This window comes from Aegilops tauschii, chromosome 3 (genome assembly GCF_002575655.3).
Source record: "Aegilops tauschii subsp. strangulata cultivar AL8/78 chromosome 3, Aet v6.0, whole genome shotgun sequence".
NCBI lineage: Eukaryota > Viridiplantae > Streptophyta > Magnoliopsida > Poales > Poaceae > Aegilops > Aegilops tauschii.
Genome location: NC_053037.3, coordinates 12,514,790 through 12,586,613, shown reverse-complemented (window position 1 = coordinate 12,586,613; position 71,824 = coordinate 12,514,790). Strand labels below are relative to the sequence as shown.

Below are 71,824 nucleotides of genomic sequence, written 5' to 3'. Positions count from 1 at the left end.
ATTCAAACAGATGAAAAATACCTATCAAGATGTTTATTCCTCGTGAAACAGTCTTGAATATTTGAATGTCGACATGAGACTTGCAAACAGTGGAAATGAGATGGCAACAGCCAAATCAATAGGTTATTATAAAAAAAAGGCCATCAACAGCACATTTGTATGTATTTGGCAGATTTTTTTTTCCGAAAAGGGGGGACTCCCCGGCCTCTGCATCAATAAGATGCATACGACCAACTTATATAAATAAGCAAATAGGTTCAACAAAGGTCTGACAGTCTGAACGAAAGGAAAAAAGCTCACAAAGAGCAAAACAAAGTAAGCAAACATGAGGCCACAACTGGCTGGCAAAAGAAAGATAGGAAAACTAATTGCCTATCCTATTACATGACCACCATCCAAACCGGTTGAAAATAGCCCGAGCTACCATCTCCCACCGGATAGATCCAGTAACCAAACGCTCCCTGGCCTCCGTCGGAGTGAGTACCGACCACATACGGATCAACGCAGTGGCTCGGAAGATAACCTGCAAAAAATGAATATTTGTTGTTCTATTAAAAACCAAATCATTCCTGCAGTTCCAAACTGCCCACAATAGAGCACATACTCCTACGCGAATGTGTCTCGCTGTTTCGGGATCTATCCCGTTAAGCCACGTCCCAAATAATGTGCTAACAGAATTCGGGGGAGTAATGTTAAACGCTATGTGAACCGACCGCCATAAATTTTTTGCTAACGGGCAGTCAAGAAAGAGGTGTTTGATGGATTCATCCATATTACAAAAACTACATCTTGTAGGTCATGTCCAGTTGCGCTTTACCAGGTTGTCCTTAGTTAAAATGACTTGTTTATGCACAAACCACATAAACACTTTAATTTTCAAAGAAACATTGACTTTCCAAACATATTTGGAACTAGGAATAGAGTTAGAATTGATAACATCCATATACATGGATTTAACCGAAAACTCTCCATTCCTAGTAAGCTTCCAGCACAACTGATCGGGCTACACAGTGCCAGGCATAATACAAGGCCAAAATGCAGCATCAGACAGTTGAATTTCGTGCAAGGGTCACACAAGGTCTGCATGCATGCCTTCTTCATGTGAAAAGAAAGAGAAACAGTCCAGGACTAGCAAGAACAAAATTGCACGCAGAGTGCGGTAATATACTCATGACTATATGCATGGCCATCTGATGATCTAGCCATGTGGCTCATCTATATATAGTCCGTCACAAAGTCTGGAAGCTATATATTGGTTTAAATGGGAGCATAAAATCTTAGACTTAGTAGGCTACTTAGCTACATACAACTCCTATGAGATATTGAAGTGAAACAAACAAGCCAAATGTTTTCCTATGCGACTGGTGCGATCAAATAACACGTAGCCAGAAACTAATCAGGCAAATGATGATGCGTGATAGGTTTTGTATCAGCTGGCTGGAAGCTATTTGGATTGGAACCTAAGCGCACAGAACGTTCGGATTGAAGATCATTTTGTATCACTTCAAACAACACACACATGTTGTCGGCTCAGCCCACAGTGAGCTCACCGGCAAGGAGCCCATCTCCCTCCACCACGCTGTACATGTGCAACACCGGCATGTCCCAGCTGCACGTCCACGAAGTTCTCTAACTTTCCCGTGTCAAGCCTCACTCTCGATGAGCATCACGGCCACCACCGCCACCAGAGAAGCAACATCTGGAACATTTAGCCTTGGAAGGTGACCTTAATGGCGTGATTTTTTCACATTCCTTTTTAAAAAAGTGGCTGGAAGCATGGAAAAGGTTCTATACTTCTATGGTGAGATCGAAGTTATCTGAAAAGTCCCATATGGGTGAGATTAGATCTGGTTCCAGCTTTATTTCTAAAGGAACCTCCAACTTCCTTTTTTTACATCGCCCAGTCATCCATTCTTTTGTTTAAAAATGTGGCGGAAAACCTTAATATACATGGAGAGCACTATGTTTTTAGTTTATGATATAATAAATTTAACGAGACGGTACAAATGAAAAATGATTCACGCATATTTGAGCCATGGAAGCCACAATATTCGCCATCGATTTTACTGTGGAGTCTTCCCCCTCACGTTAGGGCTACCTCCTGGCATCGTCCTTCCCGTCACGGTGTGCCACAAATCCTCTCTATAGGTAGCATGAAAGAATTGCATGCATGATGCGGCAATATATTCATGATTAACCATTTCGATGATCTAGGCATGTGGCTCGTATATATATAGTCCACTGCCAAACGTATTCCTTCCTCGAGTAACAAATAGTAGCAAGTAAGAAGGCTATAGCTTTAAATGGAACTTTGTTTTTGGAGGGTAGGAAAGCTTTAATGGAACCATGTACTCATGTACTAAGTAGTGAACTATGAGATCTTGGAGTAACGACCTATCCATCTCCGGCTCGGCCGGCCACCTGTAGAAGTTGCGTTGAAACAAAATGTAAGGCAAGTAATCTTTGGGTTCAAATTGTAGAGGAAGCAACCTTGTGTGCACACTGTTATTTAGAGACGGCAATACTTCATACAGCTCGTCCATCATTTCCGTTTATTTGACACGTTTGCGTGCTCTTCAAGCTGCTACTAGTTAAAAAAAATGTGTCGAGAAAGAGTGTTAGTCCTAGACTTCTAGCATGGAGCTTGCCTCTAATAAGACTGTTTGCATGTAGCTGATTTGGATGTGTCGTAGGTAGATATGCAGTATCGGTACGGAGTGCAGACCGAGTGATCCGATTAGCAATATAGGTATGGAGTGCGGACCGAGTGATCCAATCAACAAAAAATGGTTGGTTTCTCATGTACATGCAGGATCGTGTGAGTAGGCAGCCAAGTGATTTGGTTGAGTTATGTTCCCAGGATTGGTGTTGTGAGGCGTGAGTTTAGTTGAGAGGCTAACAACAGCATACTATGCATGTAAATCAGGGGTGCTATATAAGATATAAAGATAAAAAGGTTGTGATGCATGTAATCAGGCATTAGGCTGGTCATAGTGGAGAGTACTTAGACTAGTGTCATGCATATGACACTAGTCTAAGTTACTACCTCCATAATGCAAAGTAACATAATAGTAGTGTCATAGTTGGCTTCATTTATTAGCTTGTAGACTCATTCTTTATTCGAAAAAAAAAGACTCATCCTTTTTTGGAAAGTGCTATGTTACAGTAGTGTCAAAGTAGTCTGTTACTCATCCTTTCCGGTTTATAAGGCTCAATTCAAAAATCTCAGCAATCAAGATAGATGATGAGTGGTGGAATAATTTTTGTAATTTGCAAAAGCACTTAATTAATGCGCTCGTTTTCCTCAAAAAATTGTGTTTACCAATGCATTAATTGCAATGCATGCATGCATGAAGTACATGCATTGGTCAATTTTTTCTTAATCCTTACATGCAATGGTTTAATGCACCTTTAAATCTGAATATGTGATGGGGAACAATCAAATTGAGACTTATAAAACGGGAAACCTAAAATTTTGAAATAAGCCCTATAAACCGGAAAGGAGAGAGTATTATGTTACTCTAAACACATCTCTCCTTATTAAATATATGCCACATAAGCAAACTTGTCTTGGACTGCGCTATGTTACCAGCCTTAGTGATGTAATCTATTGAAACTACTTACTTTTTCGACAAAAATATCTAATTTCCGTCAAAACTGGCAGCAAAGGCCACGAGTGCAAGCTGTGAAGTCCTATCCCTGTCAACTGTCAATATGCGAGAAACAATAAATGTGATTGGCACGCATGTTCTCGACGAGCATAGTGATGTGGAGATAAATGAAGGTAGCCTGAAGTTTCTAGGCTTGAGATCTTGCACGCTGACTTGGCTAGCAGGACCAGTGCAGAACACGAGGCTAAAATGCAGCAACAGCCGGTTTAATTTCCTGATGTATGTGGATCATGCATGGGATGCATGCATGCATTCTTCATGTAAACGAAGAGAAATAGAAACAAGGTATGACTAGCTCGAACGAAATTGCATGGAGTGCAGTAATATACTCATGACTACATACACATCGAATGATCTAGGCACGCATGTTGGCTCGTCTATATATAGTCCATCACAACCTGTGAGAGCTATAGCTTTAGGTGAAAGGCAAAGTCTTAGACTTAATGGACTATTTAGCTACATATACTACTATGAGATATTGGAGTGAAACAAACAAGCCAGCTGTTTTCCTATGCGATCAAATAATATGTTGCTACAAATTGGTCACAAAAATGATGATGCCAACCTGTAAATGACGATGAAAAGACAAATGTTTCCTATCAGTAGTTAACATGCGGCTTTGTCTGGGATCCTTGGGATCTTGGGGTTACCGGCATGTCCCCGTTTAAAACATCCTAAAAAAATGACGATGTGTGATCCATTCGGTATCAGCTGGTTGGAAGCCCTTTGGAGTAGAATCAAAATGCATAGGGCGCATGCATTGTAAATCATTTTTTATAACTTCAATAAACACCCACATGGTGGAGGTTGAGCCGATGATGACCACTCTTTGGGGACGAGACTTGCACTTTCCACCATCATATGATTTAGGCATGTCCCGGCAACATGTCCATGAACTTCTCCAACTTCTGTATGTCTAGCCTCACCGTCGATGAGCACCACAGTAGCTTACGCCACAAGCCAACAAACGGCAGGAATATTTAGCCTTGGAAGGTACACTAACTACTGTGAAATTTTCACTATAATGATGTGGTCTCCCGTTATAATTTGATAAAAAAGAAATAATTTTGGTTGGAAGCATGGAAAAGCCAATGTATCTTGGACTGGTTGTGGGTGAAGTGAAATTTCATAGCAGCGCAATAAGAAAAAAAAATAGAAAATATATAACTACTTACTTTTTCATCCAGGTTTGATACCCCGAAATTCTAGATTTTTTTAATCCTGATTTTATTTTTGATACAATTCATATAGGGTCCATGGGCACCCAAGAACTCTTGTGCTTGAGATCTTGCATGCTGACTTGGTCAGCAGGACCAATGCAATAATACGAGGCCAAAATGCAGCAACAACCACCGGTTCAATTCCTTCTGTAAAGGTCACACATGGTATGCATGCATGCATTCTTCCTGTGAAGTGAAGAGAAAGAGAAACAGGGTATGACTAGCACAAACGAAATTGCACGCGGAGTGCAGTAATATACTCATGATTAGATACATGGCCATCGGATGATCTAGGCATGCATGTTGGCTTGTCTATATATAGTCCATCATAACGTGTGGGAGCTATAGCTTTAAGTGGAAGCGCAAAGTCTTAGACTTAGTGGACTATTTAGCTATCCCCCCATATACTGGAGTGAAACTAACAAGCCAGATGTTTTCCTATATGACTGGTGCGGTCAAATAATCCGTAGTTGGAAATTGCTCACTCAAATGACGATGTATGATCCCTTCTGTATCTGCTGGCTGGAAGCCCTTTGGACTAAAATCCAAGTGCACAGGGCGCATGGATCGTAAATCATTTTGTGTAACTTCAACAGACACCCACATGGTGGCGCTCAGCCGATGGTGACCGCTCATTGGCGACACAACTTGTGCCTTCCACCATGTTTTACTCACGCAGCACCGGCATGTCCCGACAGCATGTCCATCAACTACTCCAACTTTCCCGTGTGTAGCCCCACCGTCGGCGAGCACCACAGTATCTGCCGTTACAGCAAACAAACGGCTGCAAGATTTAGCCTTGGAATTGGAAGGCGACTTAACTAGTGTGAAATTTTCAAGCAATGTATATTGGACCGCTCGTGGGTGATGTGAGATCTGATAGCGCAATAAGAAAAATTCAGAAGATTGTGGGTCAAGTTATTCCTAAAACCATAGAAGTTGTTCATCGAGAGCCCTAACCTGCCCAGAGACCAGTGTTGACCTGCTTATGTGGCGCTTGACTGTTGCCATGTCGACATAGTGTATGCAAAATAGCCCTTAGAATGCACATAGCCATTCGTAGCGAGATGTATGGTTGGATTGCTAACACGGTAACACCTAGCAATACTCGCCGCATGTCCACTTGCGCACCACCTCGTCCAGCGCGGTCGTGGCGGCACCTCCCTCAAGGAGAGCTTCTTTGGCCGCCTTCTGCAGCGCCGCCACCTTAGCTCTTACCTCGGCGCCTTTGCCTTGGCCTGTCATCACTTCCCTCACTGCCGCGGCGATCTCCTCCTTCCTCTTCGTCGCCGGCACTCGCATGGCGGCCCTGACACCCTCCGAAAGCATCACGGCGTTCTGCCGCTGCTCAGCGAAGAGCGGCCACGCAACCATGGGCACGCCGTGCACCAGGCTCTCCAAGACCGAGTTCCACCCGCAGTGCACCAAGAAGCCTCCCGTGGCCTCGTGAGCGAGCACCTCCGTCTGCGGCGCCCATGACGGCACGAGGAGGCCGATGTCCTTGGTCCTCTCCACAAACCCCTCCGGGAGGTAGGCCATGGGGTCCTTTTTGCTCTCGGCGTCGTAGTAGTTGGCGTTCACGGTCCCCTCGTCGCTCGGGCTCCGCACCGCCCACAGGAAGCGCTGCCCGGTGAGCTCCAGCCCGAGGGCCAGCTCACGCATATGCTCCGTCGGCAGCGAGCCTCCGGAGCCGAACGAGACAAAGATGACCGACTTGGGCGGCTGCCGGTCAAGCCAGTCCAGGCACGCTGCGCGCGGCTCATCGTTGGCGTCGGCCCGTATGAGTGGACCGATGTTGTACACCGGAGGGCGCCCGGGCTCCGGGTGAGTGAGCACCCTGGCAGCGTCCGGCTCGACGGCGTCGAAGGAATTTACCAGGATGGCCTCGGATTCGCGGTAGAGCCTGGCGTGGTGCACCATCCACCGGTAGCAGGGGTCGGACTTGTCCTGGAGCCCAGACATGACGTCCGGCCCCGGGATGGGCACGCAGCCGGGAAGCCTGACGGGCTCGGCGAGATCCCGGAACTCGCCGGGCATGGAGACGTCGAGCTCTGGCAGATGAAGCATGATCATGAGCCCATGGAGGTTCCCTGGATGGAACAGATACCTTCTCGGCACGCCGGCGGCCACGGCAGCGTCGAACGAGTCTGCCCCGAAGAGGTCGGCGACGTAGGCCACCAGCCGCGTGGTCTCCCTGAGCGCCGAGAGAACCCCCGTCAGCGCCGGCACCAAGCGGGCGCACTCCTCGGACATGAGCGTCTCGATGGTGGCGCCGGGGCCAAGGTCGGAGAGGTCGACAGGCGGGAGGGAGAGGGAGGCGATGGCAGGCGGGAGTGAGGCGAGGAAGGCCCGCTGCGTGGCGGACGCCGTGGACGCAAAGGTGATGAGCGTGGCCGTGACGCCGTGCCGCGCGGCCAGGCGCTTGGCAAGCTCGGCGAGCGGGATCAGGTGGCCCATCCCGGGCGTCACCAGCATCGCCACGTGCGGTGGCCGGCGAGCCTCGGCCGTGCTGTTCGCGTCCATGGTCTCGCTGCTGTGTTTCTCCTTGGGATTATTTATCCAACAGCATGCATTGCGGGTTAAATAGGGGAGGAGGGGGAGTGAATTAATTTATTCAAAGATTCATACCCCGAGATCTGATCTAGATCGGATAGCCTGCCCCCGTGATTGGGGATGGATCACGCGCGTACAGATTATATTGTCCGTTCACGCCCAATCATTGTGGCTATTTGGGGTTAGCTAAACATGCAATTATGGCAGGTTTCAACTTTACCATTCGATGGTGCACCAGAGTTTAACACTGGGGAAAAGCTTGAATTCACCGGTTGGAAACTCATCCACGTCGTCCGACTCCCCCGGACAACACTGATGTCGCCCGTGGAGCCCATCCGTCTTTCCCTTTTCAACCTTATCTTTTCACCGACCTCTCTTCCTCGCTCGTTTCTTGCGCATCTTTTCACATATATATCTTCATTCCTTAGAGCATCTACAGCCGCATATAACAAATATGATCCCTCAAACGCCCGCGGAAGCACCTGGGAGCGTCCGCGGGCAATGGCCGGGCACTCCTCAAATTAACACAACTGCATCCGGACATCTCATACTAAATTCGCAAATCCATACAAAAGCATGCAAACGATATAACCTACGTACTATGTAGATGATCTAGCTACTCCTCGTCGGAGATGTCGACAATCTCCGTGCCCGGCTCCGGCAGCATGAGCGGCAGTTGCAGCTCCGGCTGCTCCACTCCGGCCTCCTCCTTCTCTATCTCCGCACCGAGTTCGACGAAGAGCGCGTCGGACGCCACCTGCTCCCGCCGGAGGAACCGCCGGTTGACCTCCACATAGGCCTCATCCTGGATGGACTCCAGGATGGCCTGCTGCTCCGCCATCTCCGCGGCTTGGGCGACGGCGAACTCCGCTTCGGCCTCCGCCATGTTGAACCCCGGAGCAAGCTACTCCGCCTCCTCCTCCTCCGGATCCGCCACCTCCATCGGCTCCGGTAGCTGCTCTCCCTCTTCCTGCTCCGACTCCGGCAAGTCCGGAGGCAGCCCGACAGCGATGCGGGCGGCGTGCCTCGCCTGGATCTCCTTCGCGATTTGCCTCCAGCGTTGCGGCGTCGGCATACGTATGTCGTGATCTTGCGCTGGACCATCGCGATGCCGGAGAGCGGGGGAGAGGAGGCGGACGGGCTCAGGTGGCGGCGCAGATAGGGAGAAGGTGAATGGGCTAGGGTTGGGGGACGCCGACCGGCTTAAATAGCCGGATTTGGCCTCAGGCGGCGAGCCGGAGCAGTGCCACGCGGCGTTCACACCGCGGTGACGGAGGAGGCATCCTTCGGACTGCCAGGTTTCCGAGCGATTCTGCGTGGGACCCCCATCGTCAGTCCTACGTGGCGGGCGCGCCCGTGTGCCCCCATATCTGCCCCATATTTGGACTGGATATGAGGGGTGCCGATCAGCCCGAACGTTTGAGGCCCATTTGAGACGCCTGTATGGGTCAGATTTTCGTGGCCGATCATTGAGCGGAAGGGCCGCCCAGACGTTTGAGGCCAATTTGTGGCGTCCGGTTGTAGATGCTCTTGCGCTAGCCAAGAAAAAGGAGAACCCATGGCAACCATCATTCACCAAGACGTGTCGTCAGGTCCCCATTAAATTATCTATGCATCTATATCTATACAAATATATAAAAAACTAATGAGGCAAATTCAATTAATCTCGATCATCAAACCATATCAAATCATCGACCTTCATTACTCTAATGGTGAGCTCTTGACATGTTTACCATACAGTTAATATCATACCTAATACCATTGCCGAGTGCCCTGACACTAGGCAGAATCAAAGATCTCAGTAGTGCTTCACATCCAAACACAGTTGATCTGCAAGAGGAGAGACACAATGATGCACGTCCTCGCCGGTCGGAGAGCATAAAGCACGATTATAGCGTGTTGGCTTGATCATCACACAAGAGTTAACATGACAAGGATGATGAACCTCTACACAACCAAACCGGCAAACAAAGGTGAAAGAGCACACCCTCTCATGCGATGCTCATTGTTGTTGCTGGAGAATAAGCTATCGGGTTATTGGGACCACCGCCGCCATTATGTACGATGCAGGGGACAAAAGAAGAACTTAAAAGTTAGGCAGCAAATGAGGGTGCTACTAGGTCTCGCTTATTGCGAGACCAAAGCTAACATCGCCTACATCGTGCTCTCGCATGAGCCTACTTAGCACTGATGCAGCAAAGCAAGTTTTTTCCTTATGTTTTTTTTACGTTTACTTATATTTTGAATATTATCTCTATATACACATATATCAAAACTTACTTTACTTAATTTTTTTAAAAACATTTACTGCATATTAAGGAAAGTTCCATGCAGTGTTGAAAATCTATTCGTGCTATTTTATTACAAAAAAGGCGTACCACTTCAAAATTCACATTTAATAAAATTTGTTCATGATATTTTCTAAGAATGTTATGAAAATGAGAAAATTTGATCGCGTAATTGGTAAGGAAAATGTAAAATTCAAAAAAAAAAGTTGTTCATCGATCGGATCTAAATATATTAGCGCATTTTAAAATATGTTCCATGACATTTCACAAAAACACTTATGAACTGTAAAAATTGTTCCCGCACTTCCGAAAGATATTCATAACATATAATAAAATGTTTGTGATATTTTAGAAAAAAATTCTACCAACTTTTTACACGTTCAAAAAATATTTATGACATGTGTTAATGAATTTTAATGTATATTTCTAAAATATTCAGTATTTACTTAAAAACATCAATGCGCATTTTACAAATATTTAACATGTATAGCCGGATAATTGTTCAACATGTATCTAAATAACGTTCAATGTGTATCTAAACAATTTTTTAATTTGTATAAAAATGTTAAAGGTGCATTCAGAAAAAATTGGTATGTATATAAAAATTTTAAAAATTAAAAAACTAAAAAAAGAGAAAAGAAAAAAAGAAAAACTATGTAGAACCTTTCCAAACCCAACCAAAACAATGCAAAAGGTTTCACTAACGGGATCTCAAAAGGTTCCCAAAATCACTGGGTACATCTTGTTGGGCCCGCCCACATAACCGATCACTTGAGTCGAGCGTTGCTATGGTCTCGCAATAAGCGAGACCTAGCCATTTGCGGTGGCGACTCGAGCCATGTCGTTCCCTCCGCCAGCAACAACGGGCTCTTCCTCGGTGGCGACTCGAGCCATGCCCTTCCCTCCGTTGGCCGTGACTGGCCTGGTGCTCACCCTCGTCCAGTTACGTCTCAACCTTCAGATTACTCAACGTCAGCGCTCATTCTCATTCGTGCTAACCTTATGTCCCCTGGCCATGTAGTGTAGAGGTTAACCTAACACTAGCTCCAGAGTTTACGACCACCACATTAATCAATTGACATGGCTTGTTGCTTATTTGGAACTACAAGTTCGTGTGTTACATGATTTCTGAATGGGCATTGTGCCGATATTTTATTAAGCTGAAGCTCTGCAAAACTTTACAAAGATGTTAGGCCTCCTTTGGTTTGGAGAAATTTTGTAGGAATTCCATAGGATAGGATTTCTATAGGAAAAATTCCTTTAGAGCCATTTGGTTTGTAGGAATAGAAGCCTTATCGTATGGAGGAATCCTTCCTATCCTTCACATTTCATAGGAAAATAAACATTAGCCTAGACTCGGAAAAAATCCTATGATGTGAATCAAAGGACATCCCCTTTCCTATTCCTACTCATAGGATTTGAGATGCATGTCGTGTCGTTTCCTATGACTTTCCTAGCTATTCCTATGATTTTTCTACCCGGTGAACCAAAGGAGGCCTATGGGTTTTGTGCCAACATTTTATCAAGCTGAAACTCTGCATGGAACTTGAAGTTGTGTATTCAGATTTTTCAATTTTTTCATCACCACCGAACAATAATCTTCAAAAACTACAGGGAAGTTGCACAGCACTAACAGATTAGCAAATATCAGTGCACAAGCTTCAGCATTTGCATGTACAATTCTTGAGAACAGAGGCTGCGCTGAACATTTCGTGAGAGAAATTGGATCACTGAGGTACTCCCTCCGTTCCTGAATATAGGGTGTATAATTTTTGGCGTGAAAATTAAAGAACGCACGTGGAGGAAAAATTTCACAAGTTTTGGGCGAGATTACGCTTGACTAATTGACATGAGAAAATAGAGGAGCTTGCCTAATATTAGGAAATGTAATCAAATCCCTAAAAAATTATCCAAATGAGTGGTGCAACGCGATACACCTTACATTTCAGATTTTTTCTCAAAAAACTATACACCTTATATAAAGGAATAGAGGGAGTACAATTCTTCAGAGAATAGAGGCTGCACTAATATTTCATCAGGGAAATTGGATCACTGAGGTACAATTCTTCAGAGAACTAAATAGCACGGGGGCAACCCGCGTTCGCCGTGTTGCCGCTCGAGGTCGATGCATGCGGATGCCATTGTGATGGACATGGCTACCTGCGCAGTTCCCCTCCCCTGGACACGGTCTGCGTCGTCGGTGAAGCTGCATGTTCGGACGCCACGGATATCCTCGTCTTCCCCGCGGCGGCGTTCTTGCCTCGGCTCCTCAGGAGTCCTACCGACGATGAGATGGAGCTCTGACGTGGTCCGTCCACGCGTCTCCGTCAGTTGTGGTCGCCATACCTCGGGTCTCACCGCTGCGAGAAGTCTCGGAGCCGCCGTGGCGTTCCCGGCGGCAGCATCCTGTGGGCGTGGGAGAGTTAGGTGGGAGTTGGGTAAGGCAATCCTCAAACGATTTTGGCTAATCATTACAAGAATAGGGGGTTATTTGTTAATCACCTTTAAGTGGATGCTCGGGGATCCCACCTTTGATCCATGGCGTCCATTATAGATCTGATGACTCACATAGGGATTTTCAGATTTTCATTGAAAAGACATTTTCACTGGATACTTCGCTGGATTCGAACTCTAGTCACGAGGTTGAGCACAGGCAACGCTAACCACTGCGTCGACTTACAGTAATTGCTTAGAGTAAGATCGCGGCCTACTAGAGGTGACCGGAGCCTGTTTTCTCCATTTTTTTCTATCCTTTTCATTTTATTTTTATTTTATTTCTTTTTTCTTCTCCAACTTTTCGACTTTTCAATTTTTTTTCTTTGTTTATTTTTGTTTTTCATTCTACATTCTTTATACATGATCAACATTTTTTGCGAAAACTTGTTCAACATATTTTAAATGCTTGTTCAACATTTTTTATATACATGATCAACATTTTTTTTCAAATAGTTGTTTAACACTTTTTTCAAATAATTTGTTCAAGTTTTTTCAAATATTTGTTCTACATTTTTCAAATACTTTGTTCACCATTTTTCAAATAATTGTTCTACATTTTTTCAATTACTTGTTCAACATTTTTCAAATACTCGTTTAACATTTTTAAATATTTTTTCAACATTTTTCATATACCCGTTCAACATTTTTAGTACTTATTCAACATTTTCCTAATACGTGTTCAACATTTCTAGTAATTATTTAACATTTTTTAAAACTTGCTCAACATTTTTCCAATTCATGTTCAACATTTTTTAATCCCTATTCAACAAATTTTTTCATGTGTTTTTTGGGAGAGCATTTTTGTAATATATCTATTTAGAATATTTTAAATTATAAAGAAAAGTAAGACAGAAAAAAAATAAAAAACGTGAAATAAAAACAGGAAATAGCAGTTGCTTACCTGCGCACGTGAGCCAGCCGATATGCACGCTGGCTTCAGCGAGTCGGAACGCGTGACTCGCTGAACGCGAGAAAATAAGAGAAATAGCGCTGCCCCAAATATTCGCAGCAACGCACATACAGCGTATTGGCTCGGCCCATTTTGTCGCTGTACGCAAAGCTTTCTCCTTCCGGTTTTAGGAACCATCTAGGAAGTTCCTAAACCGTCTTTTTTTTCTTTTCTTATATTTCTTCTTTTTCTCTCCTTTTTCATTTTTCTGTTCTTTTTTATTTCCTTTCATTTTTTCTTTTAATTTGATTCAAGTTTATTTTTCTTTTCTCAACAAATGTAAAGAAATATAAAAATAACCGCATTTTCTAAAATTTGTTCTTTTTTCATAGATTCTCCTATTTTCAATTTTTCCCATCAGAAACTCCAAAACACATTAGTGTTCCAAAATTTGTTTACTTCTATTCAAAAGAAATTCGAAAAAGTACAAAACTAATCCAAAAATGGTCGTGTTTTAAAGTTTTGTTCGTATATTTCCGAAAATGTTACTGCTTTCAATATTTGTTCACAAATTAACAAATGTTTATGACTCAAAATTTGTTCATGAATTCAAAAAATGTTTGGGGAATTTTATAAAATCGTTGAGTTTTGAAAGAGTTATTTACAATTTTGAAAAATGTTCACGTTTTGCAAAATAATTCACAAATTCAAAAATATGGTTCTTTTCATAATGTGTTCGCAATTCAAAAGGTTGTACATATTTTTGATAAATATTCATGTTTTTAAAAAATGTTCCTGTTTTTAAAATTTGTTCCCAAATTGGAAAATATTCTTTTTTTCACAATTTGTTAGCAAATTAAATAAATGTTTCATGAATTTTTCAAATGTTTGCGTTTTGAAAAAGTTAATCATAATTTTCAAAAGTGTTCTTGTTTTCTAGTTTACAAATTATAACTTAGTTCACAATTTCGGAAAATGTTCGGGTTTTTCAATTTTATTTTATTTTTCTAAAAATGTTTGCATTTTCAAAAGGTTGTTCCAGGTTTCAGAAATGTTGTCGTCTTCATTTTTGTTCTAGTTTTCAAAAAAAATGTTTGAGATTCCAAAAAATGTTTGAGTCTTCAAAAATATATTAAGATATTTTGATATTTTTCGTTTCTTCGAAAAGAAATTCACGTTCAAAATTTTAAAATACTAAATCTTTCACTGACTGTTGTTTATATAAAATGAGCTGCCAGTTTTAGACAACAAATCTGTGAACTACATTGGCTAGTGGCTTGGTACACAGGAAGTCGTGCGCTCAATCCCACTAAGACATGTTTTTCAAAATAATAATTGCGAGCGGTTCTTTAAGTTTTGCCGCTGACGTTCGTTTTCTTTAAGTATCGCGCTACAAATCTTGCTATTTTTTTCAATAATACATTTTTTATTAATTTTCATAAATATTACGCTGGATAAAAAAATTTCAAAAATAATACACCGTTGGCCCGCTGCAGGCCGACTGGGCCTAGTCGGCCCACAGCAGGCCGATTGGATTCCAGTCGGCCTACAGCTGGCCGACTGGCCCCTGTCGGCCCAGTGTGGGCTGATTGCGTCCTGTCGGCCCACTGTGGGCCGATTGAAGCTAATTGGCTCGCTGTGGGCTAATTGTTTTTGCAAAAAAGTAGGCATACAAAATATATGTTTAAAAAATGTTAATCATGTAATTAAACGTGTATAAAAAATGTTCCTGATATATACAAAAAATGTACAATATATATGCAAAAACGTTGACATAAAAAATATGTTTTAAAAAGTGTTAAGCATGTATTTAAAAATTGTTAAATGTGTGTATAAAAAATGTTCCTTATTTATACAAAAAATATAGAATGTGTATGAAAAAAATTTGACACCAAAAAAATATGTTTGAAAAATGTGTTAACGAGATTTTATACAAAAATCGATGTGGGCCGATTTTAACGAGATTTTATACTCGTCAGAGAAGGATGGGGGCTCCCCTCGTCATCAGTCTCGACTACAAGCGTTTCAAGATGCGCTATCAGACTGTAATTTGGAGGACTTAGGTTATAACGGTGACATGTTCACCTGGTTTCGCGGTGGTCTGTGCGAGAGGCTCGATCGAGCAGTCTCTAATGCTGCATGGCTGCAGTTGTACCCTGATACATCTCCAACGTATCTATAATTTATGAAGTATTCATGCTTTTATATTATCCATCTTGGATGTTTTATGGGCTTTACTATGCATTTTTATATTACTTTTGGGGACTAACCTATTGACCCAGAGCCCAGTGCCAGTTTTGTTTTTCCCTTGTTTCAGTGTTTCGCAGAAAAGGAATATCAAACGGAGTCCAAACGGAATGAAACCTTCGGAAAATATTTTTGGAAAGGAAGCAATACGGGAGACTTGGAGTGCACGTCAGGGGATCAACGAGGAGAGCACGAGGCAGGGGGGCGCGCCCTCCATCCTCGTGGGCCCCTCGTGGCTCCCCTTACCGACTTCTTTCGCCTATATATTCCCATATACCCTAAAACCTTTGGGGAACAGAATAGATCGGGAGTTTCGCCGCCGCAAGCCTCTGTAGCCACCAAAAACCAATCGGGACCCTATTCCGGCACCCTGCCGGAGGGGGGAACCCTCACCGGTGGTCATCTTCATCATCCCGGCGCTCTCCATGACGAGGAGGGAGTAGTTCACCCTCGGGGTTGAGGGTATGTACCAGTAGCTATGTGTTTGATCTCTCTCTCTCTTGTGTTCTTGAGGTGATACGATCTTGATGTATCGCGAGCTTTGCTATTATAGTTGGATCTTATGATTTTTCTCCCCCTCTACTCTCTTGTAATGGATTGAGTTTCCCCTTTTGAGTTATCTTATCGGATTGAGTCTTTAAGGATTTGAGAACACTTGATGTATGTCTTGTGTGGGATACCCGTGGTGATAATGGGGTATTCTATTGATCCACTTGATGTATGTTTTGGTGATCAACTTGCGGGTTTCGCCCATGAACCTATGCATAGGGGTTGGTACACATTTTCGTCTTGACTCTCCGGTAGAAACTTTGGGGCACTCTTTGAGGTTCTATGTGTTGGTTGAATAGATGAATTTGAGATTGTGTGATGCATATCGTATAAGCATACCCACGGATACTTGAGGTGACATTGGAGTATCTAGGTGACATTAGGGTTTTGGTTGATGTGTGTCTTAAGGTGTTATTTTACTACGAACTCTAGGGCTGTTTGTGACACTTATAGGAATAGCCCAATGGATTGATCGGAAAGAATAACTTTGAGGTGGTTTCGTACCCTACAATAATCTCTTCGTTTGTTCCCCGCTATTAGTGACTTTGGAGTGACTCTTTGTTGCATGTTGAGGGATAGTTATATGATCCAATTATGTTATTATTGTTGAGAGAACTTGCACTAGTGAAAGTATGAACCCTAGGCCTTGTTTCCTAGCATTGCAATACCGTTTGTGCTCACTTTTATCATTAGTTACCTTGCTGTTTTTATATTTTCAGATTACAAAAACCTATATCTACCATCCATATTGCACTTGTATCACCATCTCTTCGCCGAACTAGTGCACCTATACAATTTACCATTGTATTGGGTGTGTTGGGGACACAAGAGACTCTTTGTTATTTGGTTGCAGGGTTGTTTGAGAGAGACCATCTTCATCCTACGCCTCCCACTGATTGATAAACCTTAGGTCATCCACTTGAGGGAAATTTGCTACTGTCCTACAAACATCTGCACTTGGAGGCCCAACAACGTCTACAAGAAGCAGGTTGTGTAGTAGACATCATACCCGCTCGCGGGTTTGAGTAACTTGGATATGGGCAAATCGGACCACCGACCGGTGCTATTAGATACCGAGTACCTATCAGGTGTGGCGGAAAGTAGACCAAAGAGAAACAGGAAGTTTGAAATGCGATGGTTAGCGGAAGAATCTGTGAATGAGATTGTTACCACTGCTTGGCAAAAAGCGGTTCACCAAGGTTTGTGCCCTACAGCCATGGACAAACTCAATTCAGTTCACCGAGACCTCCATGCATGGGACCGCCGAGTCTTGAAAAAAACACAGGCAAAACTAAAGAAGGCTCGACGGGAACTTGAGGCGCTAATGAGGGAACCGTTTTCGGATGATGTGAAGATGAGGCAAAAAGAACTATCAGTTTTGATTGAAAACTTGCTTGAACAGGATGAGATCTATTGGGCCCAGAGGGGTCGAGTTAATTGGTTAAAGAAGGGAGACCGGAATTCTTCATATTTTCAGCATTCAGCAACAGCAAGAAGGCGAAGGAACCTGATAAAAAACTTAAAGATGAAAGCCAGAATTGGGTGGAAGGCAATGACAATCTCAGGCCGCTAGTTCGTGACTATTTTCGTAATCTCTTCACCTCAAGTTCTGCTGAGATTGACCATGGTTTGTTATCTTCTGTTAAACCTGTTGTAACAAATAATATGAATGAGTTTCTTGTTGCCCCGTATACCCGGGAGGATGTGCGCAAAGCTCTTTTCAAAATAGGTGATATGAAGGCGCCTGGGCCCGACGGGTTACATGCAATATTTTTTAAGAGGTTTTGGCACATTGTGGGAGAGGAGCTAACAGATGAGGTGTTGGATGCAATAAACAAAAGAAAAATACCGGCTGGATGGAATTCAACAAATATCGTTTTGATCCCCAAGGTTGACATTCCAGAGGTAATAAGACAGTATAGGCCAATCAGTCTATGTAATGTCATATATAAGATTATTTCAAAGATGATTGCTAATAGACTAAAGAGAATTCTTCGAGAAGTTATTTCTCCAACGCAGAGTGCTTTTGTACCAGGCAGACTAATTACTGATAATGTCCTGGTTGCCTATGAATGTTTCCACACCATAAAATAGAAGACCCCTGGGCCTTCGGGGTACTGTGCGGTAAAGCTTGATATGATGAAAGCATATGATAGAGTGGAATGGAGATTTCTGGAAAAGATGATGTTGAAGATGGGGTTTCATGAGCAGTGGGTCCAAATGATAATGGAATGTGTTTCTTCTGTGAGCTATAGGGTCCGTTTTAATGATACAAAAACAGAAGAATATCTACCCACTAGAGGCCTCAGACAGGGGGATCCCCTCTCCCCTTATTTATTTTTGTTATGCTCGGAAGGACTTTCTAGCATGCTTGCTCATGAGGAAGAGATTGGAAATCTGGAAGGTGTCAAGGTATGTAGGAATGCACCTACTATCTCTCATCTTCTTTTTGCGGACGACTCATTGATTTTAATGAAAGCAAACATGCAATGTGCAAACACATTGAAAAGGATTCTGGGCGTTTATTGTGGTAGTTCAGGCCAATTGGTTAGCAACGCCAAATCTAGCATATTTTTTAGTCCTAATACTCTTGTTGGTGTACGAGAGAATATTTGCAGGGAACTTAATATTGTTACTGAAGCACTATCAGACAAATGTTTGGGGCTGCCCACTATGGTGGGGGTTGATAAAAGTGACTGTTTCCAACATCTCATTGACCGGGTATGCCAGCGTCTGAAGGGTTGGAAGGAAAATTTTCTCTCGATGCAGGGTAAGGAAATTCTGGTAAAATCAGTAGCTCAAGCAATTCCCTCGTATGCTATGTCAGTGTTCAAGTTACCTAAAGGAATATGCAAAACAATCACGGATGAAATAGCTGGCTTTTGGTGGGGTGATGGTGAGGTAAAAAAGAAAATGCATTGGTTTGCATGGTGGAAGATGTGTGTACCAAAGAAGAAAGGGGGCTTGGGGTTTAGAGACCTTCACTGTTTCAACCTTGCTATGTTAGCAAAACAGTGCTAGCGACTAATCCAAAACCCGGACTCTTTATGTGCACGTGTGCCGAGTGCAAAATACTACCCCAATGGAAATATTTTGAAGGCAGGACCAAAGAAGGGATCGTCATTTACTTGGCAGAGTATCTATGCAGGCATCCAAACCTTCCAAAGGGGGTGCATTTGGCGTGTGGGATCAGGAGCACAAATAAACATATGGCATGACCCTTGGATTCCATCAAGTCCTTCAAGGAAAGTAATCACCCCGAGAGGTGCAATGATGCTAACATATGTGGAAGAACTTATTGATCCACATACTGGCAGGTGGGATGAAGTCTTAATCAGAGATGTGTTTTCACCAGTGGACGCTTATAGGATTCTACAGATTCCTTTGAATATTCAATTAATGGAGGACTTTGTAGCTTGGAATTACACACGATCAGGGACCTTTTCAGTCCGGTCGGCATACCATAGGGAATCTGAACATCAATACGGTCAGCGACTTGTTTGTTCAGATGGACAAGGGAACACACAAATTAATACAATCTGGAAGGAGGTATGGAAACTTAAACTCCCAGGGAAGATCAAACATTTTGCGTGGAAGGCTCTCAATGGATCACTACCCTGTCTTGGGATATTAGCAAATAGACACATACCACTTGTTCCCCAATGTCCGTTCTGTGCAGTGGGGATCGAGGACATTCAACATATTTTGTTCACTTGCAAGAGGGCAAAGGAGGTGTGGTCAGAATTGAAGCTACGGAACATTATCGCAGAAGCAACTGAGCAGGATAGGTCGGGTTCAATCACTGTAGAAATCTTGTGCCGCAATAACTCTATTACAGAGGGGCTACCGACGGCAGAGCTCATAGCAGTGGCCGCTTGGTTTCTTTGGTGGCAGCGCCGCCAACATGTCAAGGGGGAGGCGATCGAGACCCCTGATAGGGCTGCTGTTTCTATAAGAGTCTTAGCCACCAACTTCATTCGAGCCTACACAACTAAGCAGCCAGTGAGAAGCTATGAACGCATGTGGAAACGACCAACTATGGACGTGGTAAAAATTAATGTTGATGCCGCCTTTAAGCCTGAAACCTTGTCAGGTGCAACGGGAGCTATTGCTCGTGACGGACGAGGAAAATTTATTGCGGCGGCAACATGGTATATACCTCAAGTCGCCAGTGTTGATTCAGCGGAGATGACAGCGATCAGGAATGGGCTATACTTAGCTGGGAAAATTGGATAATAGCTTTGTGGTGAAACTAGTGCAAAATCCAGATGCATATGTGGGGCGTGACGTTGCTACTGTACTGGAATGCAAGCAATTATCTATGGACTTTGCGACTGTGGAGTATTCTCACTGCCTACGTGAAGCAAATATGGTGGCTCATGAGTTAGCACAATGTTCCTTTAGAGAATATTCTTCTATGTTTTGGGATTCTGTCATTCCTGACTTTATTTCTCACTCTTATGTAAACGATCTCGCTATTATTTGAGGAATAAAGTCAATTATGTCTCAAAAGCGGTGAAAAACACTACAAAAGAATTGGAGAAGCTCGGCTCAAACAAAATTAAAGCCCAACAGAGAGGCGTAGGTCTATTAATTAAGGCCCAACACGGGCCCAATGTTTCTAAAGGCCCAACTGACACACAAAACGGTGGCACAAAAACAACAAAATAATTGGAGATGCGGGGGATCGAACCCCGTGCCTCCCGCATGCAAAGCGGGCGCTCTACCATTTGAGCTACATCCCCGTTAATGCTAAATACTCTTCATTACTACTCCGTATTAAGGATTTCCATAATACCTCTGATCTGCTTATCAGAGGAATAGGCAGCAGGGTAGTACTGGCATAGGAATACACGCTCCCAAGAGTGACTGAGTGAATGTGTGTGTGTGTGTGTGTGTGTAAGTAATCCAGTGAATTTTGTTCTGGCAATTGTAACACAAAAAGCACTGTGCGGTACGGTGATGCGTACTTGTTCAGAACTAGCAAACCGTGTAGAGTGTTTTGTACTAAAAATTATTGGCTTGTCTATTCTTGTGGTATAGTCGTCCATGCTGTGATAAACAAGCAAACTGAGGCCTGTTGTCAGTTCTATCCCATTCTCAGGGAAGAGATGATGGATTCATTTTGAACCATGTTTTCCAAATAATGTCCAGACGGAAACAACAAATATTCAATGTTTTTTTTTGCGGTGTAACAAATATTAATTCAATGTACATTTGTACGAAAGCAAAGAGGGGTTGAAGTTTATCATGTTTTCTGAAGCAAAAGCTCATTGTTCAACTTTCTTGAACAGTTTTTTTTTTTTTTGAAATGGTCACCGGGGGGAAAGGCTCCCCACCTGAATATATTTCAAAAGGCTATAATGCCATGAGATTGATCCAGTTTATAAGGAAAACCGGATCGAAAACCTGAACAAGTTGACCCATTTATGAGAAAAACCGAGTCGAAAACCGTACAAGAGAAGGTAAAACAAGAAGAGAAACAAAAAGAGAGGACGCCCCAGACAAGGCGCGCCTAGCTAGCAGACCAAGGAGAACAGCACGAGATGCACAAGTAGATGAGGGGGGTCGTCAAGGGATCACAATACCAAGACTTTGCAAGCAGCCTAACGCACCGCACCGGCGTGCGTACCGAAAACCACGGCGCAACAGAGGAGCATCCACACTCAACGGTGACAAGCACGAACCTTGACTGGGAGCTCCGCCATGAAAATTCAGGAACGATTAGCAAGTTGGGGAGGCATCTTGCGACATCATTGAGCAAAAATGAACCGAGATAACACCAAGAGCACGAAGCTCGCCGCACCACAACGGCAGCCATGGGATGTCTTGAGCATGCATAGCAACAGGGACGACACCGAAGAACACCACCATAAACAAGCACATACCACCATCGGCCCATTCGGCCGCACCACCACCACCACCATCCCGCAGCAAGCACCAGCGCACGTCACCCAAGCAGACCCCAAGATGATGCCTTCAAGAAGGGTCGCGATGCTAGCTGTGCCGCCATCATCCGCACCAGGAGTACCTGGGCTAGGGGTTTCCCCCGGGATCTCATCTTCCATCTTCATCTGACCAAGCAAGGTGAGCCTTGAACGTTGGCCGTCTGGTCGCCACCCAACAACACCCCGCAAAGGGAAGAGGTGCTGTACAGGAACGAGGTGGTCCAGAGAGGATCACACCCCGCTAACCCGGCTTCGGATGGAAGAATCGGAACCACTCCAAGGAGTGGCCGAGCCAAGATGACGCCACCGTCGACCCCAGCCAGCCGCAAGACCACCATCAACAACCCCGCAGTGAGCAGCCACCAGACGAATCCACCGAGTCGACGCCTTCAAGAAGGAATGCGACGCGAAACGCGCCGCCATCGACCGTTCTGGGCGGACCAAGAACAAGGGCTTCCCCTGGTGCCTCGAAGGTGAAGTCACCATGGCAGCGATGCCTCCAAGGAGGTAAGCGGCACCCGTGGGAGTCACCATCGCTGGCTCCGGCCGGAGCATAGGCTTTCGCCGAAGTGAGCCGACCACCTTCGAGAGGCACTGGTAGACCGTGAATTGCTGCTCCCTGCACCACCACATAACAAGGGCCACTGCAGCCCGCCGCCGCACGTGACCAGATCCGGGCCACCGCAGACCAGACCCGACGGATCCAGCCTGCCCACGCCGCCCTCCTCCGCCAGAATCATGCCAAGCCGTAGCCGGCAGGCACGTCTATCACCTGTGCGCGCCAGCAGGTAGCAGCACCCGCAGACACGCCGCAGGGGAGGTGGAGGGCGAGCACCACCATGCGCGCCTCGCAGAGGCCACCCCCACCGGCAAGATCCAATCTGGCGCGGAGCAGCCCACCCCGACGCCCGCAGCAGGGAGACGGCACCGAAACGAAGGAGGCCACCGGGAAGGAGCTGCGAGCGCATCCTCACCACCGTCCCCGACCACCACCCGCAGAACCGCCGCGCGCCGGAGTCACGCACGCCGGCCGCCGCCACACGGAGCTCCCCGAGCTTGTGAGTGCGTCCCACGGGGAACGAGTGCCCGCCGCCGCCAGATCCGCGCGGGCTTCGCCCGGCGGTGGCTATTGGCGGCGGCGGGGGGAGGGAGTACAATGGGGAGGGTAGGTTTAGCTGGGGGAGGGGGCGCCTCTTGAACAGTTTCTGATTTGCCGGGGTGTTTGTACTGGCTGCAGTCTGCTCCTATCTCCTTGAAGGTTGTGATCAACCGTGACAAAATTTTGCCTAATGAAAGTATGAAACGCATCGAGCAAGGGTGCTCATTGCTCCACTCAGTGGAGCAGACAGTATCGGTGGCTGAGCATGCCAAGTGCATTTCCTTACAAAAAAATAGGCCCCACCAACTTTGAGGATCTAGTGGATCAATTAGAAAATCTTTCGTTGCTTTATTTTCTGGTGAAACTAGTTGTTGCTTCAAAAGGTTGAATTCTTTAATAACTGTAAAACATAGCTTCCGGAAAGAAGTATTTTCTACGTTTTTGAAAAAATGAAGTATTTCCATGTAGAGATGCAATCCATGGCGTCGTTACGAAATACAAGAAATCTAAGCTGGTCAATTATTGGCTACTGGAGCGGTGCATGACAGGAGGCCCAAATGCAGCAGCTGCCCATTAAATTTCCAGTCAGGCACACATGTTGTGCATGCATTCTTTATGTGAAGAGTAAGAGAAACAATGCATCGCTAGCACGAACGAATTGCATGCATGGTGCAGTAATATATAGTCCATCACAAAGTGTATTCCTTCCTCAAGTAACAAATAGTAGCAAGTCAGCGTGCTGTAGCTTTAAACGGAAGCATGTATTCATGGGCTTAGTAGTGGACTATGAGATGTTGGAGTGAAACAAACAAGCCATATGTTTTCGAGTTGTGCGAACGAGTCAATCCATGGCCCTGTTTGGATCCATGCGTTAGAGTTAGTTTCGGTTAGTTTGGACTCAACTAACCCAAAAATATCCAAACAGGAGGATTAATTTGGGTTAGATGCATCTAGCTAACCCATCCAAAAAATCTAACCCACCCAAGAGGTGCTTATTGGGGTTAGTTCTTCTCGGGACCACTAAAAAAACACATTTTTCTCTCGCTCTCTCCGCAGCAGATCCCTCCACACTTCCTTGAAGCTTCTCGTCCTCTCCCTCCCTCCCTCTCGCACCGCCCATGAAGGCGCCTCGCCGTATCCGCGCTCCATCTAACCCTGCCATCCAAACACCTCTTTGGTTAGAGTTAGTTCAGGGTTAGAATCCAACTCTAACCTCTAACTGAGTTAGAGTATCCAAACAGGGCCCATCTCTGGCCCTGCTTCTCCTCGCCCACGCAGTCACCGAGCACAATAGCTACCACCGCTGCCAGAAACAGTAAGCATGGACTGGGACGGGCGGTTTTTCTATGGAGAATTTGTACAACTTTCCTTGGTAGAATGAAGTGGCCTTATGTTCTCTCTTGTAAAAAGAACTGAATTATCCTTGCTTGTTTCGAAGCATGGGAAAAAATGTAATTCTGACCTAGTCCATTGGTGTTTGTTCAATAGCAATGGAGCCTGAATTCTTTTCATCTTATTCCTAAAAAAATATCTTTTCATCTTCCTTTTGTTTTGCATTACTCATTTTTTAACTGAATAAAAAGACCAAGAATTAACGAGACACAACCTCAAGAAAAAGTATTAACAAGACGTAAAATGGAAGGGACTCATGCTGACATACTGGAAATTGCCCCATCTATCTAAATCGTTCCGTGTGAAATTCTGGACGCGTTTCTCCATGAAGATGTGAATTGTGGCAAAAATACATTCATTGAATATATTTAAGTTTACATCAAAAATAGTTAGCTGATGACTATTGGTGAGAGTGCTACATATCCATCGTGTGAGCTGTGAAGTGCTATTCGTGTGAAGATGAAAGAAACAAGAGAAAGATATGATAGCTCCCGGGTGTCCCTACACCCTCTATGAACAGTAAAATTTTAAAAATGAAAAAGAAATCGTTAAAACCTGAAATTTTGTGACATCAAATATGCTCAAACTTTTTAGGTGCTTGCAAGTTTTCGTAACGAAATATCATATAGAGAAAGGTGTACACATGAGAAAGAGATGTCAATGCTAAAAGTGCTCAAAACTTTGAACACTGAAATCTTTTTCTTGTGTAGGGCTCCTCGAATGTTTCTTCTGCATGGAAACTTGCAAGCACCTACAAAGTTTGAGCGTATTTGATGTCACAAAGTTTCAGTTTTTTTAATGAATTTACTGTTCATATAGGGTGTAGCCGTGTAGGGACACCCGGTAGTTGAAAACCCATTCTCAACAAACAAATGATGTGATATGTACGTTCATATTGATGTTTATACTATGTGCAATGTGTAACTTTCCACTAGCCACCTCCGCGTGCCATGTACGTTCATATTGCAAATATGCTGGCACTAGCCAACACAATATGGGCATTGGACAGAAGAAAAATGCTCATTTTGCGAATATGCAGGCACTAGCTAACACATTATGGACATTGGATAGAAGAAAATTGCTCAACAAATCAGATAACATATTGAAGCTAGGGGTTGTGGTTAGGCAAAGGATGATGTGCAGTCACTAGTAGAAAACAGGGCTTAGGTCACAGGGCAGTTTTCACATTAGCCCCGGTTCAGTCACGAACCGGGACTAATGTGAGCATTGGTCCCGGTTCGTGAGCCCAGGGGCCGGCCGGGGCCTCGTGGGCATTGGTCCCGGTTCGTATGGACCCTTTGGTCCCGGTTGGTGGTACAAACCGGGACCAATGGGCCACGCTCCTGGCCCACCACCCTTTAGTCCCGGTTCATACCACAAACCGGGACTAAAGGGCTGGTCCTAGTTGCGGCCAGTGTTTAGTCCCACATCGCCAACCGAAGGGCGCTCACACCAGTTTATAAGCCCGTCCCTCTATGCCTTGTTGAGCTTCTCTTAAAGTGAAAATAGATGCCCTTATACAGAAATTTCACCTAATTCACAGTTAATTGAAATTTACTGTGAATTTAGGTTTAATTTTCTCTATAAGCGCATCTATGTTCATTTTTTTATATTTATAAAATAAATAGACCTTAATAAAATAAATAAAACTAAATAAACCTTAATAAAATAAAATAAAATAAACTATAGTAACTACAATAAATAAACCTTAATAAATTAAGTAAAAATAGCAGCAGTAAAATAAATAAAAATAGCAGCAGTAAAATAAATAAAAATAAAATAATTAAAGTAAAATACATAAGTAATTAGAAATAAAATAAATAAGTTTTTTGTTGTAAGTAGAAACAAAACCTTTGCAGAGTTCATTTGAAATGCTTTTCAATTTTAGGGTCTTATAGCTCAAAATAATTAGTAAATGCATGAAAAATAACAAATGAAGTCAGAAAGGATTGAAAAATGATGATGTGGCTTTGAATGGTGCATTTTGAACACACAAAAAGTCAGGAGTTCAAATAAGGTTTAAAAAATGAAATCCCTTTGTAACAGACGAGTTTCCGGATAAAATCCTGATACTTTGAAAGAGATTGTTCGTTTTGTACACACGAAGTGCATCCAGTTTTTGCCGTAACCCTCTCAACTTTCTTGCACATCCTATGTGGATGAAATGATGATATCATGCCAACTTTCAGCCTTTTCAGAGTTCATTTGAAATGCTTTTCAGTTTTAGGGTCTTATAGCTCAAAATAATTAGTAAATGCATGAAAAATAACAAATGAAGTCAGAAAGGATTGAAAAATGATGATGTGGCTTTGAATGGTGCATTTTGAACACACAAAAAGTCAGGAGTTCAAATAAGTTTTAAAAAATGAAATCCCTTTGTAACAGACGAGTTTCCGGATGAAATTTAAACTATTCAAATTTGGAAACTAATGGAGTAACAGAAAGTTTATAATTATTCTGAGCTAAAAGCAAAAGGAATAAAAAAATAAAGCAAAAATCAAAAGAAAATAAATAATTCAAAAAACAAAAAAATACTGGAAAAAATAAAAAAATGCCGCCTAATGGGCCACACGGCCTGCATACGACTAGAAACCCATCTGCACATGGGCCAGGATGCAGGCCCGCAGGCCCAATAGGCCCAACATGGCAGTGACAAAGGTAGGCATGTAATGCCTGCATATTAGAGAGGAGCTCAGCACCTAAGCTGCAACGCAGCTTATAAACAGGTGCTGAGCTCTCTCAGCTAGCGAGGTGGGACTAAACTTCCCACCGCACCGCGCCAGCACATTAGTCCCGGTTGGTGGCTCCAACCGGAACCAATGCTCCCCTTTGGTCCCGGTTGGTGGCACCAACCGGGACCAAAGCCCTCTGCTTCCCGCCCTTTGCGCTGGTGAAAAGAGGCCTTTAGTCCCGGTTGGTGGCACCAACCGGGACCAAAGGGTGGGTATTGGTTCCGGTTTGTGCGTTGAACCGGGACCAAAGCCTTTGCTATATAAGCAGCACTTTGGAAATTTTCTGATTTCCATCGCCAGTGTCCCCCCGCCCGACGACGCCGCGAGCTCGATCTACGCCGCCAGGCTGCCCCGCCGTCGTCGCCGTCGCCCGTGCCCCCGAGCCCACGCCATCACCCGTCGCCGTCGTCCTCCGCCCCCCGCCGCCGTCGCCGTCGGCCTCCGCCGCGCGCCCCCGAGCCGTCGCCCCGTACGTCACCGTCGCCGCCCTCCGCCCCCGGCCCGCCGCGGTCGGCGTCGCCCTCCGCCACCCTGTGAGCGCCGCCCCGATCCCCTCCTCCTCCTCCCTGTAATGGCCACCGCCGCTGCCGCCGCGCCCCCTAGCTATTATATGTGTACGTAGTTTAATTTAGATTTGTAATTTAGTTGTATTAATTTGGATGTGTAGTTAATTTAGTTGTTGTAATTTAGATGTATTAATTTAGATGTGTAGTTTAGATTTTTCATATTTAGAAGTCATTTATGTATGTTCATATTTAGAAGAAAAAGAAGGAGAGAGAAAAGGAAAATAAGAAGAGGAAGAAGGAGAAGGAGAAGAAGAAGAAGAATAAGAAGAAGAGGAGAGGAAGTAGAGGAGAAATAAATAAGAAGATGAAAAAGAAGAAAAAAAAGAGTAGAAGAAGAAGAAATAGAGGAGAAGAAGAAGGAATAGAGGAGAAGAAGAAAAAAATAGAATAATATATTATTCTATTTTTTCTTCTTATTCTATTTTTTCTTCTTCTCCTCTATTCCTTCTTCTTCTCCTCTTTTTTTCTTTTTTTCTTCGATCTCCTCCTCTATTCCTTTCTTCTTCTCCTCTTTTTTTCGTATTCTTCCTCTTCTTATTTTTTATCGGGTATGTCGTTGTCGATATATGTACCCCCCTCCCCGATAACTTTTAGTAAGTACTACTTAGAAAGTGTTTAATAGAATTAGTTAGAAAAATAATAGAACTAGTTAAACTAGCTAGTTTATTTTTAGTAAGTACTACTTTATTCTATTTATAGTAAGGAAATTAATAGAACTAGTTTGTTTTTTTAGTTAAAGCAATTATTCCCGCATCGACGTCGACGATGCCTATCCCGCATCCTCGTCGTCGACTCGGCGGAGGAGGCCGGCTTGATCAGAGGGGCCATGTCCGGGACTGGGCTCCGCCGGGCTGGTTTTGGGAGGTGCTACCTTCCGGTGGGCGTAGGTTGGTGAGGAACCAGCCCGTCGTTGACCCGATCCTTGTTTGGTGGCGCTCGCGTGGGCCAGTGACGGTGCCGAGGCTTCCGGACACCGCGGAGGTGGTACGTCACCGTGTCAGCGAGGAGGACCAGCACGTTCGTCGCTACATGGTTGCGTTGGAGGGCAGGTTCGACAATACCTGGCAGGTTCTTCAAGGATCTCACTGGAGCTATGATCATGTGATGGTTCCGTCCCTTTGGGTGTCCACCGCCCGCGCCGATACCCGTCGGGCGCTACTGTTCTAGCTGTACTAGCGATGCTATATGTATGATAGTATTCGAGGTGTATTAGTGATAATATTCGACGATGTACGGACGCATGGAGATGATGTAGTTTTGCTTATAATTGAATGCATCCTAATTTGAATACTACTTTATTTTGTGATTTGATTTTGCTTATTGAATGCTCAAAGTGGAAAACTACTCCGATCCTACTTTGGATGCTAAAATTGGAGAGCACTATGATTAGTTGATAGCTTATAGGGTTTTTGTTTTCGCAGAAATCTAGGAGCCCCCGGCCCCTCCATCATCCCCGCCGTCGTCCCCGTCACCGCCCCCTCCGACATCGAGGTGAGACCAGCCAAAATCCTCTTTTAAAAAGATAATTAAACGATATTTCGGGTTGACTGTAAGTCTGTCGAGTCTCCACCATATATGAGAGGACGAAGAATCCCGACTGTTGTCGTGGGGGTAGCTTCTCCTTCGTTCCCGTGTGCTAGACAATTTGGTGTAATGCACTCGAGAACGAAAGGAGGAGCTACCATCACCGACGGTCGCAAATGTCAGAGAGGAATCAGTGAGGGAGAGTTCCACCATATATATATGAGAGGACGAAGAATCCCGACTGTTGTCGTGGGGGTCGCTTCTCCTTTGTTCCCGTGTGCTAGCTAGACATTTTGGTGTAATGCACACGGGGACAAAGGGAGGAGCGACCATCACCAATGGTCGAATGTATACACCACGTGAGCTGAGAGTTTTCAAGAAAAGACTCGACAAACCGATAGTCAACCCGTGATGAATAATAATGATCTAACTTAGGTTTTTTAGTACATATATTTAATTGTAGATGTTTAATATTTGAATTATGAACATAGGAAATGTCGTACTCGGACGACGAAAGTCTCCCGGGGGAGTGCGACTGGTGCCACGACGACCGAGGTCAGTGCGACAGGCCTCACCTGGACGAAGATCAGCGCTTCAGTATTAAGCTGGAGGAGACGTTCGATATTGAAACGGTACGCAACGACGACAAGTGTTATTTTTTCGTAATTAAGCACGACTTCAACTATTTCAACGTGTACTTTTCATCTTTTACAATTCGGCTAGCTTATCCCATGCCATGCAAGACGCTACGTCTTGGAGAGGATGGGTTTTGAAGACCATGAAAGTATGGAAACAAAGAAAATTCACCTAAGGACCCATCATGATATAGATTTTGAAGTAAAGCTGTATAATTCTGGGAGCGTAACCCATTTTGGTTGCAAAAATTGGGAAGCATTTTGCAAGATGTATGGTTTTGATGAGGGTATGCTTGTCACCATGGATCTTGGTGATCCTGACATCGAGCAAGACAATATGGACATTTGGGTCCTTGTTGATATGCCTCCAATTCTACCGCTATGTGAGTTTCTCAAACATAGTTATTAGCTAATTTATATTGTTCATTTCAAAATAGTTGACAGCTTATTTTCATTGACAGCTTATTTTGATTGTTCAAACAATGTGCGGAACATGGTAGACAGAACCTACTACACCGATGGCTCTGAGTTAACTTATAAGGAGAAAACTCATCTGGTCGGATTTTGTACTGATATTGAGAATTACAATATCTACAATCAAACTCCTCAACATTATAGTCCTCAATACGTGCCACTAGTGCACGTGTTGAACTACGGTAACTACTATGGAGATACCCTGGTAAGATTTCTTACTATTACGACATCCGTGCATATTTTGCATAGTTCTAAAACTAGTACATTATCATTGCTAACTATGAAGTTATTACTATGTTCTTCAACAGATAATCCCAGAGAATTGTGTGCCTCATTTGATCTATCAGAATGGTAGGCTTGATGTTTTGAATATACAACCAGGTCATCCTACGAATCTCAACTGTCCATACCGGATTTCTAAAAGAAGTGGAGACATGCAAATCAAAGAATGGAAAAAATGTATGGACAGTCGCAAGGAGGTTCTTGGAAGCAAAAGGAAGCGAGGCACAAGAATTGGAGACAGGATGATCTCCATTCTCCATAATGGAGAGTCGGGGTCTATATTGTTTTATGCTATTTTACCTTAAAGAGGGTATTTCGGTCGTACCTAATACTGATGATCGTGTGCTAAGAACAATTAAGTAGGGTTGGTTCGATGACTGTGAGGATGATGATCGTATGACTTGTTATTAATAACGAGTAGAAGTTGTATGATGATAATTAGTAGGACTTGTTATTATATATGATGATGCATGATGCGCGCATGAAGAGTTATTATATATCAGCGGGTGAAATGAACATGGATTGGATTGAAGTGAAGGCAACATGCATGTGGTGCGTGTCGAAAGTAGTACAATCCAAACTTGATCAAGTCCGGATTAGTATTACTTTCGACATGCATCACATGTTGCCTTCACTTCAATCTAAGCCATGTTTAGGCATAGCAGTACGTAGCGTTGGTAAACCAAGCACGGAGATATAAGAGAGGACACTTCTCTCTAATAGCTACCTAATAACAACCTAAATTAACCCCCCAAAACCCCCAAACCCCCCCCCCCCCCCCCTTCAAAAAAAAAAACAAAAACCTCAGCTCCTGCCAGGTGCTGACGCGTGGATGCCTATTGGTCCCGGTTGGTGGCACCAACCGGGACCAAAGGCCCTCCTGTCTGGGCTCCCCGCGCCGGCCACGTGGACGGCCTTTAGTCCCAGTTCGTGTAAGAACCGGGACTAAAGGGCTAGGCATTAGTAACAAACAACCCTTTAGTCCCGGTTCCAGAACCGGGACTAAAGGCCCTTATGAACCGGGGTAAAAGCCCCTTTTCCTACTAGTGAGTGTGCCTCTGGATCGGAGTCAGGTTAAGGAAAACTCTTAGTTCTAGTACATCACAATGGGACACACCAACAATTTGAACCAGTTTCCTATTACAGGGACATATAATGTTTTCAATGCCAAGATTTTTTGATATTTCGAAATGTTGACACATACACTTTAAAATAGAACTCAGACACTGAAAGTGCCATAGACAACATATCTGTATTTTGCAGGTACAGATGGCTAGGCATATGTTTGGAGCTACGGACTGGTGAAGGCAAATGCCATCACCCATGTACCCGGTTGCATCTCTACCCTTGAAAATTTCTAGGCTTGATCTTGCATGCTGACCTTGCCTTTAAAAAAAACTCAAAGCTTAACAAAAACATAAACTGTGCAGGCCTCAATTCCCAGTTTGGAAGAGATGATGGATTCATTTGGAATCGGGTTTTCCAAATGTTCAGATGATAAAACAACAAATATTTTCCGAAACAGCAGAAGTGTGAAGTTTTATCATGTTTTCCGAAACAAAGAGAAGATTTGAATACAACCTTTGGCTTAGTGTTCAGCTTTCTTGAACGGTTTCGGTTTTCCCGAGGTGCCCGTACTGGTTGCAGTCTGCTCCTACGTCCTTCAAGGCTGCGATCAACCGCGGCACGATTTTGCCTAGTGCAAGTTTGAAACCCATGTAGCCAGAGTACTCCTTGCTAGTATCTGTGGGGCAGGCATCGACGTGGAGGTGCCGACCACAGCTCCTTGCAAACAGGCCTCGCAAGCTATGAGAATGTAATGGCGGCGCTTGCAAAAGTGACTTTTCACAAAATCCTTGAATTCTACAGTACATGTAACAATCACAATATCAAAGGATTATATCACGTTTTGGCAAAGGTTCTAGAAGGTACACAATTACGATATAAAATTGTTAGAGTAGTCATTATGGTATACGACTTCTAGTCCAAGTCAGTTTTGTATCCCTATCCCAAGTCGGTTTGTACCCTCTTATATACTCTTGTATGCCGCACCAAATCATCAATAAGCAACAGTTTTATTCAGCTTTCATGGTATCAGATACCGGTCCCAGGGTTTAGGGTATGGCTCCGCCAACGTCGCCACCGCCGCCGCCGCCCGGCTACTTCGAGCGCCGGGCCGCACTCATCGCCAAGGTTGCCAACGCCGCGGCCGCTTCTCTCTCGGCCCTCACCATAGCTCCACAAAACTACCCTGCACCCATCCTCGCCGCACCAATATCTCTTGCTGACACAATCTCCGACGTCAGCCCCTACATCCCCATAGTTCTTGATCTCGCCGCCCACAACTACTATCATTGGAGACATCTCTTCGATCTCCACCTCGGCCGTTGCAACCTGCGCTCGCATGTCGCCGCCAACTGTCTTCCCCGCCCCGACGATCCGCAATGGTTGAAAGACGAACTCGCGATCGTCCAGTGGTTCTACACCCGCATCACCACCGAGATCTTCAACATGCTCGATCACGACGGCGCCACCGCTGCCAACATCTGGCACTCCCTCCGTCAGCTCTTCCAAAGCAACACCGACGCTTGGAAAAATGCTCTCCACACCGAGCTTCGCAATATGGTGCAAGGAGACGCCCCGGTGAACCTGTTCTGCCAGCGCGTTAAGACCATTGGTGATGAGCTCCGCGAACTCGGCGATACAGTTAGCGACTCACAGCTAATCAATATCGTCGTCGTCGGCCTCAGCGAAGACTTTGACAAGCAAGCCTCGTTCATACCGATGATACGGCCCCCTCCTACCTTCGCTGAAGTTCGTTCCTTGCTACAACTCGCGGCGGAAACACAAGCTCGCAAGGACTCTCGCCCCAAGGTCTTTCATGCTGCGGCTCGTCCTCCTCTGTCGTCTACACCAGTGCCGCCTTCCATGCCGGCTCCTGCCGCCGGGCCGTCCGCATCGTCATCTGTTCAACCGCCCCCAGGCTGGCATCCTAGTCCGAACTACCGCGGCAAAAACCCTATCTACAGGCCGCCGTCGACTCGTTCGGTTCCGCCTACGACATCACCAGCACCGAGTCCTGCACCACCCACCAGTGCTCCATTTGCGGTTGCATGGCGGCCTCCTCATGATCCTTGGACAGGGCTTGTTCAAGCATGGTCCATGCCCTGGTCCGCTCCGTCCACCCTCGGTGCTCCGCCGGCATACTCAGGTGCCTGGCAACCCGGCCTTCGGCCGCCTACTGGTGCTCCCGGGGTTCTCAACCCCCGACAGCCGGCCAATGCCTATCACGCCGCCCCGACGTATGCTCCTTATGGTCATTACACCACCGACGGCGGCGCCTACTACACACCTCAGCCGGCCCTGCTCCTGACGCCACCCCCACCACAGCCGGCCAATGCCTACTACACTCCCCAGCCGGCCCTACTGCCTTCACCATCGTATCCGCCGGCACTGCTTCCGACGCCACCCTCACCTGCGACGCCGAGCTGGGATCAAGCTGCCTTTCTCCAGGCCATGAATAACTTTGCTGCACAAGGAAACTCAGGTACGGATTGGATCTTTGATTCAGGGGCCTCTAGTCATATGTCTGCATCTAGTAATTGGTTATCTTCTTGCACTAAATCTCATTTCCCTTCCATTATCCTTGGAGATGGATCATCTATTCCTATATATTGTGTTGGTCAGGCTCAACTTCCCTCTTCCACCAAACCTCTTTTACTTCGCGATGTTCTAGTTGCACCCGCCCTCATTAAAAATCTTATCTCTGTTCGCCAATTTACTTGCGACAATCTAGTTTCGGCTGAATTTGACCCTTTTGGTTTATCTGTGAAGGATTACCTAACCAAGGCCGAGATCGCTCGCTTCAATAGCTCCGGTGATCTTTATTCTCTTAATGGAGTTCCTGCCGCCACCCCTCCAACATCCATGCTGGCCTCCGTCGATCTCTGGCATCGTCGCCTGGGCCATCCCAACCCCGCCATCTTAGCTTCTATGCTTAGTGAATTTACCATACCATGTAATAGGGACTCTCATAATTCTGTGTTTTGCGAGTCTTGTCAATTAGGCAAACATGTGCGTCTTCCCTTTAGTTCCTCTAGTTCTTGTAGCACATATCCCTTTGAATTAATACATTGTGATTTATGGACCTCTCCCATTGCAAGTGTTTCGGGTTTTAAATACTACCTTGTTATCCTAGATGATTTCACCCACTTTGTCTGGACTTTTCCTCTACGCAACAAATCCGAGGTCCATTCTCTTTTCCTTAATTTTCAACGCTATGTGTCTGTTCACTTCTTCCTCCCAATTCGCTTTATCCAATGTGACAATGGTCGCGAGTTTGATAACATTAAAAATCGTACTTTCTTCTTACAGCATGGCATCCTGCTTAGGTTCTCATGTCCCTACACCTCCCCTCAAAATGGTAAAGCAGAACGCTCTCTTCGCACCCTCAATGATATAGTTCGCACTCTCCTCATTCAATCATCTATGCCTCCCAAGTTTTGGGCTGAAGCCCTACACATGGCCACCTTCCTTCTAAATATTCGACCTTCTAAAACTAAACCCAACACTACTCCCTATTATTCCCTCTTTCTTTCCCACCCCGACTACTCCGCGGTTCGTGTTTTCGGCTGTCTCTGTTTTCCCAATGCCTACGCCACTTCTGCAAATAAATTGTCACCACGTTCTATCTCATGTGCTTTTCTCGGCTTCTCTGACGAGCACAAAGGCTATCGCTGTCTCGACCTTCACACCGGATATGTTCATGTCTCTCGTCATGTCACGTTTGCTGAGCACATTTTTCCTTTCTCACAACGCACTACTACACCATCCAACACCCCTAGCTCCGCAAACACCCCATCTCCCCGTCCTTTCCAACTATATACTCCCCTGCCTGCCGAACACAACTTATCACCACCACCATTAACACCCACCATAGCCAACCCCAACCATACACTCACCCCACCCGAGACGTCCCCAACACCCCTGACCCCTGCTCCCTCCCCAACACCCCCGGCCCCTACTCCCACTCCACCACCCAGCCCTGCTCCCACTCCACCACCCAGCCCTACTCCTTCGTCCGACTCTTCTGCTGCGCCGAACTCACCAGTACCCACCTTACCCCCTCGTGCTATTCCTACAGCAGCCCCGATTAATGATCATCGCATGTGTACTAAGGCCAAATCAGGATTTCATCAACCCCAAGACCGCCTAAACCTTCATACCTCCGTATCTCTCACTTCTCTTCCAAAGAATTACAAAACTGCTCTACTTGATCCCAATTGGGTCGCTGCCATGCAAGAAGAATATAATGCTTTACTTCAAAACAACACCTGGCAACTTGTTCCTCGTCCTCCCAATACAAATATTGTTTCTGGCAAATGGATTTTTCGCCAAAAGTTCCACTCCGATGGGAGCCTCTCATGATATAAAGCCAGGTGGGTTTGTCGTGGCTTTTCTCAGCAACAAGGAATTGATTACGAAGAAACCTTCTCTCCTGTTGTTAAACCTAGCACCATTCGCACCTTTCTTAGTGTTGTTGTCTCCTCTTCATGGCCCATTCACCAACTTGATGTTAAAAATGCTTTCCTCCATGGTTCCCTTCAAGAAACTGTCTACTGCCAGCAACCTCTGGGTTTTGAAAATCCATCCTTTCCAACTCATGTATGTCTTCTTCAGAAATCTCTCTACGGTCTTAAACAGGCCCCACGAGCTTGGTTTCAACGCTTCTCCTCCTTCATTCAAACAATAGGCTTCACTCCATCTCTCTCCGACACCTCTCTTTTTGTGTATCATCAAACTTCTGACACTGCCTATTTACTTCTCTATGTAGATGATATCATTCTTACCGCCTCCTCTCAAAAGTTCTTAGATCATATTGTCTCTCTTCTTAGATCTGAATTTTCTATGACTGACCTAGGACTCCTTCATCATTTCTTAGGCATTGCTGTTGTTCGAGATTCCTACAGCCTTTTTCTTTCCCAACGCCAGTATATTCTTGATCTTCTTAATCGTGCTGGTATGCTTGACTGTCAATCATCTCGCACTCCTGTCGATACTAGTTTTAAACTTTCGGCTACCGGTGAACCCTTTTCCGATCCTACTCTCTATCGTAGCCTAACAGGTGCTCTCCAATATCTCACCATTACTCGTCCTGAAATCTCTTTTTCTGTTCAACAAGCATGTCTCTATATGCATGATCCCCGGGTTCCTCACTATAATCATGTTAAACGCATTCTTCGGTATTTAAAAGGAACTCTCAATCATGGTCTCCACCTCAATAATTCTTCTCCAAACTCGCTTACCGCATACTCTGATGCAGACTGGGCTGGTTGTCCTGACACTCGAAGGTCCACTTCCGGTTTTTGTGTTTTTCTTGGTAACAATTTGATTTCTTGGTCTTCGAAAAGACAGGTTACAGTCTCACGTTCGTCGGCCGAGGCTGAGTATCGCGCTGTGGCACATGCCGTTGCAGATACAATCTGGATTCGGCAGTTACTCTCCGAGCTACACAGGCCTATTGAGCAGGCCACTATTGTCTACTGTGACAACATATCAGCAGTCTACATGACCAGCAATCCAGTTCAACACCGACGCACAAAGCATATTGAGATTGATATTCATTTTGTTCGTGAAAAGGTTGCTCTTGGTCAGGTTCGGGTGCTTCATGTTCCCTCTACGGCTCAGTTTGCTGACATTTTCACCAAGGCACTGCCTACTAAGCCGTTTCAAGACATCTGTTTCAGTCTCGACGTCGTCGAGCCTGCCGTTGATACTGCGGGGGATGTTAGAGTAGTCATTATGGTATACGACTTCTAGTCCAAGTCAGTTTTGTACCCCTATCCCAAGTCGGTTTGTACCCTCTTATATACTCTTGTATGCCGCATCAAATCATCAATAAGCAACAGTTTTATTCAGCTTTCAAAAACCACTACAACAATATAGGAAATTTCATGAAATTTGATTGCATGCTTACATACGAGAGCTAGGTCGTAATGGAGTTCCACTCTAAATCAAAAGTTAACCTTGAAGCCACACTCTGTAAATGCAGGTGGTGGCTCAAGTTTTATCAACTAAAGACGGAACCTCAGTATTTAAAATACAGGTAGCAATTGATTTTTTTTCCCGCAAAAAAAAAAACAACTGATTTTGGAGGAACCAAATCCCTGCATCGGGATGTTTTGCTAACAAGGAACGACGTGGTTTTCGACAAAAATAAGGTTTCTTCCTTGCATGTTACGCATTTCCTCCGTAAGTGATTTTACTGTAGCAATCGGATCACGAACAGCTTTTTACAGCAGATGTACCCCATATGGACGGCAGTTCAGTTCTCGGATCGGTCCTCCGACGTCTTAGGTTGTTTTATTTTCATATAGTACTATGTTAGTTTGCATTTTTTTCTTTGTATAGTTTAAAGCATTATTTGTTTAGGTTATGTACATCTATTGTTCGGTGATTTTGAGATGCCTAACCTCTCATGCCAACTGGTAGGGTTGTGTACATGTTGTCGTGCAGAGGCTAGCTATGAATTCTAGTTTTTTGTATCGTCCTTTTTTTAAATGCCAGGTTTGCACACGGCCATCTCTGGGCCTTACGGGATGGGTAGGATCATCGAAATCACTAATTGAGGAGCAATGTCAAAAAAAAACTAATTAAGAAGCACTCCTTTCAAAGATCATTTTCACCCTTCTCAGGTTGCAACAAATGGCACGCTGCATGTGCGCCACTTGCCGCAGAGTTTTTCCTTTTTTTCATAGATCTGTTTATTCAAAACGTTTTATCTCTTAAAGCATGCGTTCAAATCTCGAACCATTTTCACCGCTGAATTTCTCGCGTCGAGATTTTCAGAACTAGATCACTTGTTGGTAAGTTTTGACAAAAAAATCACCAAAAAATTGAAAAAAAAGACGAAAAAACCTAACCGGGAGCACTTTTGTTTTCCTTTCCGAAAGCCATTTCCGAGAGGCACGGTCGTGCCTTTCGCAGAAGCAAATCCGTGCCTCTCACGGAAGAAAAAAAATTAAAAACGCGTTTTTTTTGTTTCTGAGAGGCACGGAAGCAAAACCGTGCCTCTCACAGAAGGAAAAAAAAAAGAAAACATGTCGTGCCTCTCACAGAAGGAAAAAAAACATGTTTTTCTTCGTTTCAGAGAGGCACGGGCGTACCTCTCGCAGAGGGAAAACCATGCCTCTCACGAAAAAAAGAGAAAACGCATTTTTTTCATTTTCGGGAGGCATGGTCGTGCCTTTGCGGAAGCAAAACCGTGCCTCTCACTGAAGGAAAAAAAAAAGATAAAATGAGTTTTTTCCGTTTCGGAATGGCACGGCCGTGCCTCTCACGGAAGCAAAACCGTGCCTCTCATGGAAGGAAAAAAAAAGGAGAAAATGTGTTTTTCGTTTCCGAGAGGCACGGCCGTGCCTCTGACGGAAGCAAAAGCATGCCTCTCACGAAAGTAAAAGAAAAAAGAAAACATGTTTTTTCCGTTTACAAGAGGCATGACCGTGCCTCTCGCTGAAGCAAAACTGTGCCTCTCACGAAAAAAAAAAGAGAAAACACGTTTTTTTCCTGTTTCCAAGAGGCACGGCTGTTCCTCTTGCGGAAGCAAAACCGTGCCTCCCGCGGAAGGAAAAAAATGAGTTTTTTCCAGCAAAAAAGATCCCCCAAAAAAATTTATCGAAAAGCTACGAAAGGCGGGTGGAAAATCGAAAAGCCGAAAAAACCAAAAAAATACCGTCTAAAAAGCCGAAACGCATGTGAAAAAACAAACAAAAAAACTTGCGGGAGTGCCTAGAGCGCGACACATAGCGGCAGCAAAGAGCGCGCCAAGTGACGCACTCTCAGCCCACCCCAAGTGACCCTTGGGGAGGCTCCCGAATGAGCGTTCGTCAATTAGTTGCTCTCCAGGAGCATAGTAATATACACACGAGACCATGAAGTAAATTTTAAAAATGTTCATAAATATGAAAAATGTTCCGGCTTTCATTTATTTATTGATTCAAAAAAATCCAACTTTTGAAAATGTTCCGACTTTCATACATTTATGAATTTCTTCAAAATATGTTAGCAAACTTAAACAATGTTCACAAAATACTGAAAAACGCTTGTATATTTACTTTGTAAAAAATAAAAATGTTCCATTAAATGTCCCATAATTCAAAAAGGGTTTTGCATTTCGAAAAAAAACAATAATTTAAAATGAAGGAAACAAAAAGTCCATCAATAAAAGAAACAAAAAAGTAAAAAAGAAAATAAAAGCCGAGATGAAAGAACCACAGAAGAAAAAAAACACTTCAAGGAATGTTTTAGAACCTCCCCAAAAATCGGTAGGAAGCAAAGCAGGCAGGAAAAACACAGAATTGTCTCAGCCCATTTAGCAGTGCTATGTTAAGGTGGTGCTCATTTACTCTGTATTTTAAAAAGGGCATGTCTACGTCTCCCTTATGGCCAGACGGGCGTGCGCATCACGACGACTATATCTCGCATTCAGCGAGACGGCAGGAAGCCTCGATGAAGGTTCTGCAGTAATCGGGCTGACCCATTCGTGCACAGTTATAAAGAAAAAAAAACGGAAAAGCGGAGAAGCAGGCATCGATCTGGTCTCGCGGAAGCTGGCCACTGCGCTCACAATTTCTAGGTGATATGAAGTAGGCGCGCTACTTACTTGACTCAGTTTTCCATTGGTTTTTTGTGTCTTTTTTCTTCTGTTTTTTCACATTATTTTCTTTATTTTTTCTGTATTTTTACTGGATTTTTTCTTTATTTTTCTTTGATTTTCTTTATTCTTTTCACCGTTCTCATTGCTTTTTCTTATTTTCTTTCATTTTTCTTTGTTTTACTTCGGTTTTGTTTACCTTTTTCCTTGTTTTCATCGGGTTTTCTTGTTTCCTCACGGGCTACAATGGTATATATATTATAAATTTATTAATACACGATAAAAGAATTTCAAGTTCAAGAATAACATTTTTCAAATACCAGATTAACCTTTTCTAATACATGGTCAACAATTTCAATACGCTTTATTTTCTTTCAAATGTTTTAATTTTCAAATACAAGTCTAACATTTTTTAATATAAGGTCAAATATTTTCTACACATATTTCAAAAAATTAATGAAAGTTTAATATTTTTTGAAAACCTGATAAGCATTTTTTTTCTATACACATTTAACATGTTTCAAATTCAAGTTTAACATGTTTTGAATACACGGCCAACATTTTTTCTACACAGATTTAACATTTTCAAATGCTTGATTAAAAAAATTAAATACTTGTTTAACATTTTTTAATATTGAGATTTTTTTAATACATGATAAACTTTTTCCACATACATTATATATTTCTGTTATACAAATTTTATATACATGAGAAACATTTTCTCTATATATTTTTAACATTTTTCAAAGATTCGCCAACATTTTTTTCAATGTTTTATGCAAAGTATTTTTGTAATATATTTATTTAATATTTGGAAGTATAAACAAAAACTAAAAATAAAGCCAAACGTACAAAAAAATCGTAAAAATGGAGAAAATAAACAAGGCAATGGCCTCCTGCGAGCGGCTGGCTTATCTAACTCTCCCCTTCAGCGAGGGTTCCCTAGGTCTCGCTAGGAAGCGAGACATACAGGCGCCCCATTCACATTGCGTCATTCATCACTGTGGCTTGTCAGCCTAGTAGCTAGAACCGTAATGGTTTTGTTTCTTCATGCTTTGTTCACCCTGTTTTCTTTGTGCACTTTTTTTACTTTTTATATGTTTTAAATTTTCTAAATATAAATATTAAAAAATAGATACATTTTAAAGATTAATTGCACATTTTGAAAATGTTCATGCGGTGCGAAAAATTGTCCATACAATTTTATAAAATGTTTATGGACATTTGATAAAATATTGGTGACATTAAAAATCAGGCATTTTGAAAATATGTTCATGAGATTTTGAAAAAATGTTATAAAATGTATAAACAAGATGGGTTATTTTAAAAAATCTTACCATTAAAACAATGTTTGTGACATTCAGGAAACTGTTCTAACACTTCAGAAAAGTTTAACACATTCGAAAATGTTCAAAAAATATTCAAGGTGTACACAAAAAACGTTCAAGCTGTATCTTAAAATTGTTTCTGGTGTATTCAAAAAATATTCAATGTGTACTAAAAAAATGTTCAAGGTGTATTTAAAAAATATTAAACATGTATCAAAAAATGTTCAACCTGTATTTTAAATTTTTTTAACATGTATTCGAAAAAATGTTCAACATGTATTTAAAAATGTTCAATGTATACGAAAAAATGTACTGCATGTATTAATTAATAATTAATGAACGCGTTATTTACTGAACCGTTTTCAATTCTTTTGGATCGCGACGACTCAGATGTGGGATTTACTTCCATGACCTATCCGGCCTGCACTATATAGTCAGGCAGACGTCTACCTTAGCCGCAGCCGAATCGCATGGTTTCGCACCACCGTTCCAGATCATTGTGCCGCCACGCAAGTCTTCTCCATCGCTCCTTTCGGCGTGCAGCGCGAGAAGGGACAGCAGGACTCCGGAACCCCTCCTCTCGTGATCCTGTACGGGAGAGGGGCGATCAGGTTTTTGGAGAGCGCACTCGCGCGACTGCTGGCAGCGACGACTTCACCGACGACGACTTCTTCCCCGACCTCGGCAACCTCTTCCTCAACGACATGGGCGACAACCTCAACGCCAACGGTGCTGCTCCCGTTGCACCGTATGTGTTTCTCTCCTTCCTGTTCGAGATCGTGGTAGAATTAATGTTTCTAGTCTGTGTCCTAGATTCGATCTGTTCATCTACTATGCTAGTCCATATGATTAGTATAATCTCTGTTATAGCCGTCATGATTTATTTTGTGCTTATTAGGATTAAATTTCGTAGTAACTTGCTCATATATTGAACAGTCAGGAAAAAAAGGCATGTTTGCATGCAGAAAGGAGACATAGATGCCTTGGTTGAGGATGCTACAAGCGTGCAACAAACGGCGCTGGGAGAGTAGGGATGCTCCACCGTCAGGATTTCATATCTGTGGACTGGTGGCCTGATCTAGGATTGCAAGAAAAGCTGGAGGCTCGTGAGATGCTCGAGATCGACTTTTATTTTGGCTCGAGTCGAAAAGAAATGAGTTGAGTATGAACACTTTGTGTAGCTCGATCGAGAAACGAGTCGATCGTGAGCCAATACTGGCTTGCTCGATTTTAATCGATATCATATAATTATATTACATAATTTGATATATATTATTGGAAATTTATTACCATAAAGGCAGTAAGAGTGTGATTGTTCTCCATTTTACCTACGATCGTATATGGAAGATTAATTAAGTGTGGAGAAAATTTTTAGCCCCAATATGGTATATAGTCAGCCATGTGCAACATATAATGTTTTTCTGGTCAAAGTTTGAGATTAGAAATACCTTCATTTTCATCGTTTGCTAGTTCATTCATGATCTCTTGCTATTAAATACTTCCGCCGTCTCATAATATAAGAGTGTTTTTAATACTACACTAGTGTTAAAAACAACCTTATATTATAAGACCGAGAGAGTACTAGTCTTCAGTTGAAAGAGAATAAGTTTTGGCCTATCTTGTCTAATAATTTTTCTTCTAGATTATTTTACTCGAAACTAACTTGAAATCGATTCGAGATCGTTACAAGCTGAGCACGGGCCACTTTCTACAGCTCGCCCTCAAGTTTCGCTCAGTTTGAGCTCGCTCAAATTTTAGTATAAGTTGAGCCGAGCCTAATACAACTCGCTCGAACTCGACTCATTTGCAGCCCTAGCTTGGTATTACGCGACGATCTGAAGTCAACTGCAGCCTAAAAAAACTGCAAAAAAAATGGTTGTAGGCCCGTCAATAGAGACGCACCGTGCCCTTACAATTCCACAGTGACTACGACTGCCTACCATTTCTGTGGTGTGAAGTAACTCGACCTTATTTTCCACATTGACTTACTGGGCACTGGAAACACACCCAACTGGTCTTTCACGCTAGACGGCAATGCCATGGCATCCACTTAAACTACACCATGCCATAAAAGCTTATCTCTGCTAAGTGAAAGCAAAAACAGTTTCCTTGTTCAACACCACACAACCTAAAGTTCTCGGGATGGAAGCAATTCTGTCTGCGGCTACAGGTGACCTTGTTAGCAGATTTTTCTCCTTTCTGATAAGCAGATATTCGGGACTCGTATGCTCAGAGGGGAAGCATGTGGATGTGGAGAGGTTGCAGCAACTCCTGCTAAGAGCTCAGATGGTTGTCGAGGAAGCAGATGGGCGGTACATCACCAACTCTGGTATGCTTCTACAACTCAAGATGCTAGCTAGGGCTATGTACCATGGTTATCATGCTCTAGACACTTTCAAGTGCAACCAACTAATCAACAAAGAGGGCTCTACGGAAGTGATGAGTACTGGCTCATTTATGTCATATCTTGGCACTCCCCTCAAGCGCTTCCGTACACACGCTGGTATATCGGATCACAAAGTTTGTAACAAGCAGGACCTACAAGGTGCCTTACTGAATTTAGAGACGGTCATCTCTAATATTACAGAGTTTGTTATACTTTTGGGCGGGTGCAAACCCATGTTTCGCAGACCCTATGACACATACCTTTACGTCAACAACTTCATGTTCGGTCGTTTGACAGAGAAGCAACAAGCCATCAACTTCTTGTTAGAACGCAACCATCTTGGTTCTCCATCTGTGCTTGCCATTATCGGTGGCTACCGAGTCGGGAAGAAAACTTTGGTCGCACATGTATGCAATGATGAGAACGTTCGTAGTCACTTCTCTTCAATTTTGCAGCTTAGTGCAGACAACTTCTCTAGGATAGACAATGAAAGGGGCACATCAGGGAGAGCATTGGTTATTGTTGAATTTCTTTCAGATGTTGATGATGGGGAGTGGGAACCTTTTTACCGGGCAGTGACATCCACAAGCATAGAAAGTAAGGTTATAATCATAAGTAGGATGGAAAGCTTGACGAGATATGGTACTGTGAAGCCAATCCACCTAAGTAAATTATCAGATGAGGAGTACATCTACCTCTTCAAGACACTAGCATTTGGAAGTGCACACAGTGAGGACTATCCAAAGCTGACACTGTTGGCAGGAGAATTCATCAAATTGTTGGATGGGTCATTTGTGGCAGCATATTCAGTTGCCAATGGGTTGAGGACGAATCTAAGCCTTCGATACTGGATTTGTATGTTTAAGAGATACAAGAATGTGACAAAGAAAAACTTGTCCATGTTTGGTGAGCATATTGCAGACCGTTTCAAAAGAAATTGTCCAGTCGACTTCACCAACTTTCTTCCTTCTCCCGCTGCTCCGCTATACCTTATGCCTCCTCAGACTGAAGCTGAGGTTCCCGAAAGGAGACTGCCCAAGATTAAGATTAGAGACATCATTGACAATCCCTCTGTTCGTCCCAAGGGTGACTTTGTATTAGTGACATGGGAATCTAGGATACCCCCATATAATGAGTACAGTTACTATGTCCCATCTTGTGCTCAGTCGCAACCTAAAACAACCATGAGGAGGAAGCGTGAAGCAACTATTTCTCTCTAGTGTTCTTTGTATCAAGCTTTTTCTGTTTCTTCTCTTGTTTGATGTAGTGATAATTCTTGTAATCGAACTTGAATAACTGAATAATGGGCAACGTGTGTCACTTGATGCAGAGGCTTTGGGTTTACCTCCTCTTGGAATGAATATTAATTACAATAACTTGTGAATTTCGTCATGGTCACAGCAGGCATGTCAAGTTTGTGTACTGCAGATGCTATTAGCTCCACGTACGTACGCATGACGGCAGACTCGCTGATAAACAAATCCATATGTCTGTTCCACTCCAGAGATGGCATTCATACGGCTGTGTTGCTCCACAAATGACGACTCGGTGTGAAACATTAATCAGATGCATGATTTAGAGACTGACAGCCCTGACAACGCGACGCCTGAATCCATATGTGTTTGGCCACGAGACATGACCAGTGCAGGTGAGTAGAGGACAAGAGCTCGCGCATATATAGTTGGCCAAAATATTCATTTGGCCAGCCTCTTCTCTACATACAATTGGCACACCAGACGCGGTTCAGGTGGAGGAGTCAAACGAAGAACTCGCACCTTGTCGCGCCCAAGCGGTCCAAAAGGAGGACCTGAGCTTGTGGAATAGAATCTTGCCTTGGAATTGTGCAAAAAAAAAAAAAATTGAACAACTGAATTGTGCAATGTAAGCTGGGCTTGTGGAATAAATTCCAGATGTTGTGAAATTCCAAGTAATGGAATCGTCCGCGCCCACACTTAGCTGAATGTTTCTCTCCCGAAGTAGCTTCCCAACCGAGAGTAAATTCGCCTCACCACCCTCAGAGACTTCTCTGGGACAGAAGAATGATCAGTCGTCGTGCATGCATTCTTCATGTGAAGAGAGAGAAACAATGTATAGCAGAAAGAACTGCATGCAGGGTGGAGCACTACACTCATGACTACATACATTACTATCTCATGATCTAGGCATGTGGCTCGTATATATATATAGTCCATCAAAAAGTGTCTTCCTTCCACAATATTAACAAATAGTACTAAGCCAACAAGCTATAGCATGGAAGCTTATGTAGTGTTGCACTTGGTGGATTTACTTAGCTACCTGCAATTTCTATAAGATGTTGGAGTGAAACAAAAAGGCCATGTGTGTTCTTATGTGAGCAGTGCGGTCGAGTACTCTGTAGCAAGGAATTGGTCAGGAAAATGATGAAGTGTAATTCCTATCGGGCCAGCTGACAGGGAGCCCTCTGGATTGGAATCCTAGCGCACACGGCGCTAGGATCGTAAATCCTTTGGTAGCACTTCAGACAACACCTACCTAGTGTCATACATGCAGGCGACGAATGTCCTGCCCTCTAGCGTGCTATAAAAGTGCAGCACCGACATATCAATCTGGGAGCTCGTTGACGAACTCCTCCAGCTTCCCCACGTCCAGCTTCACCTTTGGCGAGCATGACAGCCGTCGCTACCACCACAAGCAACTAACATTCCGCCAAGAACGGCAGGAATACGTAGCTAGGAAGGCTATTTGTTGGCTTCTGTTCTCCCTTAGAAAAAAGAAATGATTTTTCGTTTTGAAACATGGAAAAAGCTGTAACTTGATCCTTTCGGGCTCTTTAATTTATACCTATTCAGTGGGGGATAATGGATGCATCTGGGTGAGACGTGATCTAGATTAGCTAACAGTAAATATCTTGAACCACAAATCGTGTTATCGGAATGATTGAGGATTAGCTAGCTATTCATGTGTAGCACAAAAGCTTCCCTTCATTCTTCGTAACGGAGTTCCACTCTAATCAAAAGGTTATCTTGAAGCAACAATGTGAATATGCAAGTGATGATTCAGGTTTTATCAACTAAAACAGAACCTCGGTAAATAAAACATTAGGGACATTATGGTACTAGCAATTATCGTGAAGATATATACTGATCTAAAATACATTTTTTCAACCATGGAGGAGAATTACATGTGTGATCAGTATAGAATTGTTATGCTAGCCGTGTCAAGATGAAAGAAATTATTAATGCGTCGTGCACTACACTAGCAGGCCCTGGCGTCATAGTGCACTACACTGCACCATATGACCACTGGACAGAAGAAGAATGCACAGCGAACTCCAAGCTAGGGGGTGGTCAGGCAAATGACAATATGCAGTGCCCTTTCTTTATTTTTCATTCAAAGATCATTGGCCGGAAAAACTCTGTATTGGACCGTAGTTCCCAGTATCAAGAAGATGGGACGCATTGATGTTAATGGATATATCACGATGGGATGCATCAGAAACCTGAACCGGTTGTTATATATTTCCTCCGTCCCAAATTACTTGTCGCATAAATGGACAGAAATGAATGTATCTAGAGCAAAAATATGTCTACATACGTCCATTTCTATGTGTTCACCTTGGGAATGGAATGAAAGAATTAATGTGGGCAAATTACTATGTGTCTTGGTCTAAGAGAAGTTGTCTTTAGGCCTAATAAACCCGGACGGAGGGAGTAGGAATCATCGGTGGGCATGACAGCTGCATTTCTCCTCAAATAAATGTAAAACATAGCTTCTGGAACCTGTTAAATTTCCAGTAAGTCGCACATGTTCATGTTGTCCATGCATTCTTCATGTGAAGAGTAAGAGAAACAATGTGTCATTAGCACAAACTAATTAATTGCATACATGGTGCAGTAATATAATCATGACTAGATACATGGCCATCGTATGATTTAGGCATGTGGCTCGTATATATATAGTCCTGGCCAGCGCACGGGTGCGGGCCTGCACGGGACTTCATTCTCCTGTGGTTGTGTGCGTGCTGATGGCATGGTGGTGACCTTCAGCAGAGCTGCGTCCCATGGCTGGCCTCTTTCCAATCTGGACTGGCAGACCAGATGTGGTGGCGGAAGTTCATGTTGAAGATCGGCTTGGACGGTGGAAGCTGGTGGTGTTCCCCCATTCTGCGAGCCTTGGCGAGTGGCTGCGAGCCTCCTTGGCCCCTGCCTCGGATGCAGTTGAGGTTGGGTGCACAAATCCAGCTGAAAACCTAGCATTGACCATGTTGATGTCGGCGGTGATGACGTCTTCGGATGTCGTCTACCTCCTTGACGGTGTCGTCGTGGATCTGTCGCACCTACTAACTTTTTTTCTTGCGACTCTGGGTGAAAACCTTAGATTGGGCTTTGCCGGATCAGATGACGGTTTTATCCTCGACATCGCTACCTTCTTGGAGGCATCATTTGTGGAGTCGTTGATGATTGTTATCGAGGAGTGTCCGATGCTGCTGGCGGGGGAGCTGATTGGGGCATGTGATCAATTAAGATGGAGCGGCATCGTATCTACCGTGTTGATGATGGCGGGTCTTGCAGGTATGGCGCAATGGAGTCTCGATGACCGATGCGACTTGATGGATGCGCGCGGGTGGTGGCGTTGTTAGGCGGCATGGTGGCATCAACGAAAGTAAGGCCTGGCAAGGTGAATGCGTTGATCGCTCCTGAAGGTGGGGTGACGGAAGATGGCGGCGGCTGATTCTAGAGCGTGCGCATGTGGTGCAGACAGAGGGTCTGCTAGATCGGTTGGTGCTCTCATGTGTCGGCAGGCGGCTTGGTGAGGCAACAAAATTACATTGTGTGTGTTGATGCGAGGTCATGGCACATCATCAAGTTTGTAGGGATAGTGATAGTGGTTGTCAGGCAATCAAGATTAAAAATCCTTGTACTCATACTCCAGCGTGGGTTCGCGTCGGCGGCAGGTCGGCCGCGTGACTAGCTGATAACCCACAAGTATAGGGGATCGCAACAGTTTTCGAGGGTAGAATATTCAACCTCAATTTATAGATTCGACACAAGGGGAGCCAAAGAATATTTATAAGTATTAGCAGCTGAGTTGTTAATTCAACAACACCTGGAGATTAGTTATCTGCAGCAAAGTGATCAGTAGCAAAGTAGTATGATAGTTTTGATAATAGTAGCAGCAGTAATAGTAACGGTAACCGTGATAGCAGTGATTTTGTAGCAAGTGCAACAGTAACGATAGCAGTAGTAACTTAGCAAGAACAATATGTAGGAAAATCATAGGCATTGGATCGGCAATTTTTTGGATGATATTCATCATGTGACAGTCATAACCTAGGGCGATACGGCACTAGCTCCAGTTCATAAATATAATGTAGGCATGTATTTCCTAAATAGTCATACGTGCTTATGGAAAGAACTTGCATGACATCTTTTGTCCTACCCTCCCGTGGCAGTGGGGTCCTATTGGAAACTAAGGGATATTAAGGTCTCCTTTTAATAGAGAACCGGAACAAAGCATTAACACACGGTGAATACATGAACTCCTCAAACTACAGTCATCACCGGGAGTGGTCCCGACTATTGTCACTCCGGGGTTGCCGGATCATAACACGTAGTAGGTGACTATAACTTGCAAGATCGGATCTAGAACATAGATATGATGGTGATAACATAAACGGTTCAGATCTGAAATCATGGCACCCGGACCCAAAGTGACAAGCATTAAGCATGGCAAAGTCATAGAAACATCAATCTCAGAACATAGTGGATACTAGGGATCAAGCCCTAACAAAACTAACTAGATTACATGATGAATCTCATCAAACTGCTCACCGACCATCAAGCCTACGAAGGAATTACTCACTCCCGGTGGGGAGCATCATGGAATTGGCGATGGAGAAGGGTTGGTGATGACGAAGATCGAAGATCCCCATCTCTGGAGCCCCAAACGGACTCCAGATCTGGCCTCCCAGTGAAGAACAGGAGACGGCGGCGGCTCCGTCTCGTGGAATGTGATAGTTCTTTCTCCCTCTTTTTTTCTGGAAAAATAGAATTTTATAGTGTCGGTTTCAGGGTCTGCGGGGCCACCAGGTGGGGACAACCCACCTGGGCGCGCTTGGAGGGGGGCGCCCTGGTGGGTTGTGCCCACCCAGGTGCCCCCCTCCGGTGGTTCTACGCTCCATAAATTCCCATTTTTTTATATAAAAAATCCTCGCAAATTTTCGTTCCATTCCGAAAACTTTTATTTCTGCACAAAAACAACACCACGGTAGTTCTGCTGAAAACAGCGTCAGTCCGGGTTAGTTTCATTCAAATCATGCAAATTAGAGTCCAAAACAAGAGGAAAAGCGTTAGGAAAAGTAGATACGTCGGAGACGTATCACTAGCCGTGGAGGGCGACTCCGGGCGGTGGCGGCCTTGTCTGGCTCCAGCCGGCTCCGCTAGATCTGGGCCATGGCAGGCGTTGTGAGGCGCACTGACGGCTGGTGGGGCTCCTGCTGGCTGGTGGGCTGGCCTTCTCTCGCCAGCACACGCTGCTCGGGCGAGGGCCCGTCCGACGGTGGGCTGGTTTGAGGTGGAGCTCCCATCCGACGGTGGGCTGGTTTGAGGTGGAGCTCCCGTCCATGGTGGTGGCTTGCCCCGATCTGGTTCTGCCAGATCTTGGCACTAACACTCTTCTTCCGCCAAGTCATCTTTCTGCCGGATGTCGACCTCTTGGATCTGGCCGCTGATGAGTTCTAGTCTTCCCTATCGGAGATCTATACGAATTGGCATATGTCGCCCCTTGATATCTATACCAGAAGGGCTCCGGTTGCGCGTGTTCATATTATAGGTGTCATGGGACATGTTGAGTCAAGATTCCCAAGGCATTGATAGAGGTGTAGAAAGTCGTGGCAGCTGCGATTGGAGGACTTGAAGCTTCAGTGGAAGGGTGTATTGGATGCGATGAAGATTGTGTGCCACGTGTATGGTGACTTGTAACAGTGGCCTCGGCAAGCGGGGGCGGCAGCACTGGAGGACTGTATTTTTGGTGGTGCTCCTCGAGTACTGAGTCTTGATTCCCAGGATGAAAAAGCAAGGTCTGGCCTTTATTGGTTGTACCTGGCAATGGCCTTGTTGAAGGCATTGTTTTGGGTAAACTCGGACTTTCTACAGGGTGAAAACCCAAAATCTTCGATCGGGCAATGACAACATTTGTGCACTGTTTCCTTCTTGTAGGAGTTGCTTTTGGAGAACCTCTTTTGTAATTCGGGTGTTGTCTTTGGTGGTGGTTAGAGTGATGTTGTTGCTAGTATTTGTTCACTGAGGCGGGGTCTTTTTTCTTTCTTCTGTTTATTTTATTTTCTTTTTTGGTTGTGTGTATCCTTGATGCCTGTGGACATCTTATTGGGTGTAATTGGTATCTTCGCGATATTAATATATTCCCTTTGTAAAAAGAAGTTGGCTTTGGGTTGATCTATGTACTTGTTTTGTCGGGTCCTGTTAAATAATATAATAAAAATAAATGTGTGCATCGCTTGATACAGAGGCCGGAGTATTGCTTTTCAGAAGAAGAAAAAATAGCTTCTTGAACCTGTTAAATTTCTAGTAAGTCACATATGTTGTGCATGCGTTCTTCTTGTGAAGAGTAAGAGCAACAATGTGAATATAATCATGGCTAGATACATGGCCATCGTATGATTTAGGCAAGTGGCTCGTATATATATAGTCCATCACAAAGTGTATTCCTTCCTCAAGTAACAAATAGTAGCAAGTCAGCAGGCTATAGCTTTAATTGGAAGCATGTGGCCATGGACTTAGTAGTGGACTATGAGATGTTGGAGTGAAACAAACAAGACAGGTGTTTGCTATACTAGCATAATGCTCGTGCGTTACTACTGAGTCATTAAATACAAAAGGAGTTAGGCCGCCGACTTAAGAGATGATCAAAAGACGCCAGTGCCCTATCGTGGGCTCATGATTCATGATTAAAAAGAGAGCAAAATTATGATTAAAGGGATGTGACCATAGTCGGTGCTCTGCAAGACTTAAATGAGATAACATTTCGGCTTTCAAACATTGGGTATAAGGATAAGGTCTATCACCGCATTAGGTTTACGATTTCCTTTGCTCTCTTGTGATGTGGTATATAACTTGAAGGATTGTTTAAGAAGAGAAACTAAAACCACGATCATAATTTTGAGTTCGAGTTGCATTTTTTTTTCATTTCTTATGTGTGTCTTCTACAAAAATGTTGGTCATGCATTAAAGTAGTATGGTGTATTTGTCTTTTTGTGTTACGTCCCATCTGTAAGTAAAGTATAATTATTTATATGCCTCTGTAAAGGTTGTAGGGATGAGTGTATTTGTTTATTGTGAAGGTTGTGGGTCGACGTGTGAACTCATCATCAACTCCAACCTTTATGGAAGTAGGAAACATGAGTTGTGTGAAAGAGTTGATCCATCCACTGCCCTCCATGTCCTTGCCCTCGCGGTCACCAAGCAGCACAGCTGGCACCGCTGCCACAAGTAACAAGCAAGCACAGATAAAAGGGGTTCATCAGTGTAGAATTTGTACCACTTTCCTTGACAGAATGATTTATCCATCTATTATCCCTTAAAAAAGAACTGACTTGGAGTTGATTTTCTCGAAGCGTGGAACAATATTGTAATTCTGAACAATCCATTTGTGTTTGTTCAATAAGAACGGAAGCCTGAATTCCTTTCATCTTTATTCCTAAAAGAAATTCCTTTCTTCTTCCTTTTGTTTTACATTGCTCATTTATTTATTTTGTTGTACTTAACGAGGCGTTGTAAAATGAAAAAGGAATTCATGTTGACATACCAGAAATTGACGTGTCTATCCGAATGCCTTTCACGATTCCGTAAAATTTTAGACGTGTTCATTCATGCCAATGTGAATTGTGGCTAAATACATTGGTCAAATATATATTTAATTTTACCTCAAAAGTCGTTAGTAGAACACTATCGATCGACGCCCGTGCTAGATATCCATTGTATAAACTGTGAAACAACTAACGTCATGTGCACTAAAGGAGCATATATCAATGTATGTGTAATGTGTACACTATGTGCGCTGTGGAGCTTCCACTATCCACCTACCTGTGCCATGTACGCTCGTATTGCAAATATGCTGGCACTAGCTTAGCTAACACGGTATGAAGATTGGATAGAAGAAATAATGCTCAACGAATTGGAGAACGGTTTCAAGCGTTAAGGGAAGTTTCAATGCAAGATTTCAGTTTGGTCAACTGTGATTTGGGAAACAGTTTACTTTCTGGAAAGAAAAAAAGAACCTCTATACACGAGAATGACTCTTCACATTTGAGAACGGCGACACATGACACGGACACATACAACATATTTGTATTTTTCAGGTACACATGCCAGGCATATCTTTGGAGGTATACTTATGAAGTCAAACTTTATGAAGTTTACTCAGCATATTAGCTTTACCGAAGTCAAACTTTATGAAGTTTGACCAAGTTTGTAGAAAACAATATGAAGATTTACACTAATAAATTTATATGATGTGAAGATATATGCAATAATGAATCCTATTGTACTAATTTAGTGGGTTATATGTTAATATAAATTTCTCCAAACTTGTTGGAAGTATATAAAAGTTTGACTTCAGTTAAAAACCTAATATGAAGAGTAAATGAAAACGGACCGCTGGAGAAAAATGCCACTATTATTTTAGCCAGCTGCATCTGTACCGTTGGAATTTCTAGGCTTAATCTTGCAATGCTGGTCTAGCCTTTAAAATAAGGGTACCTTAACAACAAACCCACAAAGCTTAACAAAAACATAAACTGTGCAGGACACACCTCAATTCCCAGTTTGGAAGAGATGATGGATTCATTTGGAACCACGTTTCCCAAATGTTCAGATAATAAAACAACAAATGTTGAATGTACATTTATACGGAAACAGCAGGGGGGTCAAGTTTTATCATGTTTTCTCAAGCCAGGGGAAGATTTGAATACAACCCTCGGCTCGGTTTTCAGCTTTCTTGAGCGGTTTCGGTTTTCCCGAGGTGCTCGTACTGGCTGCAGTCTGCTCCTATGTCCTTCAGGGCTGTGATCAACCTTGGCAAGATTTTGCCCAATGCAAGTTTGAAGCCCATGGAGCAAGAGTACTCCTTGTTAGTATCGGTGGGGCAGGCATCATCGTTCAGCGTGCCGACCACAGCTCCTTGCAAGTAGGCCTCACAAGCTTTGAGAATGTAGTGGCCGCGCTTGCAGAAGTGACTTTTCACAAAATCCTCGAAATTCTGCAGAAACAGTACATGTAACAATCAGAACATCAAAGGATTAAATCAAGTTTTGGCAAAGGTTCTCGATGGTATGCAATTAAGATAGAAAAACGTCATGAGATGTGATTATATGCCTACATGTGAGAGCTAGGCTGTAATGGAGTTCCATTTTAAATCAAAAGGCTGCCACGAAGCAACACTGTGCTGATGCAGGTGATGGTTCAGGTTTTATATCAACTAAAAACAGAACCTCAGTAATTAAAACCTTAGGAACATTATGGTACTCGCAATAATCATGAAAAATACTAGTCTTGTTATTAAGAAAAGACAAATGAATATTGGCTCATGACAGAGAAGTAGAAAGGTTTAACATGGTGCTAAGAAAATATAGTCTTGTTACTAAGAAAAGATTAGCCCGACTGATTCATGAACTACTTAATGACAGCATGACACCAATGCACTGGTTATCAAGAGGGGGAGGGGGAGTGTATTACCATAGGAGGCCGCCTCAAGATATACAACATGGATTTCACGCTTAGCAGATATGTGTTTTCGTTGTATGGCAGTGCATTCTTCTCCCCTTCAACAGTACCGACTTGCTTCTCATATCCAGCTTCGTTGAAATAGGGCTTCTCATTGAGAACCAGCCCCTGGAGTGAGACTAGTACTTGGAGAATGCTAGATGAGGATGGATCCCATACTTCATTCCCTCTGCCAGTCCACGTATTTAAGAGGCTTAAACAAACCTTCCCATCCACATAAAGGTTTGGATTTACACGCAAGCCGCCAGAATGATAGTATGCCGACTGCAGATTTGGTAACAGATGTTAGAGATTAGAAAGTTGAAGGCAGTATCAGCAGAACATCAAGCTCCATGGGCTCACTTAAAACGTAAACTGAAAACAGCTGTGGTAACAAAAATAGTTTAATTGTGGTATTTACCGGAGGAGCTTGTGGAAACTCAGGTGGAAGGTAGAAGTCAAAGAAGAACAGACCATCTTGGTATGGTGTGCCACTTGCTCCAATAATCACAGCTCTCATGAGATCCATACGATCTTCAAATACCCTGACATAAATATAATCTACAATTGCAGTAAAAAGAATTTTCAGAAAACCATAACATACTTGTCTTCACTCTTTTTATGGTTCAACCGTGGTACCAGATGAAGACAAAACAGACCTGGTAGATTCTTCTCAAGTATGCCCCATTCTTGCTGAACTTTTTTGACCCACTTTCGTCCACCGGTACCCTGGAACATTGTTTGGCTATTTATAAGCAAGAAAAGAAATACTAACAAAATATTACAGCAGAAACAAACTTATCAAAAAAAGAATGCCCTTAAAAACAAATGTTTGTTCAAGATGCGACACAAAAGCATAATACATGTATGGATGTGACACAAAAGAACTTACATGTGCTATGTTTTCAAGGTAGTGATGGTCCGGAGGGCACTGCAGAACATCAAAGTGTTTCAAGCAATCAGAATCTGCAGGCTCGTCAGCCATAACTACATCTACGGACTTCTCAGCATTAGAGTCATTTGTTGCCACAGTGGTGCTCTTCGATGCTGCCATGCGGTTCTCATCCTCGTTTTTATCAATGTCATCACCAGATTCTGAAACCTCGTTAGACTGCTGAGATTCAACTTCATCCATAGCATCTGAGTTTGACCCATCTAAATGCTTTTTACCTCGGGCGAAGATCTCACTCGCCAGTCGCGTAACAAAGCCAAAAGCAACAGAGAGTGGACCACTTCCAACAGAAGTTTCATCTTGGGAATTGAATGACCCATTTTCCATTTCAATGCTATTCTGGACTGCATTTTGCAGATCAACCTGAAACAGAAAGCAGCAATCAATAAAGGGAACAAAAAGAAGCTAGAAGGTGCTACGGAGAGGAATGGCTGGACCCAAAAAAATGGCATCCTAGCAGCAGATAATACATTTGCAGGATCATCAGGCAAGTCCATTTCATTGTCATCAACTGTCTCCCAGCTACCAGCATCAGAAGGAGCTCCATCATCTATCGAGCCACCGTCATCTTCTCGGCCAACAACATATATCTCATGAGGCCCAACCTGAAATAATAATACAAGACCATTAGCAAAATTTACAGGTCATGAATGGAGCAGGTTAGCTTTCTGCAAGTCTCAGGTAAAACGGTAAGAGGAACATGATTACAAAAGGTTAAGCTGGACAATCCTCAGTGGAAGGACACGGCAAAAGTTAAAAATCAAACGATTCAGCAGCTGATATGTGATAACAATAAACTCCTAATGGTAGTTCTTTTCACATAAATGATGGCACTTCCTGCGTCAAGAGCACAGGTGTAATACCTTTGACACCGACCCATCACCCCAAGTGACTTCAATCTCACCATCTTGGAAGCCCACTATATTTCCAACCCATGAGAGGTGGGTAACTTCTGAACTAGATTCCTTCTGTGAAAGCTGTTCCTCTGCAGCAACATCAGGGGGCACTGCATTTGAAGCAGACGATGCTTCTTCAGAATCTACATTCTTGTCCAGCTCCATGGTGTTTCCACCATTGGATGATTCCATAGGATGTGAAACAGATGGCAAGCGAACAACAACATCTCCATAGCAATAATCATAATCTGGGTGGCCATCAAGTTCATATGCACTAACAACTTCAGTGCACTCAATTTCCCTAGGCTCCTCTGAGTGCAACAAAGACTTAAACCATGATACAGACACAGTTCGGTCCTTTGCATTAACACTTCTAATAAGACCCACACGCCTTGTTTCAGAAGGCTGGTCAACATCATCAGAGACCTTTTCCACAGCATACTGCTCTGGGAAGAATTCATGATCATTTGGAGTCTGGATCGGGATCAGTGACGTGGAACTTACTCCACATTCTTTTCTCCCATCTTGCCACAGTACATCAACCTTTGTATATGTATCTGCAATAAGCAGGGCACTTTCAAAGCTCTCGTCTCTTCTTTTTGCTCTTTTATCCTTTCTGACAAAAACTTTTCTGATCTTCTTTCTGTAAGTAGCATGGTCATGCACTCCCTCCTTTGGAAGGGTTGATACACTAGTGCCAGATTCTGAATCTTTGGCTACGCATGTATTATCTCCATCTGACATATTAGATCGATCTGCAAGAGAATCACCATGTTTCTCCAGGGGATTTACATCTGTTTTAGTATTTTGAGCCTGTTCAGCCTGAACATCAACGGCAGATTCAGGAACATCAGCCTGCTCAGAATTGAGCTCTTTCATTTTTGAACACTCCATTAAAGCGTCATTGGCACATGATGATGTGTGTGGTTGAGGATGACACCATTCAGCCAATTGCCAGCTTGCATATGAAAAGCAAGACAGAAGAGTCAGATCCTTTGGGTTCTGCTCCTCAGGGGGGACAGAATCTTGATTTGTACCACAGTGTGCAGATGCAATCCAATAGACTATGACAGCAGCAGTTTCCACCTTTGTGACAGTAGCTTCAAGACGACTTGCTTTCCACATCCCATGAAGCCATCTGGATGTTTTGTACACAGATGAAGACACTGCCTTCACACGCTGTCCTGGATAAAAGGGGCAGGCTGTATCTGGGTGCATTGGCCCTGAGGCAAGCCTTAGGCGCATAGGATCTGCCCTTGAAACCTTGCAGACAGAACCATCATCAAACAACACACTAACATTATCAAACACTTCATCAACCCGACCAAGCCATAGCCCAGAGACAACATAATCACCCACATTGAATTCCCTGATGCGTCTCAAATCTTTTGCAGATACACCCTTAATCATCTCTCCATGAGCACCTTGCAAGTCAACCACAAGACTGACATCCGCAACAAGCCCCATCTGACCAGTTGGATCTGAGGAAGAAGCAACCATATCCCCATGGAGGAAAGTTCTGTCAACAACCACCACACTGTCAATATCTTCCGTCATCTCTGTTCCGTCAATCCATAACACCCTAACCTTGTTATCAGGCAGAGAGCTCTGACTGTCAACATCATCTCCATGACTTGCATTATTGGCATTATCACCGTCAGGACCAACATTTTCAGTTTTATGAGCGCTTTTACGCTCATTCTCCTCAGCATCAGATTCATCGTCAGTGATGCTACCTTCAGAATCATATTCGCCAGCTACTTCCATCACCAAACCACGGGCATCTTTGTTTGATTTCAAGCTGACGACATCTTCTCTGTAAACAAATACGTCTGCTACTTCTTCAGGCTCGCCAGCATCATCAGATGTCTCATTTTCCTGGTTCTTCTCAGCAATACATACAGGGACATTTGGTAGGTTCTCCATGCTTGAAGGAAGCTATACAGGCAGATTCCCAGGAACTGTGAAGCCTTGCGTTTAACTGAAACACAGAGAATAAGTTTCAAGTTAACAACAGGAGGACAAAAGAAGTAGGTCCAAAACAACATTAGCAATTCAGACAGCATGTTTAGCACAATTAGCATTAAACCAACAAAACAAATGCAGACTAGCACTTTTCTCTTATAACTCTTAAGACAACAACGTCAAAAGAGACGCAAATAAAGGCACAACTAACTCATTCTGAAAGAAGAACAAGATTTCACCCATCACAGGGGATAAGGATCCTCGGTTAGGGTAAGAAAATCCATGTGATGTGCAAATTTATGTATCTAGCTATAGAAGGATTCCACTGAAACAGCAACGGAAAGAATTTGAAATTCGTGTTGACTAACATGTTGAGTAATAAATAATATGGTACGTTACAATGGCATTGAATAAGGAAAACAGGAAAACGACACATTTGTCGGTGCATCCGAATGGCATATTTGTCGCTATGCGCAGTTTGTACGCAAACTTTTTTGATTTGCCAACGCAATACATTACAAACTGCTATAAAGCAAAGCGTGCGCTTGGTGCAAGCACCTCGAGGAAGTAATGCCAGTAGCATATACGGAATATATATACCTTCAAGTATGGTTCAAAGGAAGCCCAATTAAACAGCAACTGGGTTCACCTGAAACAGCAACAGGGAGAATTTGAAATTAAGTGTGGACTAACATGTTGAGTAATAAATAATATGGTACATTAACATGGTATTGAATAAGGAAAACAGGGAAACGACACATTCGTCAGCGCATCCTAATGGCATATTTGTCGCTACGCGCACCTTACGCAATCTTTTGATTTGCAAGCGCATTACATTACAAACTGCTCTAAAGCGAAGCGTACACTTGGTGCAAGCTCCTCGAGGAAGTAATGCCAGCAGCATATACGAACTATATATACCTTAAAGTTTGGTGCAACGGAAACCCACTTAAACAGCAACTGGATTCAACTGAAACAGCAACGGGGAGAACTTGAAATTAAGTACTGACTAACATGCTTAGTAATAAAAAATATGGTATTGAATAAGGAAAACAGGAAAACAACACGTTCGTCAGCGCATCCTAATGGCATATTTGTCGCCACACGCATCTTACGCAATCTTCTGATTTGCCGACGCATTACATTACAAAACTGCTATAAATTGAAGTGCACACTTGGCGCAAGCTCCTCAAGGAAGTAATGCTAGTAGCATATACGAAATATATATACCTTCAGGTTTGGTACAAAGGAAACCCACTTAAGCAGCAACCGGATTCACCTGAAACGGCAACGGGGAGGATTTGAAATTAAGTATTGACTAACATGCTGGGTAATAAATAATATGGCATATTAATATGGTACTGAATAAGGGAAACAGGAAAACGACACGTTGGTCAGCGCATCCGGATGTCATATTTGTCGCTACGCGCATCTTACGCAATCTTCTGATTCGCCGACGCACACTTTACACTACAAATTGCTATAAATCGAAGCGTGCACTTGGCGCGAGCTCCCCATCAAGGGAGTAATACCACTAGCACATTTGAAATCTACGCCGCCAAGTTGGGTATAGAGGAAGGATAACCCACTTAATAAACTTCAACGAGGAATACTTCAGGGTTTGTGAGCACGCTTGCTCATACACCTCACTGAGCCCAGTCGTGCTGTTGGTACTTTACTACTGCTATATACTAATCTGATGTGATCTCTCTCTTTTTCTTCTCAATCCAATCCTAGTAGGAGTATATTTTTTCAAATCCCTGGACAGCAGGGCAGAAACCGCATGTCCTGTCCCCTCTTCCGCCATTGAGCAACTCCCTAGTCTCGATTACCACGTCAACACGGCGAAAAACATGCCATAATAACCAGAGAAGGAGGCCAACTACGAACGAGTTGGACGGAATACGCCGGAACCGATGGCTGGCGGGGCGGGGGGGTCCTCTTCTCCGAATCAATCCGGACCACAGGGAAGCAACCGCCCGCCCGCCCGCCGATCGATCCATCGGCGTCGACAGCCCAATCGAAGCCCGACCACCACCGCGCCGCGCGCGAATCGGGGCACCGAGCGGCGGGGATGCGTGATGCCGGGCGCGCGGCAGCCGGCCCCGGAACCGGCGCCGCGGGATCAGGGGCGGAGAATCGAGCGCGGCGTGCGAGGAGGGGGCGGAGGTTTGGACGGGACGGGACAGGGCGGGGCTGACCTGGGGTGGAGCGGACCGGACCGCCGGCCGCGGGATCGCGCGGCGGCGGCGATGCGGCGTCGCGCGCGAGCGTGCCCTAGGGTGGGGGTGGGGGTGGGGGTGGGGTGTGGGGTGTGGGCGATGGGTTGCGGGCGGAGTGGAGGAGGTAGGGGGCGAGAGAGGGGTGAAGAGAGAGACGGGGGCGGTGGGGAGGGGGGAAAATGAGGGCGGCACGGTTGGGGTCGGGGGTCGCGGTCGCGGTTGCGCACGCCACGATGAGGAGAGCGGTTGGAAGGAGTCGGGGCTCGCGTGCTCGCGCGGTCGGACACGGCGCGTGCCATGCCGGGTCGCTGTTGAGCGGTTGCCGCCTTGCGCTTTCCTCACACACACACACGCACACATCCTTCGCATCGCGTTCCTTAAACTATTTCCTAACATTTGTATTTGACCAATCTTTCAAATTTCATTGGATATTACCTTCTTTTCCTCACAATGTGTACGGGAGAATCCATCTTAAAAAAACTTCCAAGAAAAACTGAAGTCACTGAGTTCCTACATTGATGTGTTTTTTGAAAGTCTTGTCCATGCAAATTCAGGGCTAGACTTAAAGGTTTTGTTTTCCACATAACATTGTCTACGCATGTTATTCCACCCCCTCCGTTTGTGACGTTGTTTTGACAGATCACGGGTTTGTCAACCCGTTAAATATGGAGAGATGAACTTTGCCGAAGTTCGAGGCTAAAACTACTTTGGTTGAGGATTCAAGTTGGAAGTGTGGACTTTCCTTTTTCCGACATGTGTGGATAGTGGAAAATGGGTCCGGCTCCCTGCTGGGAACCTCGCACGGATTTCCCTGCAGAGCCAACATATGTGTGACACGCGTCCTGGTAGGCCCCACCTCTCAAAATATATATTTTCACATCTGCTGCTAAGCCACCGTGTCCATTGGACTGACCTCGCCCGCACATCCATTGGCTTGTTGTCGTCCGTGCCCTTCTCCTCGAGCAGCACACTTCGTGTTTCCGTTCCGACAATGGCACCTAGAGACTGGTGCACTTTGCCTTGCCGTGCTAAACCTTGTGCGCGGGCATGAGTAGAGGGTAGTGAGGTGGCCGAGGAGCACCGGCGACGGGCCGACAAAGCCCCTCCTCGAAGCTAGGGAAGGTGAAAAGTGGCCAATAGAGATGAAAATGCGTAAACAAAAGTGTGGGATTTAGTTGGATATTTAGTTTTTTTTTTCTTTAGATACGATGTGAGGGCCTTGAGAGTAGGTTGAGTGTCATTTGCTTTCTGTGTGCTCTCACGCGTGGATATTTCTACCCACACCTGCTTGCCTATGAGTTATAGTTTTCATGAAAAACGTCGTGGCCATGCCTTGGATGAAACATGTTTGAAGGGACATAGTTTTTATTCTCTTTGAAGTATTTCATAACCTTTGTATTTGGCATTTTCTTTTATTTCATTGGAATTTGCGAACTTTGCTTTGGACGCGGTGTGTGCTATGCCATGTCGTTCTTGAGCGATGTCGCTTACAACACCCAGGTTGACATCAGCATCTTTTCCCCTTGAATATTACTTTTTCTCTCTCTCACAATGTGTAGGGAAGAATCCATCTTAAAAGAACTTGCAAGAAAGAACAAAGTCACTGAGTTCCTATATTGATTTTTTTTTTGAATGTCTTGTCCGTGCAAATTCAAGGCCAGACTTAAGGGTTTTTTCCACATAACATTGTATATGCATGTTATTCCATCCCCTCCGTCGTGACGCTGTTTTGACAGATCACGGTTTTGTCGCCCCGTTAAATATGAAGAGATAAACTTTGTCGAAGTTCGAGGTTAAAACTATTTGGTTGAGGATTCAAGTCGGAAGTGGGGACTTTCCTTTTTCCGACAGGTGTTGATAGTGAAAACTGGGTTCGGTTCCCTGCTGGGAACCCCGCACGGATTCCCCCGCGGGCCAACAGATGTGTGACATGCGTCCTGGTAGGTCCCACCTCTCTTGCTGTTCGTGCCCTTCTCCTCAAGCAGCACACTCCGTGTTTTCGTTCCGACAATGGCACCTAGACACTGGTGCACCTTGCCTTTGCGGTACTAAACCTTGTTCACGGGCATGAGTAGAGGGTAGTGAGGTGGCCGAGGAGCACCGGCGACGGGCCGACGAAGCCCCTCCTCTCCTCTCCTCCGGATGGGGCGAGCGTGCGCCGTGCGACAGGGCAATGCAAGTGGCGCAGAAAAGGCGCACGACATGAACTATCATGACGATACATGTGGTACACGAACCCCCAACACCACACAAAGAGCCCCCCTTTATGTGCAGAAGATTTCGTCAAGTTCGGTTGGAGCATGTTCTTTCCTTCACGGAAGCAGAAAAGAACATCATCTGGGGGCATATTCTCACCACGTAGAAGGATCGTGAAAGCTGGCGATCATCTCATGCGTGCTTCAGCTGAACTTTGTGCCTTGCTTCGTGCCAATGCCATGCGTCGTGTTCTCACACGACACGAGCAGATGGTTAAACGGCAGCATGATGCAGCTGGTTCACGAGAAGTACACAGAGATTATTTCTTTCTTCCCAGAGAGAACCTCTAGATGATCAAAAAAATTATCAGAGCCAGGTTTCGATCCTGGGACCTGTGGGTTATGGGCCCACCACGCTTCCGCTGCGCCACTCTGATTTGTTTGTGCCATTGCTGCAATCCTGCGCCACATAACCTCTGGTAACCCAGCAAAGACATGCATACAGTCGCACACCACCTTATTTACGTCCCAGGAAGAAAATCCTGCCCTTGATCAGTGGCGACTCCTGAACATAATCTTATGCTGGTTTTAACAAACAAATAAAAAGTACTCCCTCCTTCCATCTATATAAGGCCTAACCCCAAATTTTATTTTTCCATCTATACACAGAGTAGTTATTAGGAGTGCTTCACCTCGCCTCCTCCTCCTTTTTTCTCCACAAAGCTGTTTCTTTTGGCCAATGCATGCAGGACCGGAGGAGTTATTGTTGGCTGCATGCAGAAAAAGGAGGAGAGGAAGTTGCGTGTGACGGTGTGAGGGATTAATGAAGTACTATTTCCAATATTTGCTCCTCTTTTTATGCAACAGCCTTGGTACGACAGATTCGAAACTTAGGCCCTATGTAGATGGAAGGAGGGAGTAGCTTTGTTGCAGGCCAAGCCTAATTAAGCAACAAATCAAGCTTACATGCTCATTATAGACGATACAAATATGAAAGTTTTCATGCGGACGGTAATGGCAAGGCAAGAGCTGTGGCACGGCCGGCCAGTAGGGTACAAAGCACATGTGTATGATTTCATGAAAACGCAAGTACAAAAATTGTCTCAGTTATTAACAACCAGTGCAGGGAGCAAACACAGAAAAAATATAACCACTCCAGGGAGCACACAGACAAAATATCACAACACACCATCACCCCCTGTATTCTCAGCACCCCACAAAACCAGACGATGCGTGGGAAGGAAACGATGACAGTAGGGTTCTTTCTTCCTGGAGCACACGAAAGAATCACATCACACAGAAAAAAAAAACACAGGCTAGAAAGCGCCGCCACCGCGGCCTGCGGGAAACAGGGAAACAGCGGCCGACCATAGCGATGTTTATTTTGATAGGCGGCCATGCTAACTGATGAATGGGGATGAGCCTGAGCGCCTACTGCTGCGCCAGTTTCCAGACACGGATGCACGCGTCCTCGCCGGCGGTCACCAGAGTGTCGTTGTCGGCGAAGGAGATCCCGTGGACCCCGCCGAGGTGAGCTCCCTTGATGGTGGTGCGGCTGGCCGCTGGCTTGTCTACGTCGTATATGATCGCGCAGGTGTCCAGCGAGCCCGTGGCGACGAAACGGCTGTCGGGTGACCAGGCCAGGCAGTTTACCCGAGCTGTGTGGAACAGCATGTTCTTCAGCTTCACCTGTCGAAGGAACACGGTATTAGATGGCAAGTTTCAGCTGGTAACAGCATTTTAGGTAAAAGCGGTACTGGACATTCCTTGACTGAAATCCTATCCTTGCATCAAGTCTAGCATATCTCCAGTAACCTGATGGTTAACAAACCGTGTAAATGGTAGTAGTAGTAGTAAGGTACTTCAGATTGCATTTACCATTTCAGAGTAGTCAAGAACACAGGGTTATGGTGATGAATCAAGAGATAATATCAAATTATTAATACCAAATTCACGAGCTTTATTTACCCCAAGAAATATCAACGCAGGCTTCTGTAAAAAGGCAAAACAACGCAAGTCTCGAGTAATTTCTAGTTCAAAGCAGGTTCAATCACCCAAAAGACACTAGAAGCTAGGTGCAAAATGGTATTCTCAGCACAGCGACGAAACGGTTAACACATGGTCAACTGACAGAAAGGGTATTTTCAGAACCAGGACAACAAATTGGGGTATATTTGGAGCGAGAAATACTGCAAGGACATATCCAGAAATGGACAACTTTTTTGGGACAAACAGGAATTTTCTCTAAATTTAAATGCCACATAGAGTAATGTCTAACAAGTTCTGACCTAATAACAGGAAGTCTAGCATCCACTATTGGGCAATTAGAAAATGTTAAAAGTTGACAGTACCTCTCTAGTTGCCCGATCCCATGCAACAGCTTCCCTGTTGGAATCAGCAGAACAAAACATGGAAACATCCGGCGAATAATGTATGGTAGTAATAGGACCCCGGTGTTTTTCAAGTACCGCTTCTTCTGTAACAGTATCCCCACTGATGGAATAGATCCGCAGTTTCCCGTCTTGAGCACCAACGATAGCTTCAGTGCCATCAGGAGAAACAGCAGACGAAGTGATAGTGTAACTAACTTTTGTTGTGGAAGTGACGTTTGACTTGTTCAGCAATACGATCGCAGAATCTGTGGTAACCAGTGCAAATTCAGGTTGCTGAAGTGCAATGTTTAAAGCATTTGGCTGACCCCCTACATCAGCTGACTCAGCGTCTCCACACTGATCTCCATTAACAGGAATTCTGAAGACCTGTTTTCAAGGAGGAAAACATAAGTTCATCATCATAACCGAGCCTAACCATTGTCCAAACAGAAAAGAAGACATTGAAAAGCTTGAACCCAGTAGGCGATTTCATCTACTGATAAAATAATACTGCACAAGCCACATACCAACAGAACAATTATGTGCATTCTAAATTTTTGGGCATCTCAGGATTCAAAAATTAAAAACTATATGCATGAAGGTAGAAACACAATCTTCCTAGGCATTACTAAACTTGCATTTCAATCCAGCAATTCCCAAGTGAAATGAATTAAATCCCAGGGCAGGTTCAAAAATAATAATTCCCAGGATAGATAGCATCTGTTACCAACAATGAGATACGTATGTATTAGAAGCATATCACATTGCTGACCAAATATGGGCTTCAAATGCAAGACATGGTTCTTTTGGTAAGCCTATCATGTCCTTAGGCTAAGCGTACAAAGAATGATTATCACTTTGTTCTTAAGCCTATGCGTATTTCATTTATCCTGACATATATTCTGATGGCAGTAGTAAGCATATGGACCACCTTGCGTTTTCTTAGTTCTTACCTTGTTATCATACCCTGAAGTGATCAGCTCCTCTTCTGTGGCAACAAAGCATTTGATCTGGGTGTTGTTCTTACGAATCAACCTGCCACCATATCCAACACCCTGTATCCATTTTAAGATAACCCCGTCATAGCTTGTAGATAGCATAGTTCTTGGGTTACTTTGGGGAAAAAGTGCCAGGGCACTAGCAGTCTTCAAATGTCCTGCAAATGATACTGGCTCTTTGTCTGGATTGCTTGCGGAGAAGACATTAAATGTCCCACCAAGAGAGATTGTGACAAGATTATCATTCTGCCAGAGGCAACCCACAAGCATGTCATCGACACCACCAATACCAGTACAAACCAAAGTTCTGTTCAACGTTCCACTTCCATCCTCACTGATATCCCATACTTTCGCAGTTTTATCAGCAGAAACTGTTAGAACCTAAAGGTACAAGCAACAAACAGAGTGACATTAGGATTAGAGTTGAAGGTACGAGCAACAAAGATTCCACCATTAAGAATAGGTACACATATCAAACATAATTACTTAGAGCGAGACAAACTGATTGATGGATAGCAAAGATATATTGATACCGTTGAAGCACTATGCTAGTTAAAAATTGGATTGGAGTTTCAGCTGTAGACAATGATGCATGCACATCCTAGGTACATGATATATAATTCCAGGATTTGAAGATATTCTACCAACATATCCGCAAAAAAAAAAGATATTCTACCAACAAACAACAATATAGATAGCACATGTTTTATGATTAACGGCATTATGTTATGTGAACTGAATCTGTGGTTGGCTCTGCAATCATGCCTAACAAAGGAACTCCGCATTTCAACAATAGACCAAGCCCAAAATCGATGGACCATAAACTGGAGACATTAAGTATGGATGATACAGTAATTGATATCAGGGAACAACTCAGATCAGACTTACTTGTTTACTGTCAGGACTCCAGCTAACAGCATATATGCTCCCTGTGTGACTGCCTTCACTGGATAGCTCTCCAATCTTATCTCCAGTTTTGCCATCATATATTAAACCCTTCTTATCTGAACTCACAGTGATAAACTTGGTTCCATCAGGTGAATACCGGATACAGTTAACAAAGTTAGTGTGATCCCTGAAATTCAAAGAAACAGGAAGATGTGAAATAGATGTTGTAGGGGTGCATGACATTAAATAAATTACAAGATGAAGCATCGGTCCATAACAAATGACAAGCAAACGAAGTATTTGTGAAATATGCAGCCAACATGATTCCTACATAGCCTGCGATCATTGGAAATCATTATACCATGCACGTGAGGACTAGAGAGCAATATGGAGATTCTAAGTACTACAAATCTCAATTATGTATATACAGAGACAAACAGAAGGTTAAATGGTTAATACGTGGATACATAATGTGTATCAAGTATAAATATCTGATTTATGTGCAGTAAACCAGAAAGCTAAAGCAAACAGACCTTGGGAGCTGAAAAACTACGAAATCACACTTTCCAGTCGGTGTTAAAGTAATGAAATATGAATGTCAGCAATCACCGCTTACCTTATGGAATGTTTGAATTTGAATGGTGGTCCTTCATAGTAGTTTGCCAGAAAATCTTCACCACATGTGACAATGCGGAATGGTCGGGTTGGCTTGAAATCACAACTCAAAACTCTCTTTGAGTGCCCATCAAATTCACCAACAGTGCTCCCAGAGTCCCACCTACGCATTTCAGAGAACTTAGCATAAGATTGCATACCAGGAGTGAAATAACACATAAGAGTTTCATGATAGGATGAACTTGAATGACCACAGCCTTCCATGATAACATGGCTGGTATGCCCACATGATGCTAACAGAAATGAGTATGATCACCATTCGTTACTGAAGTCAAACACAATGAAAATGGCATGTCTGTTATTCTAATCAACATCTTCCGCCCAAAAAGAAGAGGGAGGAGCATATTCCCATTTCCTCCATCATTAAGTCACCCCAATATCCGGAAGTGGAAAAATCCTCACAGAATGCATTCCATAATTGACTTCATTCCACAATTGACTTCTTAGGGACAGATCATGACAACAAATTATGTTACCTGCCTTATGATCATTGTAATTACAGGGGATCCATAACCCCAATGTCAATGGCACGTTATCCTTCTAATCTGCGACTCTACCATGTGATGTCTATCATAAATCACTCTCATATACTACCATTAGCTAGATGTGCACATTCTAATTGACAGATCGATGATAAAAAATTGCGCATGCCCAATCCCCAAATCCTTCCAGACCGAGATCGATACGGAAGGGAAGAGAGCGGGCAGGTGCGCGCGTGGGATCCGCTTACATGAAGGCGCGGACGAGGGACTTGCCCTTGCCGTCCCCGGAAACGACGATGCGCATGCCGTCGGGGGACCATCGGAGGTCGTCGACGCGGCCGGTGATGGGGCGGAACTCGGCCTTGAGGGCGCGGTCACCGTTGCGGCCCCAGACGCGGACGCATCCCGAGGCGTCGGCGGAGGCGACCCACTCGCCGTTGGGGGAGAAGCGGGCGACGGTGGTCGGGTAGGCGTGCTCCGTGTAGGCCCACGCGTCGAGCGGCGCGTCGAGGCGGCGGAAGATGACGCTGCGGCCGGAGCAGTAGGCGATGGTCTCCGTCTTGGCGTCCCCCGCCAGCAGGATCCCGCGCCCGCGCTCCGTCGCCGGCGAGCACGCGTACGTCTCCTGCAGCTGCGCCATTTTTGGTCTGGTTGATTGATCTGGGAGGAGAGGGACGGGAGTGGACGGTGGTTATGCGCTGACGGAACGGGACGGGATGGGGCTCGTCTGGGTACGAATGGTTGGGTTCCGTAAGGATTTCTGCTGTGCGGTTGACGTGTGGGGTCGGGCCTAGGCGGGTCCACGGGTCAGTGAGAGCAAGGGAATAGGTCGATAATAAAATACAGTATCAAACAAGAGCATGTGTAAGGGCATGTACAACAGGGTACAGTGAGCCATGTGTAACAGCTGTCATGTATCTACTACCCCTATCCAGAAATAAGAACCGAGGCAACCACCGAGCTCTCTCAGAGCTCAGGCATTTTCAACCGTCGGATCGTTTTACTTGATGCGTTTTCGGGCGTTGGGTCGAGCGGTGGAAGGAGCTGGGCCGTCGAATCGAACCTGCTCCCCTATAGAAATGAATAATTACCGCCCCTCCCGGTCTCGCTCACTCCGTGGCTTCGGCCCGATCTCGCTGACGTGTGGGGCTATTCGCTGGTGGGCCGCGCCTGTCAGCGGCTGTGTCTGGGGAGGCGCCCGGTGTATGCCTTTTGCGGTCAAAATATCATGCCACCGCCTGTAGTTTTCACACCCCGCCGAGGGCATTTGCGGGAATTCACGTGCGTGGTCGTGCGTGGCGTCCTGTGGGTGGCTCGGTTGGGTGTAAAGTCGAGGAGAGCGCTGAAGGAAATATGCCCTAGAGGCAATAATAAAGTTGTTATTTATATTTCCTTATATCATGATAAATGTTTATTATTCATGCTAGAATTGTATTAACCGAAAACTTAGTACATGTGTGAATACATAAGACAAAACAGAGTGTCCCTAGTATGCCTCTACTTGACTAGCTCGTTAATCAAAGATGATTAAGTTTCCTGACCATAGACACGTGTTGTCATTTGATGAACGGGATCACATCATTAGGAGAATGATGTGATGGACAAGACCCATCCGTTACCTTAGCATTAATGATCGTTTAGTTTTATTGCTATTGCTTTCTTCATGACTTATACATGTTCCTCTGACTATGAGATTATGCAACTCCCGAATACCGGAGGAACACCTTGTGTGCTATCAAACGTCACAACGTAACTGTGTGATTATAAAGATGCTCTACAGGTGTCTCCGATGGTCTTTGTTGAGTTGGCATAGATCAAGATTAGGATTTGTCACTCCGTGAATCGGAGAGGTATCTCTGGGCCCTCTCGGTAATGCACATCACTATAAGCCTTGCAAGCAATGTGACTAATGCGTTAGTTGCGGAATGATGCATTACGGAACGAGTAAAGAAACTTGCCGGTAACGAGATTGAACTAGGTATGACGATACCGACGGTCGAATCTTGGGCAAGTAACATACCGATGACAAAGGGAACAATGTATGTTGTTATGCGGTTTGACTGATAAAGATCTTCGTAGAATATGTAGGAGCCAATATGAGCATCCAGGTTCCGCTATTGGTTATTGACCGGAGATGTGTCTCGGTCATGTCTACATAGTTCTCGAACCCGTAGGGTCCGCATGCTTAACGTTCGATGATGATTTGTATTATCACTTATGTGATTTGATGACTGAAGTTTGTTCGGAGTCCCGGATGAGATCACGAACGTGACGAGGAGTCTTGAAATGGTCGAGAGGTAAAGATTCATATATTGGAAGGCTATATTCGGACACCGGAAAGGTTCCGAGTGATTCGGGTATTTTTCGGAGTACCCGGGAGTTACGGGAATTCACCGGGAGAAGTAATGGGACTTATTGGGCCATACGGGAAAAAGAGGAGGTAGGCCAAGGGGAGGTGGCGCGCCCCCATGGGTCTGAATTGGACTAGGGGAAGGGGGCGGCGCCCCCTTGCCTTTTCCTACTCCCTCTCTCTTTCCCTCTTTCCTTCTCTCCTACTCCGAAGAGGAAAGGGATTCCTACTAGGACTTGGAAGTCCTAGTAGGACTCCGTACTCTTGGCGCGCCCCTAGGGGGCCGGCCTCTCTCCCTCCCTCATTTATATACGTGGGTAGGGGCCACCCCAAAGGCACACCAAGTCTTCTCTTAGCCGTGTGCGGTGCCCCCATCCACAGTTACACACCTCGGTCATATCGCCGTAGTGCTTAGGCGAAACCCTGCGCCGGTAACTTCATCATCATCGTCGCCACGCCGTCGTGCTGACGGAACTCTCCCTCGTCCTCAACTGGATCAAGAGCTCGAGGGACGTCATCATGCTGAACGTGTGCTGAACACGGAGGTGTCGTACGTTCGGTACTTGGATCGGTTGGATCGTGAAGACGTTCGACTACATCAACCGCGTTACTAAACCCTTCCGCTTTCGGTCTACGAGGGTATGTGGACACACTCTCCCCGCTCGTTGCTATGCTTCTCCTAGATAGATCTTGCGTGATCGTAGGAAATTTTTTGAAATACTATGCTCCCCAACAAGCGCAGGATTGGGCAGAAAGTGAGAACCCTAGCAGCCGCATCTTTCCCGCACACACCCGCGATGCATTGCCGCCGCCGCCATCTTCAGTCTCTTCCCCATCCCCGTTCCAAGATCCGCCTCCTCCGCCACGCCCCCACTGCGAGCTCTGCGTCCTCCACCGTGGGATTCGTCTCCTCAACCGCTCTTGGTTATGTGCGGGGACAAGCCAGGCTTAGCTCCGTCCACCATCTTCGTCGCGCACGGCGCCGTGAGCCGATGATACGTCTCCAACGTATCTATAATTTTTTATTGTTCCATGCTATTATATTATCTGTTTTGGATGTTTAATGGGCTTTAATATGCTCTTTTATATTATTTTTGGGACTAACCTATTAACCGGAGGCCCAGTGCCAGTTGATGTTTTT

At 44.3% G+C, this 71,824-nt stretch overlaps 3 protein-coding genes and 1 non-coding gene across 9 annotated transcripts; all 4 read right to left on the bottom strand.

The window, feature by feature from the left end:
* Positions 1–5,916: 5,916 nt before the first annotated feature.
* LOC109771954 (UDP-glycosyltransferase 72B1) lies at positions 5,917–7,470 on the bottom strand. The gene has a single exon (XM_020330652.3). The coding sequence runs from the start codon at positions 7,412–7,414 to the stop codon at positions 5,990–5,992; it is 1,425 nt and encodes a 474-aa protein (XP_020186241.1). The 5' UTR covers positions 7,415–7,470; the 3' UTR covers positions 5,917–5,989.
* Positions 7,471–20,585: 13,115 nt separating this feature from the next.
* TRNAA-UGC (transfer RNA alanine (anticodon UGC)) lies at positions 20,586–20,658 on the bottom strand. Its single transcript has one exon. It is a non-coding gene; the product is annotated as a tRNA-Ala (tRNA).
* Positions 20,659–53,670: 33,012 nt separating this feature from the next.
* LOC109776715 (probable ubiquitin-conjugating enzyme E2 23) lies at positions 53,671–60,944 on the bottom strand. 6 transcript variants are annotated; one of them, XM_073509815.1, is made up of 12 exons: positions 60,703–60,925; positions 59,732–59,780; positions 59,423–59,471; positions 59,102–59,150; positions 56,504–58,517; positions 56,111–56,245; positions 55,859–56,003; positions 55,581–55,783; positions 55,348–55,417; positions 55,110–55,249; positions 54,662–54,973; positions 53,671–54,185 (listed from the first exon to the last, which is right to left on the bottom strand). In XM_073509815.1, the coding sequence occupies exons 5-12, from the start codon at positions 58,460–58,462 to the stop codon at positions 53,916–53,918; spliced, it is 3,234 nt and encodes a 1,077-aa protein (XP_073365916.1). In that variant the 5' UTR covers positions 58,463–58,517; positions 59,102–59,150; positions 59,423–59,471; positions 59,732–59,780; positions 60,703–60,925; the 3' UTR covers positions 53,671–53,915. The 6 variants fall into 6 exon arrangements, with proteins under 6 accessions (XP_073365916.1, XP_020190971.1, XP_020190969.1 ...); XM_020335382.4 differs by lacking the exon at positions 59,423–59,471 and having other exon boundaries at positions 60,703–60,944; XM_020335380.4 differs by having other exon boundaries at positions 55,581–56,003.
* Positions 60,945–63,966: 3,022 nt separating this feature from the next.
* On the bottom strand, positions 63,967–69,079 carry LOC109739502 (actin-interacting protein 1-2). The gene is made up of 6 exons (XM_020298590.4): positions 68,582–69,079; positions 67,793–67,954; positions 67,177–67,363; positions 66,244–66,669; positions 65,270–65,677; positions 63,967–64,607 (listed from the first exon to the last, which is right to left on the bottom strand). The coding sequence occupies exons 1-6, from the start codon at positions 68,971–68,973 to the stop codon at positions 64,350–64,352; spliced, it is 1,833 nt and encodes a 610-aa protein (XP_020154179.1). The 5' UTR covers positions 68,974–69,079; the 3' UTR covers positions 63,967–64,349.
* Between the last annotated feature and the right edge of the window lie 2,745 nt (positions 69,080–71,824).

Excerpts from the sequence above, each read along its gene's own strand:
- LOC109771954 (XM_020330652.3), bottom strand. The coding sequence starts at position 7,414 with ATGGACGCGAACAGCACGGCCGAGGCTCGCCGGCCACCGCACGTGGCG.
- LOC109776715 (XM_020335379.4), bottom strand. The coding sequence starts at position 58,462 with ATGGAGAACCTACCAAATGTCCCTGTATGTATTGCTGAGAAGAACCAG. Across the intron at positions 56,004-56,110 it reads TGCCTGATGATCCTGCAAAT|GTTGATCTGCAAAATGCAGT; the intron begins GTATTATCTGCT and ends TTTCTGTTTCAG. Across the intron at positions 55,250-55,347 it reads ACTTGAGAAGAATCTACCAG|ATTATATTTATGTCAGGGTA; the intron begins GTCTGTTTTGTC and ends CTGCAATTGTAG.
- LOC109739502 (XM_020298590.4), bottom strand. The coding sequence starts at position 68,973 with ATGGCGCAGCTGCAGGAGACGTACGCGTGCTCGCCGGCGACGGAGCGC. Across the intron at positions 67,955-68,581 it reads TCCCTCGTCCGCGCCTTCAT|GTGGGACTCTGGGAGCACTG; the intron begins GTAAGCGGATCC and ends TGAAATGCGTAG. Across the intron at positions 65,678-66,243 it reads CTTCAGGGTATGATAACAAG|GTCTTCAGAATTCCTGTTAA; the intron begins GTAAGAACTAAG and ends CCTTGAAAACAG.